This window comes from Leucopleurus acutus, assembly GCF_964270905.1.
Source record: "Leucopleurus acutus genome assembly, chromosome: 12".
Lineage (NCBI taxonomy): Eukaryota > Metazoa > Chordata > Mammalia > Artiodactyla > Delphinidae > Leucopleurus > Leucopleurus acutus.
This window is the reverse complement of record NC_139154.1, coordinates 65,559,354-65,620,301: the sequence shown is the minus strand read 5'-3', so window position 1 is coordinate 65,620,301 and position 60,948 is coordinate 65,559,354. Positions and strand designations below refer to the sequence as shown.

The 60,948-nt window shown below is 45.7% G+C and overlaps 1 protein-coding gene, 1 long non-coding RNA gene and 1 pseudogene across 4 annotated transcripts; 2 read left to right on the top strand and 1 right to left on the bottom strand.

Moving 5' to 3' along the window:
* Positions 1 to 9,433: 9,433 nt before the first annotated feature.
* Positions 9,434 to 30,065, bottom strand: LOC309970105. 2 transcript variants are annotated; one of them, XR_014326667.1, is made up of 4 exons: positions 29,755 to 30,065; positions 27,574 to 27,621; positions 26,050 to 26,214; positions 9,434 to 9,512 (listed from the first exon to the last, which is right to left on the bottom strand). It is a non-coding gene; the product is annotated as an uncharacterized lncRNA (long non-coding RNA). The 2 variants fall into 2 exon arrangements; XR_014326668.1 differs by lacking the exon at positions 9,434 to 9,512 and adding an exon at positions 14,882 to 15,828.
* Positions 9,525 to 10,042, top strand: LOC309970103 (glucosamine 6-phosphate N-acetyltransferase-like; annotated as a pseudogene). The gene has a single exon. The product of its transcript is annotated as a glucosamine 6-phosphate N-acetyltransferase-like (transcript).
* Positions 30,066 to 30,304: 239 nt separating the features above from the next.
* On the top strand, positions 30,305 to 40,011 carry MCFD2 (multiple coagulation factor deficiency 2, ER cargo receptor complex subunit). The gene is made up of 4 exons (XM_082852363.1): positions 30,305 to 30,396; positions 36,071 to 36,231; positions 37,013 to 37,172; positions 38,548 to 40,011. The coding sequence occupies exons 2-4, from the start codon at positions 36,083 to 36,085 to the stop codon at positions 38,674 to 38,676; spliced, it is 438 nt and encodes a 145-aa protein (XP_082708489.1). The 5' UTR covers positions 30,305 to 30,396; positions 36,071 to 36,082; the 3' UTR covers positions 38,677 to 40,011.
* The last annotated feature ends 20,937 nt before the right edge of the window (positions 40,012 to 60,948 follow it).

Genomic DNA, 60,948 nt, shown 5'->3' with positions numbered 1-60,948 from the left:
TATTAAGTTAATGAGTGTAGTGTCACAAAGGAGAAAAGAACATTCCTTGGTTAAAAGTACAGGGCTGATGGTTAAGTGCCAGGGCCTAGGGAAGGTGTGGTTTTAGATATTTAGGATTATTAGGTAGACGCCTGACCAAGTAGTTTGTTGACTCCAAGGAAAGGGTTGTACAGAGGGTCCCTGACTTATGATGGTTTGATTTCTTCCAACTTTAAGATGGTAGGAAAGTGATATCAGTTTGGTGGAAACCACCCTTAGAATTTCGAATTTTGGTCTTTTTCCCCAGGCTAGCAAAGTGCCGTAAGATCCTCTCTCATGATGCTGGGCAGGGCAGGGCAGCTTCCAGTCAGACCCGTGATCACAAGGGGAAACAACCAATACACTTATAACCATTCTGTACCCACACAACCATTCTGTTTTTCACTTTCAGTACAGTAGTCAATAAATTACAAGAGATATTCAGTACTTTATTATAAAATAGGCTTTGTGTTAGATGATTTTGCCCAGTCGCAGGCTAATTAATGTAAGTTCTGAGCACATTTAAGGGTGGCAAGGCTAAGCTATGATGGTAGGTTAGGTTTACTAAATGCATTTTTGACTTAGGATATTTTCAACTTATGATGGGTTTATCAGGATGTAACCCCATTATAAGCTGAGGAAGATCTGTATCATAGTGCTCAGGTTTAAGATTGATATTATTGTGACCATATCAATCAAAATTGCAAGACTGTCTTTTAATTTTTAGAGAAATGCTTCCTCGTGGGTTTGCAGGTAGAATGGGAAATTGAACACCTTCACTGATAACTTCTTTCTTTCTTTTCCCTTTAGTTTCTTCGTTCTAGAGCTCTTTTAAAATAGAGCTCTTTCGGGCTTCCCTGGTGGCGCAGTGGTTGAGAGTCCGCCTGCCGATGCAGGGGACGCGGGTTCGTACCCCGGTCCAGGAAGATCCCACATGCCGCGGAGCGGCTGGGCCCGTGAGCTATGGCTGCTGAGCCTGTGCTTCCGGAGCCTGTGCTCCGCAACGGGAGAGGCCACAACAGCGAGAGGCCCGCGTACCACAAAAAAATAAATAAATAAATAAAATAAAATAGAGCTCTTTCAAGGTTTTGGAGGTCTGGCCATGGGCCTATTTCCCACCCTACTTTTTGCTTGCATATTAAATCCTCTATTTCTGCTTTGAGGCCATTCACAAAAAGATAAGAGGGAGAGCCAGGGTCACATCTGCTTCAAGATTTACTACTGAATGCAACGTATTAAAGAACCTATCCCTAAAGTCTCCATCAGGCTTCTCTTTTTTTTGGCTTGAAGAACTGAATCAGAACACTAATTTCACAGGAAAGGCAAAGGATAGCCTCCGAAAGTCCTTGACCGACATCTGCAGTGTTTCTAAGTCCCTTCAGCTTCCTATACAATTCAAGGTCTTTTAAGTCATCATTGGAGGTCTTCCAATTCTGACTTTTTTATCGAACTTTTTGCAACGTATGCACTATTGGTATATATCTGGCCACTCTGGATTACATGTCCCTCAAACTATTCTAAATTCCTCTGCAATGTTCTATCTTATCTAGGCCTTGGAGAGTCTTAGGCAATGGCTTTCAGCTGAGAATGGAACCAGAGCTTAAAATTCACCATAAGAGTTTTTCTCTGTGCTGAAGGAGGTTTCCCTTAAAGAGGTTAAGTGAGGTTTGGGGTACCTGGCTGGCTAGGAGGGAAGGAGAGGGGGTCAGAGGGAGAGATGGGGCAGCAGTAGATGTAAGAATGTAGGATAGAGGAAGAGGAATAGTATGTTTGAGTTGTGATTTGTGGGAGATCTAAAAGACAGTTTTAAGTTCATATTTTTCTTTTGCTTTGGCCAAGGAATCTGTTAAGGAGGCAATTTTGGAATCCAATTTCTTTTGGATGCCTCCTCATGCTAATAAAAAAATGAAGACCGTTGGATGTTTGAAATTATGTTCCCTTTTCCTTCAAAGGCACTTCTCAAGTGAATAACTTTGTTCGTATCAAAAGTTCTTATAGTGGGGCTTCCCTGGTGGCGCAGTGGTTGACAGTCCGCCTGCCGATGCAGGGGGTGCGGGTTCGTGCCCCGGTCTGGGAGGATCCCGCATGCCGCGGAGCGGCTGGGCCAGTGAGCCATGGCCGCTGAGCCTGCATGTCCGGAGGCTGTGCTCCACAACGGGAGAGGCCGCAGCAGTGAGAGGCCCGCGTACCGCAAAAAAAAAAAACAAAAACAAAAGTTCTTATAGTGGCCACTGTCATTCTGAATTATCCTTGGTGAAATGATGCTATTTAGAAAGACAAGTGCACAGATTTGGGCAATAGCATCAATACAGGTAAGAAGCAGAAGTTGGGTCCAAGGAAGGCATGGACTGAGGTTTATACTAAGACTGGGAATGTCAGTGGAGAGTTGCTTGTGTATCCTGTGGCTCGGGGACCCCCAACCTCACAGCTAGACCTTACCCAATGGCAACTCTGTTGAACTTACAGTTCTCAGCAGATGAAGGGTGTGGAGAGATCTCTGCTGATCCAAACTCTCACAGACAAAACTAGTCTGAGGAAAGTTCTCATAAGGTGTTGTTCAGTGGCCTGAGACAAAACTTTTCCCTGGGCTGGCTTAGGGATGGACTTACTGGGACCCACACCTGTCCTCTTCACCATGAACTTTATTCTAATATATGCACAACAATAAATGACCAGGATGGACACAGACAAATAGTTGCCTGGTTAGTGATAAGGTGGATATGCACCAAGGAGAAAAGATTTTCAAATATAGTCAGGTAATCAAAGGATTCCTGAAAAGAGTTCCTTATTGCTAGGAAACAAAATAGATTCAGTATTTGGGGAGCTCAACAAAAAGGAGACTTAAAATAAGAAATTGGAACTTGGGCCCAGGACAAGCCTTACATCCCTCACTAGTGAAGCCTGAAAGACCCCTGAGGGGATCGAGGGCCTCAGAAGGGGACACTGTTTCTGAAGCAGGGGTCTTGCGCTGCAGTGGTGAAGAGGGTCTCCATTGGATCTCGGTGGAGCTCAATAATTGAATGGTGGCTCCCTGAAAATACCCTCAAAACAACTTTGTGATAATGTAAAGCTGAGTTCTCATCGCAGGAAGGGAGAACACTAACTGCTCCGCAGAGCCAGAGTACCATCTAAAATGGGGAGGCAAAGTCGGGATATTTATGAAGTGTTGGGGTCTATTTGAAGTCAGCTCTTCCACTGAGGGGGCTTGATTAGGGACTGGACAAGAATAATGATACAATAGTTGAGGATTATTAGGGCAAGGGGAGAGTTTGTTTATTTGTTTGTTTTTGTTTGTTTGTTTTTTGTGGTACGCGGGCCTCTCACTGTTGTGGCCTCTCCCGTTGCGGAGCACAGGCTCCGGATGCGCAGGCTCAGCGGCCATGGCTCACAGGCCCAGCCGCTCCGCGGCATGTGGGATCTTCCCGGACCAGGGCACGAACCCGTGTCCCCTGCATCAGCAGGCGGACTCTCAACCACTGCGCCACCAGGGAAGCCCAAGGGGAGGGTTTTGAGGCAAGGATTTCAGAGTCTTAGAGAGTGGTTGGATGCAAAATATTGAAAAGTTGCAAAGTTCATTTAAATGTTTTTCTTCTTGAAATTTCTGCAAAAAATGATAGTTACAACTTTTATTATCCCGGGCAAGAGTTTCCTGCAATAGAAAAGTCATGTCAGTGTCAATAGTAAGCTGTCAGGATGTTTGGTTCTTCCTATGCACTGACTCAAAGTCGTATTATATATGATTATGGCAACATCCCCTTGCCCCCATCAAATCACTCCTATTTGTACTGGTTATCACAGTGGCCATGAGTCGTTAGGCCATCCAGAGGGAGAGAGAGCCTGATGAAGAGATGTTCTCCCACCTCTTCAGATGTTCTCTCCAGCCTCTTCTTTCACACTATTGTATTTGCCATTTGGGGGTCCCAACAGGAACCCTAAAAAGGTATACTAACTTTGAATATGAATTAAACCTTTAGTTCACAGTCAACAGTCCCTTCATCCACCCAGGTCATCAGGGTATGTGAGGTAGAGCAGAATGACAGCTGCCTTTCCAGTCTTCTGTAGTCATAGCCCAAATCCTTATATACAGAAACCAACTTTTACTTATTACCGTGATTATTGGCTCATAGCATTTCTGGCCCATGATGTAACGCATGTCTTAATTATCAGTGCTGTGGACTGGCTAGCCCAACCAGCCCTCCTAGAATGTTGACATGAATTCTGCCAGGGGCTGGCTTGTATGGTCAGTCTTTCCCTTTGACAGCTGCCAGAAAAGCTGGGGATAATCACTAGATAAGGAAAAAGGCCGTACAAAGGCAAGTTTCAAAACCATGAATTCTTTGTGTTTGTGTGTAATTAGTAATTATTTGTTATGTTTTTTATTTTATTTTATTCCTTCCAGTTTTATTGAGATATGAGTGACGTACAGCTCTATATAAGTTAAAGTATACAGCATAATGATCTGACTTACATACATCCATCATCTCACAGAGATACAAAATAAAAGAAAAAAAATACTTTTTTTCTCACGAGAACTCTTAGGATTTACTCTCTTAACAACTTTCATATATAGCGTACAGCAGTGTTAATTATATTTATCATATTATACATTACGTCCCTAGTACTTACTAATCTTATAACTGGAAACTTGTACTTTTTGACTACCTTTATCCAATTCCCCTCCCCCCAGTTATGTTAATTTTAGGATCCTAGAACATTAAAAGTTTTCCTAGTCCTGGGAGATGAGAGCTCTGGAGTGTCTCCTATCTCCACCCACCCACTTCATGACTGAGATACTAGCACCTCCCTCCATGCACGAAACTCCCTCCCATCAGCCTGTCTGTTCTGTTCCCTGGGCTCCCAGGTGACTCCTGCTTCTCTTTGGTGGCTTTTGTGGCATCTTGCAGGACTGCTGCAGTGGTACCCTCCCAAGAATGGGGCCCATCCTTCCTCCTAGCCTTGGTCAGTACTGGTTCCCTGCCCAGTTACTGCCATCCTGGGGAAAGAAGCCAGCCTCACCCACCAGCGCCCAGAGCCTTTTCAGCTCACCTTAGCTGGTCTGATTTTAAGCCCTACCACTCCTAAGGCCAACCTGAGTGTCTGCCCTTCAGTGATTATAGCACTTTTAGGCCTTAAACAATAGCTTTGCTCTATCTGCTTTTCAAATCTTTCTTTGCTATCTGTTTAAGAACATTTTTTATTGTGAAAAATAACACAAAGTACATAAAACATAATTATTATAAAGCACCTTTTTTAAAAGTTGAAGTATAGTTGATTTACAATATTATGTTAATTTCAGGTATACTACATAGTGATTCAATATTTTTATAATTATGCTCTATTTAAAGTTATAATAAAATATTGACTATATTCTGTGTGCTAGACTAAAGCAAACTCTTGTTTACCACCAACTAGAATCAAGAAATAGAGTTTTACCAGCTTGCTAGAAGTCTCCCTTTCTATCCCTTCCCAAACACAACCCCAGCCCTCGTAAAGGTAACTGCTAGCTTTTATGGTAATTACTCCATTGCTTTCTGATATCCTTTATTAGATTTAGGGAGTTCCTTCTATTCCTAGTTAAAAGAATTTTTTAAAAAATTATGATTGAAGTTGATTTTTACAAAGACTTTTTCTTTTACATTTTTTGAGATAGTCATTTTTCTCCTTTAAATTTATTAATATGGTGAAATACTTTGATTTGCAAATGTTAAACCATCCTTGCCTTTCTAGAATAAGATCAATCTAGTTGTATTAGCTTCCTATTGCTTCTTTAACGTATTACCAAACACATAGTGGCTTAAAACTAGCACATTTGTTATCTTACAGTTCTTGAGGTCAGAAGGCCAGAATGGGTCTTAGGGGCTAAATCAAGGTGTTGGCTTAGAGCTGCACTTCTGGAGGTTCAAGGGGAGAACATGTTTCCTTATCTTTAGCAGCTTCTAGAGGCCAGCTGCATTCCATGGCTGGTGACCCCTTCCTCCATCTTCAAAGCTCATCACTCCAATCTGTGCTTCCATGGTCACATCTTCTCTCAGACTCTGATCCTCCTGCCAACCTCTTATAAGGACTCCTGTGATTACACTGGGCCCACAGGGATACTACAAGATCATCTGCCTAGGGATTCCCTGGCTTCCCTGGTGGTGCAGTGGTTGGGAATCTGCCTGCTGATGCAGGGGACACGGGTTCAAACCCTGGTCTGGAAAAATCCCACATGCCGCGGAGCAACTAAGCCCATAGCCACAACTACTGAGCCTGCGCGTCTGGAGCCTGTGCTCCGCAACGGGAGAGGCCGCGACAGTGAGAGGCCCGCGCACCACGATGAAGAGTAGCCCCCGCTTGCCGCAATTGGAGAAAGTCCTTGCACAGAAACGAAAACCCAACACAGCCAAAAATAAATAAATAAATTTATTTATTTATTAAAAAAAAAAAAAGATAATCTGCCCAGCTCATGGCCCTTAATTTAACCACATCTACAAAGTCCCTTTTGCCATGTAAGATTGATATTCACAGGTTTTGAGGATAAGGATGCGAACATCTTTGGGGATATTCTGTCTCTGACATTGGTTGTATTTTCTTTTCTTTTTTTTTTTTTTTTTGCGGTACGCAGGCCTCTCACTGTTGTGGCCTCTCCCGTTGCGGAGCACAAGCTCCGGACGCGCAGGCTCAGCGGCTATTGCTCACGGGCCCAGCTGCTCCGCGGCGTGTGGGATCTTCCCGGACTGGGGCACGAACCCGTGTCCCCTGCATCGGCAGGCGGACTCTCAACCACTGCACCACCAGGGAAGCCCCCTCTTATCTTTTTCATGTTTATAGAATTTATAGTGATATCTGCTTTTCATTCCTGGCATTGATTATTTGTGTGTTTTCTTTTTTTATTTTTCTTGATAATTTGCAAGGATTTGTAAATTTTATTGGTCTTTTCAAAGAACCAACTTTTGATTTTGTTGATCCTCTCTATGGCATGTTATTTTCCATTTCACTGATTTTTGCTGTTATCCTTATTATTTCATTTATTTTACTGTATTTGGGTTTCTTTTGTACTTCTGTAAGAGTCAGGATTGGCTAAGTTAGGCTGCAGTAACAACCAACTCTCAGTGCTTTCAACAACATAGTTTATTTCTCACTCATGCTGCCTGTTCCATCCAGGTTAGCTGGGTTCTTTTCCACATTGTCTTCACTTGGTGGCTCACGCTGGCAGAACAGCCACTGTCTATAGCATTGACAATCATTGTGGCAGAGGGAAGAGACAGGATGGTGAACCGTATGTAAAAATTCTGCCTAGATGTGACATGTAACACTTCTGTACACATTCCATTGACCGGAGCAGGTAATACAGCTAAACCTGATGCCAGTGCCCAGAGGGAGTGAATCTTTGTGAATAATAATATAGTATCCCATGCCTTATTTTCTAACTTTTTGAAGTAGAATCTTAGCCCATTAATTTTTAACCTTTCTTATTTTCTAATATATGCATTTAAGGCTATAAATTTCCTCTTATCAGCTGTATCCCACAAATATTTATACATAGAAATTTTGTTAACATTCAGTTCAAAATATTTTCTAATTTCCTTTGTGATATCTTACTTGAGCTATGTGTTATTAAGAAGTATTTCTTAATTTTCAAGTAAATGTGGAGTTAAAAAATTTTTTTTTCTAGTGTAATTGCATTGTATCAGAGGATATGATTTGTATACTCTCAAATCTCAGACTTTTTTTAGACCTCACTTTCAACAACGCGATCTTGGGAAGAGGACTTTGAGCCTCAGATGAGACCCTAGCCCTGGCCACATTTTCATTTCAGCCTTGTGATACTTTGAGCAGAGAACCTAGTTGATCCTGGACTTCTCCCTGAACTGTGAGATAATAAGTGGGTGTTGTTTTAAGCTGCTAAGTTTGTAGTAATTTGTTATGCAGAAATAGAAAATTAATAGAGTGTTTCTGCTAGTCGATAAATCACTCAGTTTTTGTTTGTCTAAAAATGTCTTCTCAGACTTCCCTGGTGGTCCAGTGGTTAAGACTCCGCACTTCCACAGGTTCAATCCCTGGTCAGGGAACTAAGATCCTGCATGCTGCATGGTGTAGCCAAAAAAAAAAAAAAAGTCTTCTCATCTTTATTCTTTTTATTTTTTTTTAACTTTTTCATGTTTATTCTTGAAGGATGGTTTAGCTGGATACAGAATTTTGGACTAGCAATTTTCTTTTAGCACTTAGACAATATTACACTGTTCTCTGGCTTCCATTGTTGCTGTTGAGAAGTCAGCAGTCTGTTGCTCCTTTGAAAATAATATTTTTTTCTCTTCTGCTTATCTTTAATATTTTTTTGGTTTGTTTTTTGCAGATTAATTTTAATGTTCCAAGAATAGATTTAATTAAATTATCTTGGAATTTGTTGCTCTTCTTGATTCTGAGCTTGAAGTCCTTTATCAGTTCTGGAAAATTCTTAGTTATTATCTTCAAATACTGTCTCTGCTCATTCTCAGCTCCAAGTAGACTCCAAGTAGGTATAAGTAAGACCTTCTCACTGTATTCTGTGTCTCTTACCCTTGCTTTTGTATTTTCTCTCTTGTTGTCTCTCTTTACTTCATTCTAGATAGTTTCCTCTACCATGTTTTCTGATTCATTGACTCTTTCTTCTCATGTGTCTAGACTGTTGTTGAACCCATCCCTTGAGTTTTTAACATCTCTTATTGTATTTTTTTGTTCTCAAATTTTTATTTGATTCTCTTTCCAGTCTGCTATTTTATCACTCTTCTATTCTATCACAGAGGGACATCTTCCTTGACTCCCCCCATAATCACCTTAGGCTTGTTTACATCCCCCCCCCCCCGGCCACTGTGTGCTGCCATGGCAACCTGGGCTCTAACAGGCATTTACCTGTTCTCTTACATTCTCTCTCCAGCTAGACTATAAATATCTTGAGGATAGAGAATATCATTTACTCTGTGTCTCCAGCATTTATCACAGTACCTGGTAATAGCAGTCACTCAATAAATGTTGTGGAACTCAACTGAACTTTTACTAAAGAAACCTCCTTGACCATCAAACACTGCCCCACTTTGAGGAGATGGAAAAACTTCAGTTAAGTCTCCACTACTCACAACTGCTCTTCGTGTGAGGAGATTCTTCTATGGAGGGAATGCTAAGAGCTGCTATTTCTGCATCCAGGCTGATGAGAGGAAAGAGTGGAAAGCAAAATAGACACAGAAATAAGAGGCTAGGGGCATCTCAGGTGAGTTTCTGGGAAATTTCTGGGAATGAAGACAAATTATTGGACAAGATCAAACTTTTCCAGGCTGTGGAGGGGCGGGCTGGAGGTGTCGGTGCTGCCATGTCCTGGCAGCGGCTACCGGAGCGGCAGCCTTGCGGAAGACTGTAGAGCCGGAGGTGGAGGAGGTGGGGCTGCCGCTGAAGCCGGATGTGGATCTAGTGCTGTGTACCTCGGTGGGTGAGAATCCAACGGGCCTGGAGAGGAGCGCCGACTGCAGGTCTCTACTGACCTTAATGCAAAGATGAAACCTGATGAAACGCCTATGTTTGGCCCAAGTCTACTCGAAGAAGTGGATTGGAGTCAGAATACAGCTACATTTTCTCTAGCCATTTCCCCAACACATCCTGGAGAAGGTTTGGTTTTGAGGCCTCTTTGTACTGCTGATTTAAATAGAGGTTTTTTTAAGGTACTAGGTCAGCTGATGGAGTTGTCAACCCGGAACAATTTATGAAATCTTTTGAGCACATGAAGTAATCTGGGGATTATTATGTTACAGTTGTGGAAGATGTAACTTTAGGACAGATAGTTGCTACAGCAACTCTGATAATAGAACATAAATTAATCCATTCCTGTGCTAAGAGAGGAAGAATAGAAGATGTTGTTGTTAGTGATGAATGCAGAGGAAAGCAGCTTGCCAAATTGTTATTATCAACCCTTACTTTGCTAAGCAAGAAACTGAACTGTTATAATATTACCCTTGAATGTCTACCATAAAACTCTGGTTTCTATAAAAAGTTTGGATATACAGTATCTGAAGAAAACTACATGTGTCAGAGGTTTCTAAAATAAAACCTTTAAAGAAAGACATCTGTCAAATGAGCTGATGCAACAAGGCTACACTCTCTTCCTAGAGTTAAAATATTTTGTTGCTGCAACCCAGTGACCTCCATAAATACTGGATTGAAAAAAACACTGTAATACAAGTATAATGACATTTAGAAGATTACTTTGGGCTGGTGAGACATGCTGAGTTTAGATTACAGATGAAATTATTACGGGGATGATTTTTAACCAAACGAGTATATTTTTAACTTGAATCTTTTCTTGCATTGTATTTTTCTAAAGTTCGGCTTTATTTCTTAGTAGTCAGTATAGGTAGTAAGAAGTTATATGTCTGCTATCTGTACTGCTCATTTAAAAAAAAAAGCATACAGTGAATAAGGCTGTTTCTTATCACATTCATAAAATTAATATTTTTTTCAAAGAAATATATCTAAATACCACTTAGGGGTGTATCATTTCACATATATTACGTGAAATTGGATGTTGGACATATTATAACTTAATGTAGTTCAGTCCAACATTTGCTGATCCTAATACTATACTGGCAAACCTGGTGAGCCTTCAAAATAAGGAGAAATGAAAATTAACTTCTTATAAAATGTGACAATTTAAACGTACATCTAAAAGTTGATATAATTCTAATGTAGCTGAAGTACCACCTGTCTTATATGTGAAATATAATTATTCATTTGTTTAAAATATCTAAGAGAAATAGAAGGTACTTTTTAACAGTGAATTAGTAAATCCTGGCATATTATGTATTTCTAAGCTGATGTCTCATTTTTCCAGGGGTGTCCGAGCCTCTCTTCTAAGTAACATTTTTATGAAAATGGATTACAAAATTGAGTGGAGTATTTTAAAATGTACCATACTGCATTTATTACATTCTTAAAATGTTGATGGAAGCTTTTCTATTTAATGTGATTATAATGGTACTATTATTCTGGTCACTATCCTATTTTGATTTTATTTATTTTAATTATTTTTTTAAGTTGAAACAAGAATTAGATACTTCACTACTGGTTCGAATCTTTTACATTTCAGGTTACATTAAACCTGTTCATATGAATAGTCTTTTGTTAGAAAAAACAAACAAACAAACTTTTCCAGGCTGTGGAATTACCCAGACCTCCAAAGAATGAGGGACTCTTGCTGACATCTAAGTGGTACTGTTTCAGTGTATCTAGGAACTCAAGGCAGAGTGGTTTCTAAGAAAGGAACCTTGTACAACCAGTATGTTGAACACACGGGACTTGTGGGTTGCATTTGTCAAAGCCACTTTATTTTTTGTCCTCCATTGACTTTTTAAAAATTTGAGGTATAGTTGACATACAATATTATATGTTTCAGGTGTACAACATAGTGATTCACAATTTTTAAAGGTTATATTCCATTTATAATTATAAAATATTGGCTATATGCCCTGTGTTGTACTATATATCCTTGTAGCTTATTTATTTTATACATAATAGTTTGTATCTCTTAACCCTCTAACCCTATCTTGTCCCTCCCTCCTTCCCTCTCCCCACTGGTAACCACTAGTTTGTTCTCTATATCTGTGGGTCTGCTTCTTCTTTGTTATATTCACTAGTTCGTTTTATTTTTTAGATTTCACATATAAGTGATATCATACAGTATTTGTCTTTCTCTGTCTGACTTATTTCACTTAGCATAATAATACCCTCCAAGTCCATCCCTTCCATGGCTCTTTTTTTTTTTTAAAGTTTGTGTCTACATTTTTTAAAATTAATTAATTAATTAATTTATTTATTTTGGTTTTGTTGGGTCTTTGTTGCTGTGCGCGGGCCTTTCTCTTGTTGCAGCAAGCGGGGGCTACTCTTCGTTGTGGTCCACGGGCTTCTCATTGAGGTGGCTTCTCTTGTTGCAGAGCATGGGCTCCAGGTGTGTGGGCTTCAGTAGTTGCAGCACGTGGGCTCAGTAGTTGTGGCTCGTGGGCTTAGTTGCCCTGCGGCATGTGGGATCTTCCCGGACCAGGGGTTGAACGCGTGTCCCCTGCATTGGCAGGCAGATTCTTAACCGCTGTGCCACCAGGGAAGTCCCCTTCCATGGCTTTCTAACCACTTCCAGTGGGGGTCAGGATGGTCTTTTCCTGGCCATGTGTAAAAGTCCTGTCAAGCTCATAAATTTTTCTGTGCATCCTTAGGTAAAAGTCCAGGGGTCACTTTAAGTCACAAATGTGGACTTCATTAATCAATGTTTAAATCCTCATTCAAAGATAATATTTCTCTCCCACTCCCACAAAGCTAGGGTCAATGGCAGGTGGGCGGTCTGCAGCCTTGGAGGAGGCTGTGTTCAGTTTCTTCTCTTTCTTACTCTCTTCCTCCTCATCTTGCTGCTGCTTCTGACCTTTAAGGTTGAAGTTGGAAAAGGAGCAGAGGGAAGGGGGATAGGAAAGTTCCTGGTAGAATGGATTTATAAGTTCTACACCTGAGGACCCATAGATTCCTGGCAGATGTTTAAAGCTGACTCCTAGGGGCTTTCATGGGAGACCCCCGGGAGATTCCCCTTCTGGGTTCCTCAGACCCAGCTCTCTCTCCTCCTGCTCCTCTGCTTCCCACAGCCTCTGCTGCAGCAGTTGCCTCCCGGCCTCTAACGGCTGAGTCTCTTTTGAGAGACTGGCCACCCTGCTGGTCAGGCTTCACCCCAGGTGGACGTTGCCTCTGCCCCCTCCTCATCTGGTCCCCAGAATTCTTGTCTCCTTTGACCTGTACTCTGAGGGTAGAGCAGTTCATGCCCAGATCCTCTTCTGTCTGCCAAGGCTGCTTAGCTTTCCAGGGCCAGCCAGTGGCGGCAGAGGCCACATCAAGTTCCTGCAATGGTCAGTCTCCTTGAGGCCTCTCTCACTAGACTGGAGTGGAGGGAGCAGGTAACTCCTTAGATTTTCCCAAAGAAATCCTCCCCTCAAAATCTGCCCCCCTGCAACCTTCTCTTCTTCTGACTCTCCTATATCATCTTTCTGGGTGAGGGATTCCCTAGATGAGAGGACCAAGAGACAGGTAACCAGATTTTGAAAATTTCCTTTGAAGATCTGCATCTTTGTGGTCCACTCACACCTTTGATGATCAGTAACTATCATATCTTGGCATTTCAATCAAAATTTCCCACTTAACATCCTTCGTTGTACTTATTTATTTATTTATTTATTTATTTATTTATTTATTTATTTTTGCGGTACGCGTGCCTCTCACTGTTGTGGCCTCTCCCGTCGCGGAGCACAGGCTCCGGACACGCAGGCTCAGCGACCATGGCTCACGGGCCCAGCCGCTCCGCGGCATGTGGGATCTTCCCCGACCGGGGCACGAACCCGTGTCCCCTGCACCGGCAGGCGGACCCCCAACCACTGCGCCACCAGGGAAGTCCCTTATTTATTTTTTATTGGAACAAAAACATCATTATTTTTTCTGATTACAAAATGAATGTATGCTTCTTATAAAATTGAACTAATACATAAATGTAAAAGAATGTAGCGACCCAGGGCAATCCCACCTCCCAGAGGTAACTCAAAGGTAGGAGTTTGCTGTGTACCTTTACACGTTTTTTCTTTGACACACTTGCACTCTTTGTTAATAACTAAAATGGGATTGTAACATACATGAACTCCAAGGAGCCTTTTCCCTTCCACCATAAGGATATGTAAGCCCTCCCATCACCTATATACCTAAAAGTATCTTGGAGTGAAATAGGGGAAGAGAGAAAAGCTAAGAGACTGAGCAATTCCCTGGATAGACTGAGGATCTAAATGGACAGCTTACATTATTTAATTAAACTGTGATTTAGTGGAGTGGACTAAATTTAGTTTTCTCTCACTTTCCATCAAGATAGTTGCTTTAGAGGAAATAAGATCAGTTGTGGAAAACCAAAGGGCTGCATTTGTGTTTCATACTAGGGAGTATCCTGTGAATTTTCAAATTCCTACTACAAATGAAATTGCTGGGTTGGACAGTATGCACCTTTTCAAGGCTTTTGGTGAGCATTTCCATTGTGAGAGTATACCCTCTCTTACATTTTCCCTATACCCTCCTAACACTGGATATTTACATTTTTGCCAGTCTAATAAGCCAAAATTAAGAATTAAGCCTTTCTTTGATTTGTAACAATGTTGAGCAAATTTTGCATTAGGTTATGACACATGCTGGTTATTTAGGCAACACACACTCTCTTTGCCCAAGTTTCCATGTTGATTTCCCAATAAAATCTTAGTTAAGTTTTGCCCTAGGCCCAGTTTTTAAAGAATCCAGGCTAAAACAAGTGGGCTCCAGAGCAGACTGTGAGAGGCCTGTTCCTTCCCCAGGCCCCAGGGTATAGGTGGGCCCTGACAGCAGTAAAGGCTGAAGGAGACACTTCCCCAAGGGACTTTGAGAGGCCACCATCAGGGCTGCTTCAGGCCTGATCAGTCACCCTCCTCTCTCCTAGGAGAATCTGCCCCACTCATTCATAGCCCCAAACTATGCCTAAGCAGGTCATTCCAGGCCAGGGAACCTTGTGAATTTAGATACGAGTGACCACAAGACAGAAGAGGGGGCTCCTGCTCCAAGGGAAGCCAGGCCACTCATGGACCAATTAGCTGTTGTGGATGGCTTGACACACAAAAATGGCCTAAACCAGATTCTTCTTCCCAGGGATTTCAGCTAAGAAACCCAGAAAGAATTTGCTTGTAAACTGTGGAACTAAAGTTGTAAAGATAAGGAGGTAATGAACTGAGCCCTGGGCAAGCCCAAACCCGGCTGAGTCAGCAGGGAGAGGAAGATAGGCAGAGTAGAGGAGCTGTTCCCCGACACAGGAACCTCTCCCTCCTGCAGCTGGGTCTCCAACCTTGGAGCTGCAGCCACCCTGCCTGACTCTGAGAGCCAGGGGCCCAGCCATCTGCTGTCCAGTCCACAGGAAGACTACAGTGCCTTCAGCTCTGCTCCAGGCTCACAGTTTCTTGTGTCCCCAGTATTTATTTAGTTAGTTAGTTAGTTGTGCTGGTGTTAAGTTGCTGCAGCTTGCAGGCTCCTTAGTTACAGCTTGCTGTCTCCTTAGTTACGGCTTGCTGGCTCCTTAGTTGCAGCAGGTGGGCTCCTTAATTGTGGCACATGGGCTCCTTAGTTGTGGCATGCAAACTTTTAGTTGCAGCATGCATGTGGCATCTAGTTTACTGACCAGGGATCGAATCCGGGCTCCTTGCATTGGGAGCGTGGAGTCTTATTCACTGCGCTACCAGGGAAGTCCCCATCCCCAGTATGTACATAGATGTGGTCTCCGTCCATCATAGGTTGCAGGTGTAGATAATACATACTCTGATCGACTCTGGATTGGCCTCGCCAAGCCACTCAGAACACCAGAGGAAAGGTTTTGATCACAAAGGATAAAAAGTATTTTTTTATTTTTGGCTGCATTGGGTCTTCGTTGCTGTGCATGGGCTTTCTCTAGTTGCGGAGAGCAGGGGCTATACTCTTTGTTGCAGTGCACAGGCTTCTCATTGCGGTGGCTTCTCGTTGCGGAGCATGGGCTCTAGAGCGCAGGCTCAGTAGCTGTGGCACATGGGCTCAGTAGTTGTGGCTCACAGGCTCTAGAGCACAGGCTCAGTAGTTGTGGCACACGGGCTTAGCTGCTCCGCGGCATGTGGGATCTTCCAGGACCAGGGCTCGAACCCGTTTCCCCTGCATTGGCAGGCGGATTCTTAACCACTGCACCACCAGGGAAGCCCATGAGCATTTCTTGAAGCATTTTGAGCAGAAATGGAGCAAGTTTATAAGGACCTTCCAAGAAAAATAAGACAAAGTACACAATAGCATTTTACAATGAACTCTCTCCTTAAACTTGGATGGGAGAAAGTTTATTAAAATCCTCTTGGCAATTCTGGTAATAAACCCAAAGGACGGCATCTAAAATGGACCTGCTTTAATCTCCTCTTCCCCCACTCTACCTCCAAACAGTAAAGACTGAGCCATCAATCAGTATAGAGAGGTTCATGTAAACACTCTGCATGATTCTTTGCATGTAAGGCAGCCCCTAAAATCTAACATTCTTCCAGAAGGATCAGAAGGGTTCAAACCTTTACCCTTTTCTGAAAAAGAATGCTCTGTCAAAAGAAGTCCCTTTAATTTTAACACATTCCTTTCATCCATGTCAAGGGTGGTGTGAGTGTACTGTTGACCCTGAGAACATTTATCCTAATTACTTACAAAGAACAGTGAAACAACTGATGACTAAGCAGAGGGTTTGAGCTAATGCTTGGAGTAAACACTGTGGCTGGGAAAACTCCAGAACAAGTAACTACCTCCGTTCATGCAGCGGCTGCGATGCTGGAAAGTAACGTATCAATTGAAGTTTTGTAAAATTAAATATTATTAGAAAAGCAGAAATGATCATCATAAAAAATGCCCTCTATATGAAGAGACTTTTATAATGTGAATAGTCAGGCTGTAATCTATAGTTTATTGGGTTTGTTTAGCCAACGGCTTGTAAGGATCCTAGTTTCCTGAATCAATTCCCAGGGGCTCCAGCTCAACACTCACCTACTCTGTAAAGCCTTCCCCTCCCACCTGGGTTTTAGAATTCACTTTCATTCATCTCTGAACTCAATTTTAATATTGTCTGTGTCCTACATTTCAGCTCTTTTGACTTTCAATATTCAATTCCTACAATCTCTCTTTTTTTTAACGAGGTACAATTTAATACATTTTAAAATGCTTCTGTTGCCTCGTCCTTCTTTTCTCTATTTCTATCATTGCGTTCTTCAGTATATTTATAATAATCAGAATTTCAGGTATAGGTCAACAGGTGTCACTATGATAAATAAAATTTTACCATTCTTTTAAAATTGATTATCAAAAGGTACAAACTTCCAGTTATAAGATAAATAAGTACTGGGGATGTAATGTACAACGTGATGTACAACTGCTGTATGTTATATGTGACAAGTTGTTAAGAGTTCTCATCACAAGAAAAAACATTTTTTATTTCTTTAATTTTGTATCTATATGAGGTGATGTATGTTCTCTAAAGTTACAGTGATAATCATTTCATGGTATATGTTAAACGAAATCATTATGCTGTATACCTTAAACTTATACAGTGCTCTATGTCAATTATATCTCAATAAAACTGGAAGGAAAAAAATACTAAGTAGATAGGAAAAACTTTGATTAACTGCTTCATTCACAAGTCTATCCCTTCATTTATTGTTATTAAAACTGTGTGAGAGATTGGGTGGAAAAAAGAAAATAATTATTAATGTTACTTAGAGAAGATTAAACCGTAATGGTGGGAATCTGGGGGAAAGTCAGGAGAAAAGTCAGCATAGGACCTGGTTTGTGAATTGCCTTTTTCCACCAAGTAAGTCAGTTGATATAGTCAAGTTAATTTATTCTGAGCAGACACGTGTCAGCATTTTACTGAAAAACAAGTGCAGTGTACTGAACTGACCTGTATTTTAAAAAAGTACTGGAAGCTGATTGGAAGCAGCCCAGATCCCTAAAGGCCAGTTCACAGAAGGATCAGTTAGTTCAATGTCCAAGCTACTCCCAATCTGCCAAATGTGTGATTTACCAAAAACTTAACTCTTGAAAATATCCAATGAATATTCAGGTATTTTTTATGAGTATCACAGGGAATATGTGTTATTCAGGATAGTCTTCGAGATATTACTGTCACATATTCTAATTTAAAACATTTGCATTCAATATGTTCTATAATATATTTTTCTTCGTGTATATGAATATATTCCATAAATGTATTCACTTCTGTTTCTTTCAAAACACCTTAAAATGCTGGTAAAATAAATAAAGCTTTCTGTTCATTGGAAAGCTAAGCTCACAAGAAAGTAGGGAACATTCTCAGTGGTCACAAAACTAAGAGGGAGTTAAATTGTGGGGTAGGGGAGAGCGGGAGTCAGATAAGGTGAGGCGGAGGCCTCCCTGGGCTTTACTGTCTCAGGATCCAAGGATTTTGAGTTTTAATGGACATATAGCAACAGAAGAGACCTTGGGTTAACAAGAATGAAGAGATAGACTCGATGCTTTCACATAAAGTTAGAACTCTGCAAGGGCTGTACCTTTGGTGAAAGCATGTACCAGAAACAAAACTGCAGAAATGCACAAGGAAACAGAGAATCTCCTGGTTGAGCCTCTTGATTTGGTTAAAAAAATTTCCTCTGAGAATTTAAAATTATAGTCTGCCCTTACTCAGGTCTAGAGTTCAATCTTATACTACCTATAGAAACCAGGGGCCCACAAGTTGAAAAATTAACTTAAAAATGGATACCAAGCAGATAGAAGCAAATATAAAATCTCTTTGAAAGGAATATACTCTCCACTAGGACCACACAGGATTCCCATAGACAAAACGCCACTAAAGATGAGCTCATCATCTAAACTTACAAAATGCAGGAGGAAATAATCACCATGAGTGAGAACTGAGAAATTCTGAGGAGGGAAATGGTATGGACCTCGCCTAACATGGTAGCTTTGGCCTGGCATGAATATTCCACAGTTAAAATCTTCAAGTTGTCAGAAGAATCTGTCAGTGGCTGAAATTATTTCCTTTGTTTAGCCTAAGCAACCGGTCAGGAGCACACTTCACAGACTAGACTCTGCTAGATGACAGCTAATCAATTAGCCTCCCCCCACCCAAATATCAAATGGAAAGAATCCAAAAACTTACTGTGCTTAGAGTGTCTGTAGTTTTTTCTTTGCTCTTATAAAGCCCCCCCCCCTTTTTTTTTTTTGCGGTACGCGGGCCTCTCACTGTTGTGGCCTCTCCCGTTGCGGAGTACAGGCTCCGGACCTGCAGGGTCAGCGGCCACGGCCCATGTGGGATCTTCCTGGACCGGGGCACGAACCCGCATCCCCTGAATCGGTAGGTGGACTCTCAACCACTGCGCCACCAGGGAAGCCCTATAAAGCCCTTTTTGTTGACAACAGCCTAATGACTATTCTCCTTAAAATAAGCAAGTATATCATTTGCATGCAGATAACTAAATGTCTCTGAGGTACGCTTTCACAGAGTCAAAAAGAATAAACACAGCAGCAGGACAAGACCACAATAACTTCAGATAATATTGAACAGAATTACCAGACTATTACAAAACCAGGTTTGTTTGCCCCACTCTGCAACAAGCCAAACACTGAGACATGGAAGTCTGCAGCAGAGAAAGGGTTTATCCACGAGACAGCTAAGCGAGGAGATGGGAGAACAAGTCTCAGATCCGCCTCCCTAAAGGTGAGGGGCTTGGGATATTTACAGGATAAGGAAGCAGGGTGGTCTGAGGCATGCGGAAAGGGGGTTGAAGATAAGAAAAAGGTGAAGTAATCAGTGTTCTGCGCAGGTGTATCTGAGTTACATGCTTCTTCATGAGACACGTGTTCAGAAAATGGTGGCATTAGCATGATCTGATGATGGAGTTTTTGTCCCTCTGACAACAATAGGTTATCCATCTGACACTTGCACAGGCCCAGTTGAATGGTCAGTGTGCTTGACCAGTTTGAACTGGGCAAGACTAACTCCATGTTCCTGAAAAACAACTTAAGAAACCATTACTGGGACTTCCCTGGTGGCACAGTGGTTAAGAATCTGCTTGCCAATGCAGGAGACACAGGTTCGATTCCTGGTCTGGGAAGATGCCACATGCCACGGAGCAACTAAGCCTGTGCGCCACAACTACTGAGCCTGTGCTCTAGAGCCTATAAGCCACAACTACTGAGCCCGCGTGCTGCAACTACTGAAGCCCACGCACCTAGAGCCCATGCTCCGCAACAAGAGAAGCCAGTGCAGTCAGAAGCCTGCACCCTGCAACCAAGAGTAGCCCCCGCTCGCCGCAACTAGAGAAAGCCCACATGCAGCAATGAAGACCCAAGGCAACCAAAAATGAAACAAAATTTTAAAAAATTAAAAAGTTTTAATAATAAAAAAAATAAAATAAGAAACCATTACTATAGTGACCCATATGTCAGAGGTTTTATCTGGAGGGGGTGGTTAAAGGAATCTTATGATATATTGCCCAGGCTACAGTGAAGCTTGGAGGGTATGCAATTTGCAAGAACAATTAAAGCAAGCTTGATTAGTGAAGGCAGGTTACAAGTTATTATTTATTAAGCAAGTTATAGTTCAAGGCTTCTAACTGATGACTGCCCTCAGTTTCAAGACTATTAAAAAGTATGCTTAAAATAATTGGACTTATCCCTAAGTATTTTACGTTTTGGGATGCTGTTGAAATGGTATTTTAAAAATTTCGTTTTCTACATGTTTATTGTTAACATACAGAAATAACATGGATTATTGTATATTGACCTGCAGCCTGTGGCCTTGCTAAATTTACTTAATAGTTCTATTGTAGATTCTTTAGAAGGATTTTCTATCTGCATGATCATGTTATCTGTGAGTAAAGACCATTTTCCTTTTTCCTTTCCAATCTGTGTGGCTTTTATATATTTTTTTTGCAGTGGCTTAAAGCTCTACTAAAATGGTCGATAGAAGTGTTGAAGGTGGACATCCTTGCTTTGTTCCTGATGTTAGGGGCAAAGTATTTGGTCTTCTGCTACAAGAACATTAACTGTGGGTTTTTGTTTTTTAATATTTATTTATTTATTTGGCTGCGCTGGGTCTTAGTTGTAGCGCTCAGGATCTTTGTTGCCGCATGTGAGATCTTCCTCGTGGCATGCGGGATCTTTTCAGTTGTGGCATGCGGAATCTAGTTCCCTGACCAGGGATTGAAACTGGGCCCCCTGCATTGGGAACACGGAGTCTTAACCACTGGACCACCAGGGAAGTCCCAACTGTGGGTTTTTAATAGATGCCCTTTATCAGGTTGAGAGACTACTTTTCTGTTTCTAGCTTGCAGAACATTTTTATTATGAACAGGTATTGACTTTTGTCAAACACCTTTTCCCCCCATCTTTTTAGATGATCGTAAGATCGCTTTTCTTATGATAATGTATTTATTTCTTTATTTAGATACTGAAGGAAAAGAGCTCGAACCTGAAGTTTTATGTACAACACAGCCAAATTTTCATTTCAATGAGAGAAAGTAATAAGAACATTCTCAGGCACACAAGGCCTCAGAAGTTTAACACACAAAAATCCACAATGAAAATACCTTTAAAAGAAGTGTTTATGTAAGAGAAACAAATCCAGGAGAACCTTCAAGAGATATGAGATGTCAGGGTGATCAAATATTTTGATAAATTTATTGCTGTTTAAAAAAATTAAAAAGCTAAGACTAAAGAAGAGAATATTTATCCAAAATAACTAATGTCAAAAATTCCAGGGGCTTCCCTGGTGGCGCAGTGGTTAATAATCTGCCTGCCAATGCAGGGGACACGGGTTCGAGCCCTGGCCCGGGCAGATCCCACATGGCGCGGAGCAGCTAGGCCTGTCTGCCACAACTACTGAAGCCTGCGCGCCGTGCTCCGCAATAAGAAAAGCCACTGCAATGAGAAGCCCGTGCACCGCAACGAGGACCCAACGCAGCCAAAGATAGAAAAATAAAAAAAATAAATTTATTAAAAAAAAAATCCAAACAAGAACAACATGATGGGGGAGGAGAGGGAGACAAGGGGTATTAAAAAATGCTAATGCATTTGACTTGTTAGAAGGGAGGTATATATACTTAGAAGTTTAAGAAACAAACAGTTGTGGGAATTTTCATCAGGAGTTAAGTGTTCTTTGATGATAGTCAGGGATGGAAGAAGTGGGGTCATTAAATACAGATGGGTATCATTCCCAGCACCCCAGTTTATAGTATAGCTGAAAAAGAACATCCCAAGAGAAGCCAGAATTCCAAACTTTTAGCACCATGTTTTGCCCTTATCAGAAATATGAATAAGAGACGGAGAAATACAAAACCCTACCCCACTGCCCAGATTAAGCAGGTTTTACTGACATCAGTATTTTGAATTGCCCCCTTTGTGGTTATCCTGAGGTTCTTATACCCAGGGACAATGCATCTTAGTAAGATTCAGGGTGGCATTTCATTGTTTAAAGGGGGGAGGGAACATGACTGTGAAAGGGACAAATGGTGTGATGTTCTAAGGCAGGTCCTTATCAGGCAGGTCAATTTTAATGGAGTGCATAGAAAAATGGACAGGCTGGAAAGTAATCTCTAAAACTACCCGTGCCTGAGCACCCTTGGAATATCTGCACGTACCCTCTAGTACTCATGCTCTGTATGAACAGTGATGGGTCATTAGGAATGAATGGAGAATTTTTAAAAAATTAATTTAAAAAGTCACCAACCCAGAATTTAAAAATCTTGCCTCAAGCGAGTCAGAGCCTCTAAAAATGTCCTAAAAGATCTCTTTTGTCTTAGAGCTCCTGAACACAAGCAGCTAAAATCCAGACGCAGTGTCTGATACTGTGGTAATCTATATTATAACGTAAGATGAATTTACAAACTGTCAACTTAAAAAATGCACAATGGGCTTCCCTGGTGGCGCAGTGGTTGAGAGTCCGCCTGCCGATGCAGGGGACACAGGTTCATGCCCCGGTCCGGGAAGATCCCACATGCTGCGGAGTGGCTGGGCCCGTGAGCCATGGCCACTGAGCCTGCATGTCCGGAGCCTTGCAGAGCCGGTATATATATATATTAATTTTTCAGCCGGGAAATACTATAGTCAAGCATACATCTTCGTAAAAGATTACTGCTAATGACAAAGAATAGATATCTATGTCTGGGAAGATACAAGAGTTTGGGATCACTGAAATTCTTCCTCAAATGTGCGTCTTAATTATCTAGGGCCCCGTGTATCCAAAGCACAGACTGTCTCATCATGTTTTTCCCGTTGGGAATTCCGCTCAGGGTGCACCGCTGGTGGACAACTATAGTGGGTTACGACTTAACCCTTTGTATAAGGGGATGAGTGACACCCTTTGTTCTTTTTGTTCACAAAACGAATCCTGTCTCTTACGAGAAAGTTATGGCATTGATGAAGAACATATGGGACCTTGGGAATTAGGATGGGGGAATCTAGGTGGATTTCAATCTGAGTACCTGGCATTCCTAAAACTCACTGGGTCTCCCTTCCCAGTAGAGGCAGGTTCTTCCTTCCATCCTCTGATCCCTTGCTGGTACTCTCTATTAGCTGAGCCAGCAGGAAGCCAGCTGACAGGGAAGGCTAGGAAATGCAACCCACTGGGGTCAGCCTGCTTGTGATGCAGAACACAAGAGGGGAAGAGTGAGGAATGGCTCTGGAGGCAAATACGCCCAGGACAGGACACCCCTGTGCTTTCTGCATGTGCCACTGATGTCCAAAGTTCTGCCATGGCCTGTCTCTGTCAGGTGGATCTACTTTGCATCTTCCTCATCCCAGGTCTCATCTGGTGTGCTTTGCTCTCACACTAGCCCTCTTGGAGGGCTTTGGAAGTCTTGCCTCCTTTGGCTGAACCATGCTGGGGTTTGAGGGCTTGAGGGCTTGAGGATGCTCTCACGCCCATCTTCCTAGACATCACTCTCAGAATTGCTTCTCCATTGTTCAGCTTCCATACTGGGCCCCACGGGGCTTGCCACCTCCTGGAAAACACCCAACGGAGGGCTTCCCTGGTGGCACAGTGGTTGAGAGTCCGCCAGCCGATGCAGGCGACACGAGTTCGTGCCCCGGTCCGGGAAGATCCCACATGCCGCGGAGCGGCTGGGCCCGTGAGCCATGGCCGCTGAGCCTGCGCGTCCGGAGCCTGTGCTCCGCAACGGGAGAGGCCACAACAGTGAGAGGCCCGCGTACCGCAAAAAAAAAAAAAAAACAAAAACACCCAAGGGAAAGTGGGGACTCTACCCTGGTCTCCTCTCAAACCTAACCCAAGTCATGAGCCGTTGAACCAGCTTGGGATCATTTTTAAAGGGATTCTGCCCAAAAGAGTATCTCTTGGACAGCTGGGGAAAACCAGACATGGAGAGAGGACCACGAGCCTTCCAAAAGAGAGGTGCTACCCATGTCAAGGGGACTGCAGTGAGGGGTTCAGCAGGGGAGCCACACAAAGGCACTCAGGATTAAACATCAGTCAGATGGAGTGGGGAGAGCAGAGCCGTAACAACTTCCTTATCCCCCTTACTCTCCAGTCCATCCCCCCACCCAACCCCAGTGTGGTCATAAACAGCAGCTAGCGAGATGGGGAAGAGTTGGTGATTGAGAGAGAGGAACTTGGTATTTTATTAGACAACTTTCTGTTCTACTTTTTTCTAGCCACATCCATGTGTAACTTAGATGCAAAAATTTTTTAAATTAAAATTCATGAAATGTACATTAACCATTGTATATAATCAAATAATTATGCAGACCGTACCACTCTAAATGAACAGTCTCCAATTTCAACTGAGCCTTCAACTCAGGCCAGGAAGTCTTCTATCTCCTTTAGGCAGCTTGCTTTCCCAGATACACAATGATGATTTCAAACTTTGACCCACTCAATCTACCTGCCCTTCCCCCAATCACGGCTCTCTCAGAAAATAGCCATGCCTCCCGCATTTCAGGCTAACACCCATCTGGGCTTTGTATCCATTCTCTCCTGCCTCCTCAATAACCTTGTTCTTTCAGTTTTGTCCATTCTGCTCTTTACAGTTTCATTTTTGCTGGCTCCTTCCCAAAAGGATTTAAACATGCACAAGGCCTTCCACCTTAAAGACAACACTTCTGGATCCTGTGTCCCCCTCTAACTACTTTCCTTTCCCTCACAGCCAAGCATGAAAGGCTTGCCCATACTTGCCGTACCCAGTCTTTCCCACCAGCCACTCACCACCCACTGTACGTTGGCTGCTGCCCAGCACTCCACATAAACTGCTCTCTGAGCCCCCAGTGACCTCACACTGATAAATCCAGTTCACATCTGAGTCCACATCTTGCTGGACCTCTGTATCACGTGAGAATGCTTTGGATTGCAAGTAACTGTCTTTGAATGGCTTAAACAAATAGGAGTTCTCTGCACATAACAGTATGTCTGGAAGTAAGCAGCTGCTGGTGTTGGTTCAGTGGCCCACAGTGTTAGGGCAGCCTTTCTAAATTCTCTCCCACTTCCGTCCATGATTGAGGATGACTGCTGAGACGGTACGTCCCCATTCAGGGCTGGAGGAAGGGGAAAGGTCTGCACCCGTCACTTGTCTCTTTTATCAGAAAAGCAAGATTTCCCAAGTTCCCCTTCTGTCTCATTGCCCAGAACTATGTTACCTAGCCATCTAGCTGCAGAAAAGATGGGGAAGTGAGTGTTTAACGTTTTTTAGCCTTCATTGTGGAGACAGACAAGAGAGAAGGGTGTAAATGGAAACTGGGCTACCACCGACTCAAACTCATCCGCGTTGGCCCGGTGTAGCTCTTTGGTTACCTGAAACCCATGCACATCCCTCTTTCTCACATACACATCTGACATGCAGGGAGCTCACTCCATAGAGGAGGTAATACTAAAGTCCCAGCCAGCTCCTACATACAGCTGGGAGTCCAGGTACTCTGTGTACTGTGCAGGCCCCTTTCAGGTCCAGATGTGGCTTCTCATGGTTGGATGATTTAAGCTAAGACAAGTTCATTTTCCGCTAAAATGAGAAAGATGGGACGTACCAAGTGTTGGAGAGAATGGGGACCAATAGAACTCTTGCTGGAGTGTAAACTGACACAGCCACTTGGAAAACCTTTTGGCACTACCTAATAGAGCTGAACATCTGCATTCCCAGGAGCCAGCAGTTCTACTCCTAGGTTAATACCTGACAGAGACCTGAACAGTTGTGCAAGAAAAGACATGTTCTACAATGTTGAAGTCGCATAATTTATAACAACCTAAAATTGGAAACCACCCAGATATCCACTGACAGTAGAAGGGGAAAGAGAATGGCATACAGAGATGAGAATGAATGCTCTAAATCTACACACTAAGAAGGACTCTCAACATAATGCTGAGTAAAAGAAGCCATAGACAGAAGAGTACGTACTGTGTGATCCCATTTACAGAAAATACAGACACAGGCAACACTGCTCTGTGGTATTAGAAGTCAGGATAGCAGTTACCTTTTAGGAAGAGGGTGGTGCTTGGAAGGGAGCACAAGCGGGTCTCCTAGGGCGTTGGTAATGTTCTGTTTCTTGATCTGGGTGCTGGTTATATGGGGGTGTTCAATTTCCGAAAATTTATTGAGCTGTATGCTTTTCTGTATGGGTACTTTTGTGTATACTATTCTGAAATAATAGAAAAAAAACATATATTTACATATATGCCCCTGGTTCCTGGCACAGAGCTTCTAAAACCCTTGTAATTTCACAAGTGATAAGAAGCATCTTTCGTTCTACTACTTGGCCTTTGACCCTGGTTCCAAATCCTTTGGAATTTCCTTGGTGATAGGCGTGTCCTTTGTTCTAATATGGTGACCCTTGGGGGGCCCCTGGATGGCTTCAGGATGGGTCTGATCACCATAAAGACCAAATCATGATTAGACACTTTGAGCTTTTAGCTCTACCCACTATCCTCCAAGAAGGGGAGAGGGACTGGAGATTGAGTTAATGATCAATTACGCCTATGTGAGGAAGCCTCCATGAAAATCCCAATAGTACAGGGTTGGAGAGCTTCTGGGTTGGTGGAACACATCCACGTGTCTGCAGGATGGGGCACCCCAGCTCCAAAGGGACAGAGGCTCCTGTGCTTGGGACCCTTCCAGACCTCACCCTATGTATTTCTTCATCTGACTGTTCATCTGTACCCGTTATGATATCCTGTGTTATATAATAAACTGGTAAATGCAAGTGTTTCCCTGAGCTCTGTGAGCTGTTCTAGCAAGTGATCAAATCCCAGGAGGGAGTCATGGGAGCCTTCAATTTGTAAAGTCGGACAGAAGTCATGGGTAACCTGGGGACCTACTAATTGTGCTTGGCATCTGAAGTGGGTGGCAGTCTTATGGGGCTGAGCCCTTTACTTGTGGGGATTGTACTAACTTCAGTTAGTGTCAGAATTGAATTGCATTGTAGGACACTCAGCTGGTGTTGTAAGGAATTGCTTGGTGTGGGGAAAAACCACACATCTGCTGTCAGAAGCATTGTGTGTGTGAGTAAAGGGAAACAGAAGTGTGTTTTTTCTAAACAATCGTGCATCAATAAAATGTAAAAAAACAAAACCAAACAAAAAATACAGGGAAACACATTCAATGCACAATGTGAAAAAGTAATAAATACTTCCTTTCAGAAAAAAAGAATGGAAAATACGTAGTATCTCCCAGTCAGTGGCAGTGTATTAAGTTCTTGTTGGGAAATCTGGCAGCCCTTCCCTTGTTTAAACAGGAACAGACCAATATTGACCAGGCTTGAGATTTTAGGGACACATGATTGCCTCAATCATTTGTTAGGCTTCTGGTCAATTCCATACATGAGTAATCACAATCAAATAACTTATCTAGGGAGTCTTTAAATGGTTTTCTAATGAAAGATTATATTTTCCCCCAAAATAATTAATATATTTACTTGATTTTTTAAAAATTAAAGCCAAAACAAAAAACAAAAAAAAATTAAAGCCAAACAAAAAGATACAAAATGAGGTCTTATTCTCACCTCTGTTCTCTTTCATTAGTTTCTTGTGTATACCTCAAATGTTTCTTTCTGCAAAACAAGCAAAGCCAACTATTAGAATATTTAAGTCTTCTAGGGGCTGGTATCTGTGTGCTTAATTGCAGTGGAGACAATTCAAAACACAGCAGGTACAGAAGCCACCTATAGTCCATCTTTGCTACCTTGGGCCTCCATCTTCTCTCCTGATAAAGCTGCCTCTTCCCTGTCTCCATTTGTGCTGGCTTCAGCTTGGGTATTTAAAGAAAATTATTTATTTCAACCCAGCAAGTCTCCAAATTGTGGGACTCAGCTAATTTAGGTTGTAAACTGCAGGTAAGATGTTCCTTTCCCACCAAGGCCTTATTTTCTTTAATCTCTGCTTTCCAATCAGTTATCTCTAATCTGGATTTGCCACTCTCTTGAAGGACTTTGCTGAAAGCTACTTAAAAAAGGAAAAAAAAAAAAGCCAACAGTCATGAATGTTCTGTATTGTTCCTGAGGTTTCTCCCACAATACAACTTTGGTTGGCATGTGGGTTTTTCCCAAGGTCCAGCAAGTGACAGCAGTTCAACAGTTTAACTACTGCTTAACATGTAGGTCACCAACTTTCCATTTGGAATAGAGTCTTTACCACTGGCTACCTTAACCTTCTGTTAGCCAATTTCACGTTTTAGTATCTGTTTTTTTTGTGTCCTACTTCTGGTACCAAGTTATTTGCTGTTAAGAATGGGTTCAGCTACAAGTTATAGAACGCTCACCTATAAATGGCTTAAACAATTGACTCATGGACTAAAATGGGGCAAGAATGAAGGTAGGTAGCAGATGAGTTTCCTGGATGTCAATTATACCTCAATAAAGTTGAGGGGGCAAAAAGGATGGCTCCTCGAGTTTGGCTTGAACAACTAAATGGATGGCAGTGATAGTCGCTAAAATGGGAAAAACAGAGAGGTACACGTTTGGGGGTGAAAATGAATATTTTGGTGGGCCAAGTTAAATTTGCGATGCCAGTTAGACACTCGTGTGGAGATGTCAAGTAAGCAGTTGTTTAGAGGAGTGAGGACTTACAGGCAGAGGTCATTGTTAGAGATCTACCTTTTGGAGTCATCTGCTTGCAAATGGCAGCTAAAGCCATACGACCAGATGAAATCACAGAAGGACAGTGGGTAGGGAGACAAAGAAGGGGACTAAGGATAGAACACTAAGCACTCTGATATTTACAGGTTGAGCAGAAGATGAGAAGTCAGTGAAAAGAACCCAAGAAAGAATAGTCAGTGAGGTAGGAGGAGGACCAAGAGTACATGGCATCAGAAAACAAGAGAAGAACGTGTTTCAAAGTGGGGATAGCTGACTGTGAGGAATAGTACTGAGAGGGCAAGTAAAAACAGAGGAGAAGCACCACTGAATTTGCATGGAGATGTAGTTTCAGCCCTGTAGCGGGGAAGAAACCAGAGCAAGATTATATGATCGTGGGGATGGGCTATTAGAGGGGGAGTAATTGGTGATTCGAGAGAGAGAGAGAGAGAGAGAGAGAGAGAGAGGACAGAGGATAAGATCCATAGAAAAAGTGTAGGCGTTGGTTAAATAGAATGAGAATGCTTTATCCATCAGACACTGAGCTTGTTGAAGGAAGAGATCATATCTTGTTTGTATTTGTTTCTCTGGTAACTCCTAGCACAGTGCCTAGTACCTAGGAGGTACTCAAGAAATGTTACTGAATTAATGAATAAATGAGCAAATGGTAGAATGGATGCATGGCAGAGGGAGGGCTGAAAAATGAACTAGATCTATAACTAACTCAAACTTCAGGGGAAGGAAAGGGGAAGGAGCCTGGAATTAATAGGGTTTCTTCTATCCTACAAAGCCCCTGCTCTCTTGCCACACGGTCAGGGAAAGGAGGAAATAAAGATTTCTGAACTTCACTGGAAAAACAGTGCCTTCTCTGGGCTATTAAGCTATTAAGTGATTCTTGATCCTAGACCATGTTTTCACCATCCATGTTTATTTCTTCATTCTGCCAACACATAAAAAGATAGGAAGCCCGGGTGCCTTGTTCTCCCAGTTCCCAGACACCCGACATGGTCCTCTCAACCAAGTCCCTGCATCTTCTTCAGTCCCTGGCTGAGACCCCGGCAGTTCCATATTTCCTGGGGTTATTTGGAATTTTTCCTTAGAGATGCATCTTACCTATCTAAGGATCAGTATATCCGAAGTACACAAAGTTTCCTGTTTTCCTCCATCCTGAATTCCCCTCGGGGCACACTGTTGGTGGTCAATTGCAGTGGCTAATGGCTTGATCCTTGTAGAACTGGAATGGCACGCAACATTTTTTTCCTTTACGCTATTATCTTTCTTCCCAACTTGCAGTCAGAGGAAGCCAGGGACCTGTCAATGTGGAGGTGGAGGTGGAGGTGGAGTTGGAGCTGAAAGCCAGTTTCGACACCCGCTGCATCCGCTTTCGCCACCTTAGGTCCTCGCCCTACTACGTCCTTGGGGGCTTCCGGGGTTGCCTAGCAACCTGCGGGGACTTTGGGGGTTCAGGTGGCCCAACCGAGTGTCGCCCTCGGGAAAGTAGGCAGAAGAAATACCTCCGCCCAGCCCTTACTGGGCCTGAGCCCGTTACACGCGGAATCAGCCCAGCAGCCCGGCGCCGGGCAGGGGCGGGGCCCGCGGCGCCAATGGGAGGGCGGAAGGGGTGCGCGTGCGCACAGCGGGACGGGGGGGTGGGGCGGGGCCGAGAAAAAGCGTTCTGAGGACGGGTGCTGGTGAGGCTCACGCCGTAGGGCTTCGTGTCCGGAGAAAGCTGTTTGGCAACTGCTAGCTGCGAGGGTGAGTGAACCAGGGAGCAGCCGCAATCTGGCTGCGGCCTGTGAGGCCTGTGACCCGACCTTGGAGGAGGAAGTCCGTGGGACGGCATTCAGGGGTCCGCAGCGGGGCGGGATCCCGGCGTCCTTTTGGGGGTCTCGGGGCTTCTGGCTCAGGTTGGGAGGCAGGAGCGGCCTGGGTGAGGGTATCGGACCCCAAGTCGGTCCGGGAAGCTAGCTGACTAGGAGCAGAGCCTCTCCCCCGGGGCAGATGGGCCCGATCAGGGCCAATCTCTGCCCTCTTGGAGACCTGCCGTGGACCTGCGCGCTGGCCTGAGTCGTAGCTCTCCATCTGCTCCTGTACCCCATCTCTCTCTGGGGGAGACAATAAACAGGTCCTGGCGGGCGGGCGAGCTTGGCCAGGCCGTGCCAGGGGAGTGGGGAGGCAGGGGGAGCTTGTATTCCCCTCTAGTATTCCCTGTCTGGGCATGGCACCCGCCATCCACCCAGTTGCCCAAGCAGAAACCTGGGCATCATTCTCACCTCCTACACTCTTTACCCACCCACATCGATTTCATCACAAATCTCTCTGGGATACACCCACTTCTCCAGGCCCAGTTCCTCTGCTCTAGCTAGTTCAGGCCACCTTCATCTTTCCCTTGGACTACTCAGTAGCCTCCTGACTGGTCCCCTGTATCCCTTCTCCATCCTCTGTAGTTTGTTATGTAGTGGAAAGCCAGAGTGATGGTCTTAAAACAGAAATCTGATCACGTCACCAGACCCCTCTCCCCATTCCCTTATCGCCCTTCCGTGGATTCCCATTGCTCTTATAACCTCTTGAACAGGGCTTACAAGGCCCTTCGTGACCTGTCCTCTTTTTACTTTAACTCATCCATCTCCACTATACTGTGTCTTCAACCATATTGAAAGCTTTTTATTTCCCAGATTGGATCAAGTTCCTTCTAGGCTTAGGTGTTTGTTACATTATGTTCCCTCTACCTGAGATGCTGTCCTTTAGCACCTTGAAAAAAAAATCATCCTTCATGCATTAACCCAGGTGTGGGTTGGGGCTTCTGTGGTACCCCAGGGCTATTGCGTGAACTGGTCTTTCTTTTCCAGCAGGCTGTAATCTGTGTGACAGGAGCCTGTCTGGTTCACAGCCCTATCCTTAGAACCTTGTGCAGCACCAAGCTGTTAATGAAGAGTGTTAGCTAAATGTATAAATGAAGCATGGCAGCTCCCTGGGCTCCCCAAATGAACAAAGAGATCAAGTTATTAAATGCCTGCCTTTTCAGAACCAGTTCTCAATCCCCAACCCATGTAGAGCTTTCTTTGCCTAGGAACCTGGTTCTTTTCTTGCTTTCAGTCCAGGACCATGGTAGTTTTAAATGGGGAAATGCCAGTCAGGTTTTTCTTTGGCATCACCTCTGGCTACAGGATGTGTGGCTGCTTTGAGGTTGATTCTCAGCTGAGGGCCCCAGCAGGAGAGAAAAGTGGCTAGCAGCTGCTGTGGTTTTTATGGGAGGAAGGCTTGCTGCAAACTCTTAGGTGTTGGTAAGACACAATGAGCGTGGGCCTGGCCAAACCACTGGTGGGACGGCTCCAAAGGGAAGTTTTTTTTTGTTTTTTTATTTTGCGGTACACGGGCCTCTCACTGCTGTGGCCTCTCCCGTTGTGGAGCACAGGCTCCGGATGCGCAGGCTCAGCGGCCATGGCTCACAGGCCCAGCCGCTCCGCGGCATGTGGGATCCTCCCGGACTGGGGCACGAACCCGCGTCCCCTGCATTGGCAGGCGGACTCTCAACATCTGCGCCACCAGGGAAGCCCAGTTATTTTTTTCAGTGTAGTCAGATCCTCTGTGATAGGGAACAACACACCTAGGTTGCAGGATCCACTGCCCTGATTCAGAGTGAAGGTATGCTATGCCAGGTCAGCTCAGCACTTTGTAATAAATTTACTAGGGTAAAGGAGAAACAGAGAAAATAGGTTCCCTGTCTTCAGAGAGGGAGAGAAAAGAGAAAAACAAACGGAGCACAATATGTGACCATATGTTAAGGCCAAGTGAGTGTGAGAGACTGCAAACTGAGGTCAGAGGAGGGAACAGTTGGTCTTGGCTGGGAGAACACAGAGGTGACATTTGAATTGGGCCTGGAAGGAACAGGGAGGACGGACAGGTGGAAACAGTGGGAACAAATGCTCTGGGACTGGAAGAGGCTGCTGGAGCTGTGAGGGAAGCCCAGTTACAGTCAGGGCACTGCGGGAGCTCCCTACCATCAGTGGTCTAGCGCTTCTTCCCAGGAATGACGCTTCTCCTTGTGAAAGGTGTCTCAATGGTTGTGTTCCACTCTCTCAGAAATCTCTCCTCTGGATTTTTCTCCAGCCTAGCCTTTAATTTCTCAGAGGCCAGTGAGCCCAGGAACTCCTGGGGCTTATCTGCCAAGCTCTTTGCTTATGGCCTTGAGCTAAGTAGTTGGATGATGCAACTTGTTCTTGCGGTGGAAGGGACTTGCTAATATTTCCTTTTCAATGTGAGGGGTTTAATTCGTTAAGTGGCAGTCAGATTCCCTGTGCTCCTCGTAGCACTTGTAGGGGGCAGTTTCTCTTCTGTGTTTGTAGATTTGTCTTTTGTTGTGGTCTAATGGTTAGACACCTGCCACAGCAGACCAAAATGGGCTAAGTCCAAAATGTATGGTTCTTGACCTTTATCCTGTCTCCTATGAAGAGGGGATAATTTGGACTCAAGCACTGGGTTGCTTCTTGGTGTTATTTAAATAGAACCTCTCCCCCGCCTACCCCACCCCTATCTGATATACTAAGTATCCAACCACATAGTTATAGGAAACGGTGCCATGGGTCCGATGACCACTCAGCTTTTCTATCTGATAGATGCCTCCAAAGCTAAGTTTCATCCTCAGTTACATTGACATCAAAACTTGGCAGCGTTATCTGTGAAGGTGGTAATCGCCCCCAGCTCCCGAGGACCGTGGCACACAGGCTGAGAATCACCAGCCTCTGCAGGCACTGTGCCCAATGCTGGGGATGTGGACGCAGTCCCCGGCCTCACAGAGCCCAGTTCCGCAGGGGGTACTGAGAGGTGATCAGGCACGTTCAAGGTCGTGTGCACAGCTGTTGTCAGCGATGGACAGGACCCTTCTGAAGGGAATCACTTAGGAGCATATGGGAAGAACGCCTAAGCCAGACTTGGAATTGAAGAAGGCTTGCTGGAGAAAGAGACATCTAATGCATATGAATCTGAAAGACTTGGGAGGAGCTGGCTTCCCCCTCTGGTCCCTCTTATCCCAGAACTCTATGGTGTGTGGTCAGAACAAGTTGTTCTGCTCTAGTTGGGGCAGTCTCTGCTGAGAGTAACTTGAGACCTTGTTTTCTGGTACCAGGTACAGTGACAGTGGCCTCATCAGGGTCTGGACACTTGTATTTGGTAAGATTGGGATGTAGTTTCTGGCTGTTCCTGAATTATTTTGTAGAGATGAGACTTAACTGGAATCCCCCTTTATATTCCATCCATATAGTCTGGAACAAAATTATGGGATGAATTGCATTAAATACATATTTGTAAAGACAAAACATGTTTATAGTAGAAATTTTAGAAGCAATGGAAAAGTAAAGAGAAGAAAAATCAAAATCACTCCTGGGGACTTCCCCTGTGGTCCAGTGGTTAAGACTCCGAGCTTCCACCGCAGGGAGCGTGGGTTAGATCCCTGGTCGGGGAACTAAGATCCCACATGGCATGGGCAAAAAAAAAAAAAAAAATCACTCCTAATCTCATAATTCAGAAAATAATCTTTGTTAATAGTTTTTAGTCATTGTTCTGTGTATGAGAATTATACATACATTGTTTTGGTTTTTACAATAATGAATTCTTCTTTTTTTTTTTTTTGACTGTACCACACGGCTTATGGGATCGAAGCTCCCCAACGGGGGGTTGAATCAGGCCCACAGCTGTGAAAGCACTGAGTCCTAACCACTGGACTGCCAGGGAATTCCCCAAAAATGAATTATTCTTTACAGATTTTTGTAGCCTGCTCTTTTTCTCTTGGTATATATTGAACATCTTTTTCTGTTTCTGTTATGAATTATGACGATTGCATTATGATGTCCCTATTCAGTTGTGAGACTAGATGCTTCTTTTTATACCCCAGAAGTTATACATCCCAGTGACCATTGTCTCCTAAGGGAGGATACTGCTGATATCCAGCAAAGTGGGTTTGGGAAATTTTCTTAAACATTGTGGGGATGGCATTCTCCCAGGGTCCTACCCTACACAGAGCCTTTCAGGACAGGTGAGAGGGGCTGTAACACCTCAGTGGAGGTGGCGACGGCTTCGGAGCTGAGCCCTCTGTGGCATGTGCGAGGGTCTGACTAGTACCTTATGCTTTCTCTTCGCTGCTCTAGGTTTTTTGGCTGCAGCCGGCCCCTTAGCAATCACTGGCCCTTATTATCCAGGGAAGTGAATGTGTGAGTCAGGTGTTTCCTTTGTGTTGTATGGAGGTCTCCTATCCTTCACCTTCCTTTTTGAGGTCAGTCTGTAAGCCCCTGGAAAGACCAGGACTTTCTGTTCAACAGCAGTTAGTAAAGGCCCGAGCCTTGGTTGGGATACGGATGGGAACAAAGCACTCCTGCCCTCGGGGAGCTTGCTGTGTAGCCAGTTGTGTCTTCTTGTTGACCACGATTCCAAGTCTAGCTAAACCCCAGAAGTACTTGAGGGAACCTAATTCCTATGGAACTCTCCTCTCCAGCGCTCTTTCACCTGGTTCAGTTACTTGCCTCCGTCACAGCCCTGGGAGGTGGACAAGGCAAGGGTTAACGTCCTCTTTTCCGTGTCCACCACTGCGGGCCTTGATGTGACCCGCCCCGTTGCTTCCCTCAACCCCCGTCTGTGGACTCACTCCACCTAATACCTTCCCTGCTGTGCTGCCAGCTGAGCCACTGTGAAACCAAGCTCTGATCTCGTCTCCCATTCATGAACCCTCAGTGGCTCCCATGTATCCCCAGGAAACTTCAGCCCCCTTGGCCTAGCAGGCAAAACCACATCCAGCACGGCCTGGTCAACCTCTGCAGCCTGTTGTCTACCGTTCCGTCTATTTCATACCCTCTAAGCTCCAGCCTGACTCAACCACTCGGAATTTCTCTCCCACTTGTCTGCACCTGCCCCTCTGCTCGCACCTTCCCTTCGTCCTTCAGTCCCTCCACATCCACTGTGTGCCCATTCATCCGGGCCCTGCTGAAGCATCCCCATGTCTGTTAACCTTCTCGGGCTTTCCCTCGCCCAAAGGAAACTTCTTCCTCTGAACTCTCAGAGGGTTTAATCTTCCTTTAGTACACCTCACTTTGTGCCTTGATTCGTGCTCTCAGTAGGAAGTATTTCTCTCGCCCGACTGTAAGCTGCTTGTAGGCAGGAATACTCTCCAAATCCCTGTAAGCTCTCATCAGGTTGTTTGGCATTCCAAAGGGGCGTCAGGAAATGTCATGGACCTGCCCTCCCGTTTGAGTGATGGGGACCTGGAGAGCGCAAGGTCGCCCTGCAGTCTGGCGTCAGAGCTGTCCTGGGCCCAGGCCTCCTCTTTCCCAGGCTTGCTTCTTCAACCAGGTTCCCGGGAGTGTGCTGTGTCAAGTCTTGAAAGAACCTCAGTTCAGTTCTGGTGTTCTCACCTTCATCTTCTGTGTTCCCCACCTCCCAGGTACCGGTGACCATGAGATCTCTGCAGCCACTCAGAACCCCCTTCCTGTGCGCCCTGCTCTGGGCCTTTTGTGCCCTGGGTGCCAGGGCCGAGGAGCCCGGGGCCAGCTTCTCCCATCCTGGCAGCGTGGGCCTGGATAAGAGCACAGTGCATGACCAAGAGTACGTATTCAGCCGGGGCTGTGGTCCAGGGGCCTCCCCATCTGCAGCTGCAGCCAGCTACAAAGGCACGCGCTGCCCAACTTTCCTTCTACTATTTGTGCGACCCCTTAACATTTTCCAAGGATGATATTTATTCCTTATGGCCACCTGTAAGTCAGGTATTCTTTTTTCACCATCATATCACAGATGGAGGATCTGGAGGCCCAAAAGGGATAAATGACTTGCCTGAATTCATTGTTTCTCTCTTTCACCACAGACACACACACACACACACACACACACCCACACCCACACACACACACACACACACACACACACACACACACACGGTGGTAGTTGCAGAGTCCAAAATAGAGCTAAGGTTTCTTGCTTCTGACAAGACCTTTTTCTTTTGTATTGGCATGTTCAAACATTGAATCATTTGTTGCCACTTTTGCCCCGGGCCAGTTAACCTCACACATTATACTCTGTTATCCTTAAATTGGTTTAAGAAAAAAAAATTAATAGCTCCCCCAAATGCTATAACAATATTCTAATAATAAAAAGGAAAAACACCCATGATCTTGCCAGCATAACAAATGAACTATTTGATTTTTTTTTTCCCCTGCTCCTTTCAGGGCCTCGCCCCTATCTGTCTTCCTTGAGTGTGGTCTGCCACTGTTGATGTTTGTTTTTCTGGGATGGATGAACTTTAAGATCTTGAACGTTTCAGAGTCCTTAAGATTTTGGTAGGATCCCAGCATCGCCACCAAGTGGTCTGAGTCTCACTGTTGGTCTTTAGGCATATCATGGAGCATCTAGAAGGTGTCGTCAACAAACCAGAGGCAGAGATGTCCCCACAAGAACTGCAGCTCCATTATTTCAAAATGCATGATTATGACGGCAATAATTTGCTTGACGGCCTAGAACTCTCCACAGCCATCACTCATGTCCATAAGGAGGTAGGTCAGGCAATGGCTCAGTAGACAGCAGCTTGGAAAAGCCTCCCTCTGGTAACTCAGTCCCCGAACTCGATGACCTCCCCCGTCCTTGTGCAACACTATTGCTGCTTCTCCTTTTTCTGTTCACCCTCTGTTCTGCGTCTTTTCCTGTTCAGCGGTCCTTCTCATACAGGGTGACGGGCTGAGGCAGAAGCCCCAGAGCTTTCCTTTTATCTTTAGCAAGTGCTGCTGGCATTTCTGCTGCACGCCAGCATCTGAGAACCAGCTAAAAGACAGACCACATTCCAAATGCAGAACAGGGGAGAAGTTATCTCATTTGGGAAGAATGGCGAGTCAGGGGACCAAGGGCTCAAGGGATTTGGTGATAATTGAGGGTTTGGGTGATACAGTACGGTGCTCGTAGTTCACAAAGCACTTTCCAGCAGGTTAGAGATCTCGTCTGATCCCTGCAGTAGCCTGGGAGCAGGAAGGGGCAGGCCTTGTTATTGCCCCCAGTTTGAGAGGTAAGGAAGCTGAAGTTCAGATCTTACGTCTCCAGATCTAATGTCTGTCCCACTGTGCCACACTGTAATCTCTAGAGAGCAGGAGAGGCGAAGTTGGGGAGGGCGTGTGCTCGCACGGCTGCGAGCTGAGCCTGGCGGGGTTTGCTTTGAAGGCTGCGGGGAGCGCTAGGGCTTGCACAGGAGGCTGGCATGACGAGCGCAGGGCCTGCTATGGGAGGCATATGGGCGGACGCCAGGCAGAGGGACTGGGGTCCAGCAGCCCTGGCAGGCGAGGATGCTGGTGGCAGCAGGAGGGGGAAGGGGGACATGGGAGAGGAGGCAGGGGAAGAATCAGCTGAGGACGTGAACAGCAGTAGCTCAGCGCTCAGCCCTGTGAGCAGAAATGCCTTCGCCTCAAAGATCACGATGAGGTCTACTGGTCGGCAGTGCCTTCTTCGTCTTGTTCTGACCCCGAGATGTTGTCTAGCGTGGACCGTTTCCACTTTAGCAGAGCTGACCCTCAGGAGGGCCTGGGCTGTGAGCTTTTCTCTAGGATGGGGCTGCGGGTCCTGGAATCTCTGAAGCTCAGAATTCTGTGTGGACCCAGCTTTCTACAATGAACACGTATGACTGTTGTAATGAGAAAAGAATGAAAAGTAATTTTTAAAACAAATAAGCGAGTGCTTACTTTGATTGTATCGTCCTTTTAACTGCCAAAAATCATTTCTAAATTGGATTATTATGAATTGACTCTGGATCTGATAGGTGGTTTGTGGATTCCTGGAAGTAGAAATACTACATCTGAAGGAGTTTATTGACATTTTATTTTGGACATTAACCAAGCGCTTCCAGTAAAAGATGCCGCTCATCCTTGTCTAATTTGTACCTTGTAGGAAGGGAATGAACAGACACCAATGAACGAAGATGAACTGATCAACTTAATAGATGGTGTTTTGAGAGACGATGACAAGAACAATGACGGATACATTGACTATGCCGAGTTCGCAAAATCGCTGCAGTAGACACGATGTGGCCACCTCCCAGTTAGATGCAAATGTGAACCGTCATAATGTGATCAGACACTTTCGGTAATGCAAAATAACTCATTTCCAAAATACTGCTACGGTATTTTGAACCTGTAGCAGCTGGTTACACTGGGGTGAGAAAGAGAAATCAAAAAGCAGAGAAATGGGACATACTGTAGTCCCCACGCACTATTAAATCTCTTATTGGACAAGGGCTTGATTAAAGAATCCTTTTAAGAATATTGGATAATTGGAGCTGAGCACTCAGGAACTAGACTGGAGAATGCTGCCAGGCTCTTGGTTTTAATTCATGCTACCTGAAGAGTAAGACAAGCTCTTGCTAACTGGACACACTTTTCAGCAACTGAAGGAATGGAATGAATGCCACATGTTTTCCCTGGTGGGTCCTGTCTTCAGGAAACATGGTCAGTATTCTGTAAAGTTCCCCTGGCCTAAATGATTACTTGTTCTGGCCAAGGGAGTATTTATTAGGCTATTTCAAAGCCACAGCATCTCTTTCGAAGAATGTCAAATAGTTCAGCTAGCCACAGAGTCTAAGATTCTGTATCTCCTGGCACTTTGGAAACAGCACACCACTGACCTAAGTGATTCACCGTTTTCAGTTTTTCAATATTTTATAAAACTACTGCCACACCCTTACGCTTGCTTTTATGTCTTCAACCTAGGAGAGACCTCGAGTCTAAAAGTGTTCTCTACTTCTCATCATTAGCAAATGTTACAGCTTTCTAAATATTTGTATTTAACTCTTGTTTCTAGGGTTCTGGTTCGCAGTTTAGAAGCTCTTAGGAATAAAAGGACTTTATCCCTTCTGCTTGATACAGCAGGGGTGAGCTACTAGCTGGGCTAGCGTGAGACGTGTAAAGATTGTTCACCAAACACAGTGATTAACCCAATGCAAGTTAGATTTAGAAAGAATGTTGTTTAAATTACCTCTTCTAGCCTGAATACGTGAATTCTTTCAGATCAGGAAAGATTAGAAAAAGAAGCCTGAAAACTCTTAACATTGTGAATAGTAATTGAAAACAAGCAGCGGCAGCAGATTATAGTTTGGTTTATGGGATGTGACGCATGTGCTGTGATAGGAAACCTGAAATGATGGTTGAATGGGAAAAAAACTGCATAAAATTTGCTGTAAGATATATAGAGACTTATTTTCTGTACCAAAGTATTCTTTCAAGAAAAATAAGTATTTGTAAAAATGGTTTCGTGTCAAGTATTTGTGCAATCAGAGCTGAATTGTAAACTATTCTTGCAAAGTCTAGTATTTTGAAAGATTTATATAATGAATTCTGGATATATGACTAATAAAACCGATGAAACAGAAGAAAGAGCAGTTGATTTTGTCCACATAGGCTGCTTCTCCTACCACATGAAGGGTCGGTTGGTTTAATGCAGAAGTTTACACGTGCCTTCTCCATCCCAGGTGCTGGGGCCCACCCCGGCGCTACCCTGTTCCTTTCTGCAGGGGTAGATTCCCAGGATTCACAGTCACTTTCCCCTTTTAGGCATTTTTTCCTCTGAATGAAATCACTTTTTTGGACCTTCCTTCTCTGGCCAAGTTCAGATTATGACTGCATTCTCTAGCTTAGGAGAATACAAGGTTTTCTCCTTGAGGCTGGTGACTGGTTTTTCTTTGCCAGAAAATTTAATTAGATAGTGTTATCGAAAGCCTCCCTGGCCCAAGCAAAATGCACAGTCTTCCCTGGCTTTTTGGGAATGACACTTTGTTCTGCCAATGGAAAAGTGAGCAAAGGAAGAAATTACCATTGCCTCCCCCCCAGCCCCACCCCCTGCCCGAAACCCCTTCTTCATCCAGAGCTGCCCTTCCGGATGGACCTAGAGAGCAGGTTCGCGGTTGAAAGGACCTCGCACTGTTGGCAGCTAGGGAGTGAGGCAGCTGGGGAGCAAGAAGCCGATTCTTACAAGGTAGAGTCGCCCAGACCAGACACCTCTTTCCTCCTCCACAGCTGGCTGCTATCTGAAATTATTCCACGCTGGCCTCTGCGGTCCTGTTAGCCTACCTTTCCTCTTAGGAAATTTCCCTGTGGGAGAGGGGCCTGCACCATTAGGGGCAGAGCATGGTCTACCCTTCCCTCTCATACCCCCTTTATCTCCTCTCCCTTTTGTGAGGCAATGGCCTTCTCACAGTTCACCTCAAGGATTTCTCAGAATGTATAAGAAACATCTCTGCACCTTAGTTTCTTTATCTCTAAAGTGAAGATAAGTATACTTGAGAGAGGCCGCCTCCTAACAGCACAAGCCTTGGACTCAGGCAGAGTTATGCTCTGAAGTTCTCTCCACTGCAGTTTCTCATCTAAAACTATAATGAAGCTTACCCCCCCCAGAGTGGTTAAGAGTATTAACAAAGTCAGAGAAAATATATAAAACATCAAGTAAGTGGCTGGCACAGAGCAGGAGCTAAACACGGTCAGTCCCTTGTTCCTCAGCCTGGCTGAAGAGTCAGGGCCCCTTCTCACTGAAGAGTGGGAGCTTGAGGGGCTGGACAGAAGTTTACGACCCCTAGGGGCTCGCATCAAAGGGTCTTCTCTGCTTGTCTTTTTTTAAATCTGAATTTTTAATTTTTTTTTTATTTTTTGGCCGTACCGCGCAGCTTGAGGGATCTCAGTTCCCTGACGGCGATTGAACCCGGGCCACGGCAGAGTAAGTGCCGAATCCTAACCACTAGGCCACCGGGGAACTCCCTCTTCTCTGCTTCTTATATTCCTCAGTCTAAGTGCTGAATGAATGAGTGAGTGAGTGAATGAATTCTCAGAAGAGAAGAAATGAAGGGTCGTATTAAATGCAGTGGTGAAAGACACAAAAGCGTTGAAGTAGAAATCGGACCAAAGGAGTTTTCTTCTCACCTGGCCTCCTGACAGTTGATTTCACTGGGCCTCAGTTAATCCCCCTGAGAAAGGGGAGAACTGACCACCTCCCACATTTCCTTAGTTGGCACACAGAAGGCACCAAGCCATTAGCTATGCCTCCCTCCTTAGAAAGATCTGGAAAAGAGAAGAGAGGCACCAGCAAGTGTGCAAGGCTGTGGGGATAGAGACCACCAGAGGACAGCTGCTTCCAAACTTGCTTTTTCACCTGCGGTTCCCCAAGAGAGTTTTGGAGGTGTGTAGTTTTAAGAAGGCACTAGAGAAGGATTTTTAAAATAAATGGCAACTACAAGATGATAGAATAAAGACATCTATATCTCCATCTCAAGTAATTTGTCTCAAATCAAGAATAAGAACAAAAAAACAAATTCCATCTTTAGTGATCTGGGTTTGCCAGATGTGAGGGTGGAAAGCAGGCGGAGAGTGGTAGGTAGGCTGACAGGAAAGGAATGGGGGTAACACTGAAGGAAGCAGCTTCTTTGTCCCCTAGAATTCTAGAAAGGTTCAGGGGCTAGAGGAACGAGGTACCGTGGGAGGTGGACATGAAGTGCGGAGCCACAGGCAGGGATTATTCCAACCCTGTGAGAAGAGGGCATAGACCCAGCCAGGCCCAGTCTGTCTCATCTGGGCATCCCCCATTTGGCCTCCCCAGAATACTGCAGGCTGGCTCTGAAGGAGGTGAGCCAGAGACGCTCTTGTCTTGGGAATGCCAAGTGGAGAAGAGTGGGGATGAGGGACTACGCTAAAAACAGAAGTGAAATGCACTTCTGCACATGGTTACATAGCTCCAGACAGCCAGGAGCCAGGCTTGTGTTCCCTGTGAACGACAAGTTCATTCTCTTGAGAAACTGAGCTGCCCCCCGCCAAGACCTTCAATTACTAACATTATGGGGTTCCTAATGAAAAATCAGGATGGCCACCTGCTCCCCCAGCAGACAACCACCAAGGGGAGCCCGTCCACACACCTACGGCTGCCAATCAGCTTGTTAGTGTCACACTTAAATATGAATGGTTTACTTAGGATCATAAGTCAGTTCAGGGAAACCTTCAACACCACAGAGAGACAGTAACCAAAACAAACTGAGAAGAGGAGCATTGGGGAAACTGAATTAACGCAGGGATGAGCAGACAATTAAAAAAATTATAATCAGTGTCCTCAGAGATGTGAGACTTGATCACATCCATGAAACATAATTAGGATGCCATGAAAAAGGAAAAATTGGAAAAACAATCTAGAAATGAAAAATGTGATAACACCTGAGAGGTCTCTCAACAGGGACAAGTTATAACACATCCATAACATGGGACCCTACTCAGCAACCAAAAGGAACAAGCTATTGATACGGGCAGCAGCCTGGGTGAATCTCCAGAGCATTACGCTTAGTGAAGAAAAGCCAATCCCCAAAGGTTATATACGCTATGACTCCATTTATATAGGATTCCTGACACGACAAAACTGGAGAAATGGGGAACAGATTTATGGTTGCCAAGAATTAAGGAGGGCGTGGGAGCAGGACAGAAGTGGTCATGGCTATAGAAGGGCAACCGGAGGGATCCTCGTGGTGATGGGAATGCTCTGTATCTTGACTGTATCAGTGTCAAAATCCCGGTTGGGATATTGCCTTATAGTTTTGGAAGTTGCTACCGTTGGGGAGAACTGGGTCAAGGGTATACAGGATCTCCCTATGATTTCTTACAACTGCATGTGAGTTATCTATAATTATCTCAAAATAAAAAGTTTAGTTAAAAAATAAAGTGTTGAAAGACATAGTCTTTTCAGCCCCACCACAGCCATTTTAAACGTGGGCCCTCTGAGACAGTGTTAGAATAGGCCTGTTACTTGGTGTTAGTGCCCCGGGGGCTGTACTGGCAGTGCTCACAATTAGAGCCTTTTTCCAGAGGCTTTCAGAGAATTCGCTGTGCTCTGCCAGAAACGTTGCGCTGGGCATTTTCTGTCCATGAATTTCTAATTGCTTCCCACTGGGTGGCTGAGGAAGGATGTACAGGTCGCTCCTGCCAAGGCTAAGAGGCCCAGGGAGGGGAGAGGAAGGGTGAGGAAGTCATCGCACCTCGGTGGAGGGGGTTACGAGGGGCTGACCTAAGTGGCTGGAGTCCCACAGGACTGAAGAAGCTGAGTGTCCCTTGTCCCTGGCTGTGGGTACAGCCAAAGAGGAGTGGAGTGGGGGGAGGTGTGGCTGTAGTGGGTGAACCTGAGAGGAGAGATGCAACAGGTGTCAAAATGGAGGAGATCTTGGGGAGAGACCTTGAGCTTCACAGATGTCAGGGAATCAGAGTGTGGGAAATGGTGTGTGTGTGTGTGTGCGCGTGTGTGGTGTCATCCACAGGCCAGGGTCTGGTATCCATAGCTAAATTCTATGAGCTCTCTGGGGTGAGAGGTAGAATGGGGGGACCATATCTGAAGGGATAAGGGTTTTGAAAGTACCCATTTGTGTAGCCTGTGGGTTATGGGAGCCCAGGGCCCCATCAACAGCAACCTCATCAAAACCCATCCTTGGGTTGTGGAAGTAGGTCACTGGATGGGCAGAAGATGGTGTAGATGGGGCAGGCAAGGAGCAGAGGCAGATGGTGAAGCCATAGGGCTGCCTCAAGGTGGGACCTCTAGCCAATAGTTCGGGCCGGTGTGCCTCCCTCTGGAATGTTCTCACATTTCCCCCCTCCAAGAAGGCGGACACACCCAGGCTGTAAGCCCATACTGATCATAGTTTCAGAGCTAGGCCTGGATACCCACTCAAGCTGGGCCAATGCATTCTCCCTCCCAGGGGTTTGATGCTTGGGACCGAGGGACACAGCAGCAGGGAGGCACAGTGGTGGAGGCATGTGTGGGACCCTTGCTGTTCAGTGTGTGGCATAGACCAGCAGCATCACCTGGGAGCTTTATGAATGCTCACCCCAGACCAGCTGAGTCTCTTTAACAGATCCCATGACTCGTGTGCTCATTTAAACTGGAGAAGCTGCTCTAGAGAGAAGGTCCCCAGATACCTTTTGCCAGGAGGCCTGAGCTGCCCTGTATCTGCTGCTCTGGGAAGTTTGGTTCCACTCTCCCTCGGTTTCCAGTGGCCTCCACTGAATTGCCTTTTTCTGTCTGGCTAACTTGGTTTCTATATTGTTTATGACCAAGAGAACCTCGCCAACGCACAGGGACAAGTCGGTGGGGACAGTGTAACTCAAGGGCAGGCCAACCCAGTTTGCCATACCAACTGAATTCCATCAACAGACAGTCAGTCCTCTGTATTCATAGATGCTTTGAGTCACGTTCAGTGAAAATCCCTCCCCCCAAAATGAAAATGATTTTAGCCATTCATCCTTTAGGACAAAGTTATCTTCTTGGATTCTTTTCAAAGGGATCATGTGCTGGGCTGGGCACAAGAGAAGTCATGGAGACTTTTCCATGTTCACATATTGGCAAAGCCTGGCTCTGCTTCCCCAGGAAAGGCTTGTATTGAAGAAGACCTTCATCCTTTCTCCTCTGACTAGTCCAGCCCGTGGTCACCTGTCCCTCCTCTGAGCCTCCAGAACAGAAGACCTTGACCTTTTGTGGGCCATGGATCCCTTTACAGAATAATGTTTTCAAATGCATAAAATAAAAGACAAAGGATTTCCAAGAAGCCAATTATATTGAAATACAGATATCAAAATATTTTAAAGGGTGAGTGACTTAATATATATGCTTCTTAATTAACATTAGTAAGATCTAGCAGTACTTCTAATAATCACTGTAATTTCAACGTTGTGATGAGTAAGTGATTTGAGACATTTGCAGCAACTACACTGTGATAGGAAAACGTTTTGTAATTTTCTCTGAATGACAAAGTAACGGTTTCTGCTAATACCAGCGCGGTTTGTTGCCTAATGCATAACTGATGAAAATGCTAAGTTTCAGCTTGAGTTTCATGAAAATAAAGATGTACTTTTTTTCCTGCCCAAGCTCATGGATCCCCTGAAGTATATCTAGGGACGGTTGGTGGACCTGAGGTTAAGAACCCTTGCCCTAGAAAGTACCTGGTCAGTAACATGTAATAAATTAATTATAGCCATTGAAATAATGTATTTTTAAAAATGCCAAAGAGATGTGTATTAAAGTAAGATTCCAGGCCCCATCCCTTCTCCGCCTGCCTGCCTGCCCTTCACTGGGGTCTGCTTCTCTTCTACGTGGCCTGTGTTCGATGGACCTAAGTTTGTCTTCTCTTGGCCACTGGACCACCACCCCGACTTGAATGCACAGCAGAGGCCGGACCAAGAAGGACCACTCAATCAGCATGTGTTGACTCTGCCTGTGATGACTCTTTGAATGTCTATATTTTAAGATTCTGAGATTTTTGTTATCTACCCTGTTGATCCCCTCAGGTCTCTTTATGCAAAATTTGTCATTGGCATGTGCACCACTAGATGGCAGCAGCATCTCACAGAATCTCCTTTCCCAGCCCTTAGACGCCCATCCAAGGGCTATTTATTTTTTGAGTCAGTTCTATTTCTCTCCTGGAAAATCCAAGGTCACTACCCTCCTCACCTCCCCCGACCCATGTGGATTTCCCAGACAGAGTCGTCACTGCATTATTTTGCTCCTCCAGTGGGAACGCGGTGGGGAGAAGTGGAAGAGTGTGGGTAGGTATGTAGACTGTCTAAGGTCAGTACAAAATGATCTGATTGGTATGCATGGGGAATTCAGTTCCTACCAGCATTTACTGGGCACCCATTATGTGTCAGACCTAATGCTATGCTTCATTTACAGGATACACTGTCCCTGTCACAGATGTGTGGCCACGTCCTGAGAATGAAGGGGAAGAGTAGTTGTGGTCTTTGGGCGGGGAGCTTGGAGAACGGTTTAGAGTAGCAGTGGGAACCCGTGCTGGTCTGAGCAGTACTGCTCTCACTGAGCTGTTCAGTCCATTTGGAAAATGTAAGTTACAAGAAACTCTGATTGCAACGAAGCTAAAGTATGTATGTGGATGAAGCCTCGAAGGTGACATGCAAACATGAAGTCAGTAGCTGGGATGCAGTTGAAGGATGATGGTCTATATGAAATATTCTCTATACAAACTACTCTGTCACATTGCCATTATATAATTTAAAAAATAAAAACATTAAAGAACATATCATTGATGATCCTAGTGACCTCAAGCTAGCCCCAAACCTATTACACACGCTATTCTTAGATGAATCAGGCTTGGTGAGAAACCTTACAGTAGATTGTGTTTGGGTCACTGAACTTGACAAGGACACAGAACGTTTCCTTGTGGGGTCGGCAGCTTCGTTTGCTTCAAGGTGGAACAAAAGCCTTTTAATCTTCAAATCCAAGCAGCAGGCTGGCTGACATCAAACGCTTATGTGTGTTCCTGAGCAGCAGAGCCGAATCACAGGGTCTTTTTAATTGGAGGTGACTTGCCCTCCTTTCCACACGATCATTTACACGGGCAAAAAGATAAGCTGACTCCTCTTCAAATCTCCCGGCATCAAACGGCCACTAGAAGCCTTCTTCTAAAACACACACACACACACACACACACACACACACACACACACACACACCCCACCACCACCAACACACACACACAATAAAAACAACAACAAATCCATTCAAAAATGAATAAGAACTTGAAGAGAATGAAACTGCTCAGATTGAACTACTTTGGGAAAAGGCATTATTAACCTTTCCCCAAACAACGGAAGGGATGACCTGGCTGCAAAGAAGAGATGGTGGTGCTGTGGACCCAGTAAACTCTGAACAGGCCAAAGCAGTGTATGAAATCTAGGCTTTATCAGCCTTTGTGCCACTGTGCTTTCTTTTCCTAATACAAATGCCTTCTGAAAAATCTCCGCCCTATGGCAGCTCGGCCAAGGAGAAAAGGAATTTCCCCTCCACTGCAATCAGGATGGCTCTCCAGGGGAGCAAGGCCACCCCAGAGGTTGCCACATCGTGAGGATGGAGGTGGAGAGGCATGGGGGTTCACGGGAAGCAACCTGGATTTGGAAAACGGGGTAGATTGAAAGAGCCAAACCCCAAGGGAGAGACGGGAATGGGGGGAGCTCTGTCAGTGCGCTGCACCCTGGTCTTTATATCCTAACCTTAATCCTTAAGGTTTGATTCCAGCAAGCTCCTCGGATGTTACCAAAGCTGAGAAAATCCTCCTGCCACACTTCTCTTCAAAAAGTCTAAGAGGGACTTCCCTGGTGGCGCAGTGGTTAAGAATCTGCCTGCCAATGCAGGGGACACAGGTGTGAACCCTGGTCCGGGAAGATCTCACATGGCGCAGAGCAACTAAGCCCGTGCGCCACAACTACTGCGCCTGTGCTCTAGAGCCCGTGCACCACAGCTACTGAGCATGCATGCCACAACTACTGAAGCCCACACGCCTGGAGCCCGTGCTCCGCAACAAGAGAAGCCCCCACTCGCTGCAACTAGAGAAAGCCCGCGCGCAGCAACGAAGACCCAACGCAGCCAAAAATAAATAAATATATATTTTTTTAAAGTCTGAGAACGCCGAAACCCCAACAGAGGTGAGAAAACTTTGCTTTTAGAAATGTTACTCATCCTTTAGCAACACAAGCACCAAAGAGAACTCAAACTGCTTTATTTATTGTCAGGCCTTGAGGAACAGGGCTCCACAGATCAGTTCAGACAGCAGTTTTGAACATCTCTCAAGAGCCAGGGTTGAACGGGGTCAGGATTCTAGGGGTTAGGTGGCCTCTCAGAGCCTCAGTTACCTCCTCTGTAAAGTGTGGATAATCTAGTGCCTATTACATAAGATTGTTGTGGAAATTAATTGTCAAGTGTCTGCGGCATTTATTGATAACTGATGGATCAATGTGCTCCTTGGCATGGATTCATTCAACCACATCTGATGGACCTCTGAGGCCACATATGAAGATAAGTGAGACCCTATGAATGTATATACATCCACATATATTACATCGATTCTAAAATGTACATCTTCATGTTTTCACATATTTGAATTTGGCAACCCTTCTTCTTTCTTGGTGGTAAATGAAAATGGAATAATGGTGTGACTTAATGGTGTGACTACAATCAGTGAAATCTTAGAGTTGGTGAAAACCAGTAACAATCATACAGACAGAGTCATCAGCTCTCCACCATGATCCAGCCTCTAAACGACACTCAGAACAAGAATCCCAGTACAGGTGACTCAGGATGCTGTCTTCTCTCTCCTCTGTCAGCTCCCCTGCTGCCTTTGGAGCACAGGAGTGAGAGGGGCCTTTGGGTGACTGGACTCATCACCTCTGGGCAGCTGAAGGCTGGGCCATACCCAAACTCCAGTGCACATATAGGTCTGTGATTAGAATGCAGGCCCTTAGGCCCTGCCCTGGGGGATCTGGAAGTGGAGCCCCAGGTGGTTCAGCCATCCCTGGTCCCTCCCTGGTGCCAGGGGATTCTTTGCTGGAGGGGAACATCTCAGTTGTGGGCTCAGGAAAGGTTCTTTACCAAAAACCCTGAGTTTGCTTCCAGATGCTGCTCGTCCGGGAGCGTGCTGACGCTGGTGCATGCTGGTTAGTGTGAAATCAGCCACGGTGGGAGCATTTACACCAGAGCAATAGGCAAACCCACCAGCCGAGGCTTTTTAATTTTTTTTTCCTTCAGAGAGCCAGTTTACCAGCACACTCTGTAACTTCTCCTGCTCTGGGTGACCTTGAGGGAGGAGGTCATGGAAAACCACTCTGAATGAGCCTGTCTTTCCATCTGAACGGGGATAATTATATTTCTCCTCTCATGGGGTTGTGGGGGAATAAACGCGTTCATAAGAAAGCATCACGCCCAGGGCTAGGCTCCATCAATTTGCAGTTTATTCTTTTGCTCCAGAAGTTTCCTATAATGTTTTCTCTTTGGAAACATACCAGGGGGAGAATGAAGTGAAACGAACATTCCTCACGAGACAATTCAAATCTCCATGTGGGTAACTAGCATTTAACAGTAAGGATAATAGCAATCAACTTTATATGACTTTTTATATTTTAACCAACTGTATTTAATGCGGCACAGCCTCCCAGGGCAGACACTGCTCTCCCCATTCTTCAGATGAGGAAACCAAGCCTCCGAGAAGTGACTTATTCTGTGTCGGGTGGCTTGTAAGTGAAACAGGAACCACGACTTTTGACGTACTTTTTTCTTCCCCATCACATTACAACAGAACCTGTGGGAAGGGCCATGGGTGGACAGGGAGGTGGGTGGCAGTAAAAACAAACCAAACCTCCAAGCCCCACAAGGTTCCTGCCCAAAGCTGAAAGTTTAGTTGGAAAACCTGCCATCAGCGGATGGTTTAGTGAATTCACATACTCAACCATGGAGGGCGATGCAAGACCATCTCAGAACCTTCAGATGAACAAATCTGAACAGATGCTCCCCTGGACTGTGTTTTTCAGCAGTGCCATGGTTCTACTACCTTTGCTCCGGTGTTTGCAGGGGAAGCCGAGCTTGGGGCTGAGCGGCGGCCTTTCTCTTTCCCCTGGCTGCAGTTACGCTCTTGGTTTTCTCCAAGACAAACATTAAATTCGTGAAAGCTGAGGCTGTCCACCCTGGGTGTGAGTACAGATGGTGATTTAGTCTTTGGTTTCTCCAAGTATGAACTTTATGGCCCAAGCTGCTTGTTGACTTATGAGCTGATTGAAAGGAAGGGAGAAAACCTCTTCCAACTAAAGACACTCACCAGACCTTTCCAAAGTTTAAATAAAGTTGAAATTCAGCAGCAGTTTGGCTGCGGTTGAGGAAAGGGAATTTGAGTCAAGTTCAGAAGGCGTTCAGAAGGTGTTTAAGGGTCCAGCCCTGTGGGTGCAAGGAGCACAATGTCTTCCCTCAGAAAGGGAAAAAGTTGGCTTCCAACGTTGGTTGCCTCAGCCTTGGGCTTTGCTGAGAAATTAGAGGCAATTATTCAAATAATTCAGGAATCCAGAGAGAGCAGGGGGAACCCGGCCATCTAGCTTCTGGACATGGTACAACATGATGGTGACCATCAGCTGTCCTGATCATATCACCCCAGGGCCACCTGGGCACACAGCCCTCTGGGTCTCTCAGCCCTCATCTGTGGCTCAGTGAAGGGGTGGTTTTTTAGGAGCTGGGGCTAAACCTTACACATGATGTGTTTGGCCAATGCAGAGTTTTAACTTTTCTTCCCTTCCCTTCCAAAAATGTGTGTGCCGTTAGGAGGGAAATGCTGCTACGATTCATACTTCTCACTCTTTCCTGATTTTTACACCCACTTCACACACCCACAGAATAGGAGACTGGTAAGGGCTCTTTCAGCTTTAAAGATTCCATGATTAAGATATTCATGATTCATCCACATCTTGAAACACTGAAATCATTTTGTTGAAAAAAAATTGTTGATATGGAAAAATTATTCACAATGTAATGCTGTGTATAAATGATAATGCTGGTACTAGAAAGTCATGTACTGAAATGTGAACTCTGGAAATCTCTGGGCTTTGAGATGAAGGGTGACGTGCTTTTTATCTTTCTGCAGCAGATGATATCATAATTATTACTTTCTGAGTTCTGGGTGAATGGTAAGCTCTCTGAATGCAGGGTCCATGCTGAGGTGTTTCTTGATGTGTCCATAGTGGCAAGAACGATTTTAGGGATACAGGAACCACTGGCTGAATATTTGTTGAATGAATTAATGAATGCTTTTCTGGGTTGTATCAATAGAAATAGTACAATGAACATAAAATACTTTTATTTATTATTGAAGGGTAGGGGGAGCAATAAATGCTAATGAACAAAAATAAGATGTACTCTGATGAAATTTCATATTCTTAATATCTTCATTAGAAAACAAACAACAGCATCAACAAACCGTAATGGAAAAGAATATAAAAAATAATGTATATATATGTATAACTGAATCACTTTGCTGTACAGCAGAAATTAACACAACATTGTAAATCAACTATACTTTAATTAAAAAATAATTTTAAAAAGTAAAAAAAACAAACAACAAAACATCAACAACCTACAGAAGTTTGAGTATTGGGTAAGTAAACAGCCCTGCTAAACAAGGCTTCTGCTGTCGTGTCAGCTTCGGGAGGAGATATGGTCGAGTCCAGGGACACCAACCCCGCCAGCCCTGGAAAGTCTCTGAAGAGCGCACAGAGTCTCCCCGAGAGTGTCAGCATGGACCCTGAGACCCCTTAGCCACCTCAGGGCTGATCTGCTGGCCGAGGGAAGGGGAGACGGCGAAACTGGGTGAGAGTTTGGGGCTTATGATAGTCACGTGAACTGGCTTTTATTTTTTTTTGCGGTACGCGGGCCTCTCCCTGCTGTGGCCTCTCCCGTTGCGGAGCACAGGCTCCGGACACGCAGGCTCAGCGGCCATGGCTCACGGGCCCAGCCGCTCCGCGGCATGTGGGATCCTCCCGGACCGGGGCACGAACCTGCGTCCCCTGCATCAGCAGGTGGACTCTCAACCACTGCGCCACCAGGGAAGCCCGTGAACTGGATTTTGATTACAGAAAATAGAACTTTATTTATACCCATCAAATGGGTATCATTTGATGGGTATAAATAAATACCCATTCATTTATCATTTGATGGGTATAAATAAATACCCATCGCATCAAATGAATGGATTCCACCTGTTAGAGATAAGAACTGCTGTGTCCTTGAAGGAGCCGTGTTGCCGCCCGTGTCCCTGTTTCTACCAGCCCGCTGCCCCTCGCAGTCCTGGTGTCCGAGGTGGTCAGCAAACGTTTGTAAGAGGAATGAGAGGGGATCCTCAAGCAGCTGGGTGTGCTGCACACAGGACATTTGGCGAAGTTCAGAGGACTAAGAAAGCAGGGCCGAGAGCACGCATGCGTGTGTGATGACAGTAGGGGGCGGGGAGCAATGGTTGTGTGCATCGTTGGGAGCCCCCAAACGGATTCAGCTTCTGGGCTTGGAATAGGTGCAGCTGATGCTCCCCAAGGTACCACATCCTGCACCCAGGCATCCTCCTAGGGTCTCTGTTGCCTATGGGGTGTGGGGAGTCAGCCATACGCTTCATGTAAACGAGCCTGGGCACAAACGGTGTCCTATTTCTGGTCCCCCTTCCAGCCCACACTTGCTAAAAGCTTGCTGTTTGATTCATTGATTGGCAGGGCGGGGTAAGGTCTATTTAGCTCTCAGCTTGGCTGTGTACCAGAATCACCTGGGTGGCTATCACAGCTCCCAGTGCCCAGGCTGCACCCCAGAACAATTACATCATCGGGGCGGGACCGTCAAGAAGACCTTTTAAAGACCCTCCCTTATGCCCATCCCCCACAATTGATACCAACCAGCAGAGCCAGGTTGAGAGTCGGGAATATACTTGCGTTCCAGCTGCCTATCCTGGCCTAATCCTGGCCCTGGCTGACCCCTAAGCGCTCTCTCAAAACACATATCTGGGGCTTAATGAGCAGGGGTGAGGCTGAGGTGATCCCCGCCATCTGTGAGGCTGCCTCTGGCTGTGGAAGATGTAACAGGGTCACCAGCAGCGTGGGCTGATTTCTCACAAGAGCAATTTATGAGGCAAAAATTTCTCTCTTCATAAAAACGTCCCATGTTCCTGTCATGGAGGGTAATTGAGGCTTTTAGCTTCTGTGTCACAGTCATCATCCATTTCTTTATGTGCCTGGTGGTATCGCCCACGGGGAATTAAGTCATATTCTTGGTCAGTGAGTAACAGAGAGGCCATATGAAATGGACATCCAGGCAGGTGACTCAGCCGGAACCCGAGTCCCTGGAGAGCATCTCTTCCGGTCCCCGTCCCTCAGTTCGCTCAGACTATACCAAGGTGGGTGGGAAAATCTGGAACGGCTTCCACTTCCTCTTCTGTAAAAGGAGGTGACCGTGTTTACTTCCTGGGGCAACTGTGAGGGTTAAAGGAAGCAGTGAATGTGAAAAATCTGTGCGTAGCAGGTAATGGTTCATTTAAGCCGCCCGACTGCTGCTTCCATTTGCATCATCCTCCGTTTCCCCACAGGGCCCCAAACACACAAACACCATTTTACCTGCAGCAGGAGCTGAGAAATGCTTGTGAGCTGAATTCCAAACAGCAGGAGGTTAGGATAATACTGTTAGGGGATTTTAGGCCCGTTCCCTTTACCTGCCAAGAAGCCCCGTCCTCTCTTCAGTGCCCACAGTCCAGACGCAGGGCTCGCCCCCTCCTTGAGCCGGGAGCGCCCTAGTGGCAGGATGAAGTGCCCTTGTTACTCCTCAGGCCGCCTTCTCACCTCATCTGGGACGCTGTGTGGTAAGTAGACACAGGAACAAAATACCTATAATTCTTCCTCCTGACGGATGAAGAAACAGACTCAGAGAAACTAAGCTACTTGTCCAGGTCACAGAGCTGGTTCTTCTGTTCCAGTCATTTTCCCACGCTTCGTGTCCAGCGATGATCCTGCCCTCTGGGCTTGGGGGTGAGGGCGCCTCCTGGGTTCTCCTGGGAGTGGAGTCTCAGAGAGAGAGAACTCTGGCATTGGGAGCCCCCTCCCCAGGGTCAGGGTACTGAACTGAGAAATCCAAGGACTGGAGTCGGGGAAGCAGAGTGCCTGGGAAGAGGAAGGATGGGGCATGAGGACCTGGGGTTGGTCCAGGCCGGGTCTGCTGCTTCAGTGCAGCAAAGGCACCAACTCACCAGGAAAAAATGGCCCACTGCTGACTGACCAGAGGGTTTGTCCTCTGGAAAGAGCCCTGCAGTGGAGCTAGAGACGCTTACATTGTGACTCCAGGTCTGAACCTGTTAGGACGGTGATCTCAGGAGACTGCAGCAGGCGTGTCAGGGAGAGTGTGTGAGAGGTGCTGAGGGCTCCTAGTCCTGGTTCTCTGGTCACCAGCCTGTGGTCTTGGGCCCAGCTAAACTCTCCAGGCCTCAGTGTTCCACTCTCTAAAGTGTGCATAATAGTATCTATCTCAGTGGGCTGTTATGAGGATTAATTGCGTTAACACAAAAAAAGCTCTCATAAAGTTCCTGGCCCAGAGCAAACACTATGCTCGTGTCTGCTATCATCCTAAAGTGTCCTTGAAGGCACCAACACACAGCAGGTACTCCAAGCTCAGTGAATCTGAATGTATTGGTCTTTTTCCAGGGAGCAGAGGACAGAATGGAGGGCAGGGGAGGGACTTCCCCCACTACACCCACATCCACACACATGTACCAGAATGCCCGTATTGAGAGTCATAAAAATGTTCACACTCATTGAGTCCTTATCCCATTCTTGTGAATTCACTCTAAGGAAATAATTCAGAGGTAGAAAATTGCTCTGGTCCCAAGAGGTTGTAGTAGCATTACTTCTAATATAGCAACACCAGAAAGTCCTAAATGAGCGATGACCTGGGGCTGATGAGTAAATTATGGTAAAATGTTATATTATGCAGCCATTCAAATGATAACCAGAATGAGATTGTAAAAAAAGGTAACACTATTTCTGAAATAACATTAAGTAATAAAAGAATTTAAAATGTGTAAGTCTGTAGAGCTATGTTAAAAATCAGGTGGAAAGGTATCTAATGGAAAGAATATTTTTATGACTCTAGATTCACCTTGGTATCATTGACCTCTAAAGGAACCAAGCCTATTTACTAGTTATCCATAAATGTATGCATTCTTTGTTTTGTTTAGTTAGTTATCCATCCACCCTTCCATCTGTCCACCCATCCATCCATCCATCCACCCACCCATCCACCCATCCATCCATCCATCCATCCGTCCACCCAATGTATACTGCATATCCTCTAAACCTTAGATACATTGCAGAAGTCCCAAACGAGCATGCATTCTGGTAGATGTGTGTGGATGTGGGTGTAGTGGGGGAAGTCCCTCCCCTGCTCTCCATCCTGTCCCCGTTTCTACCCTTTTCCTGGATCAGCCCCTGCTGCTGCCCTGGCTCCCCCTGAGCCATATGTTCCCAGGCTCTTCCTCCCTCCAGCCCCACCCCACCCTTCCGCTGCCCTCAGCTGACTCCCTCGTTGATGCTGGCAGTTCTGTCTTCCTCAGCTTCCCTTTACTTATTTTGGAAGACCTGGCCATTTAACTACAGCCGCTGGAGTCATTTGGTTCCAGCTGTTTCCCCAGGGCCTGGCTGGTCGAGGGTCTATGCCAGAGACAGCCAGCCTGAGTCGAGGGAGGTCAGGTCCCTGGGGGAGAAGGAGGCCTGCAGTAGCTCTAGGACACCCTCAAAAGCCAGTGGCCTATTGTGGGAGAATTGACTGTGGGTGAACTTGGCCCCAGCCTTTCTTCATGGCCTTAGAAGGTCACAGGATGTTTTTGAGATGCTCTGCTCCCTCCTGCCTACAGCCAGGTTGTCATAGTATGTGTGTGTGTGTGTGTGTGTGTGTGTGTGTGTGTGTGTGTGTGTGTGTGTGTGTGTCTGGGGACATTGGGAAACACTGGAGGGGACTCTTTTCTCCAAGAGAATCTTGACAATGAATTTTTTAAAAAATTAAAACCCCTTTCTGTTTCTTTATTAAATAAGTAAAACATTGCTGTGATAGAAAGTACAAATAAGCAAGAAAAAAATTCATCTCCGATTCCACCACCTAGCAGTGGCCGTGCGAACACAGGGTGTATACCCTTTGAAGTGTGGCTAAAGTGTGGCTTGGAAGGCATGAGGCTGGAAGGTGTGGATTAAGGCCAGATTATTTTGTGTCACCAGGATCTATATGGAGAAAGGTCATAGGCCTTGTTGTCATACCTGGGATCAAAGCCTAATTTTGTCCACTTCCTAGTTGTGTGACCTTGGACAAGTCACTCAACTTCTCTGAACCTTTACTTGCTCATCTGTAAGATGGGAACAATAGTATCTACCTCATGGGGTTAAATGAGAGTGAACCTGTCTCATGCCTGGCACATGGTAGAAGCTGTTCAGTAATGTCAGTCCCTCCCCAGCGGCTTTGGATCGTCCCTTGTGAAGCTGTATTTTAAGCAAGGGAGGGGAAAATTCATTTATGACTGATTGATTTTTTGATAATCATTTGCAGGCTCATAGGACCCAGTGCTGGTGAGGCGTGAGGGGACGTACAGTCTCACAGGCTGCTGGAGAGGGGGGTTTCCTTGATACAATCTTTCCTTGGAGAGAGGTAGGTGATATGCCTTGAAACAGTTGAAAACCCCAACGCCTACCCCGTAGTCCAGTGATGCTACTTAAATAACTATCTGATGGAGATGATCACTCAAGATGCATGTACAATGGCATTCTTTCATAATGTTGTTTTCCATGTTAAAATGACAAATAAGCTTACTATCAAACAACAAGGCACATGCATCTAACCCTGACATGTCCTTACAACGGAAATACTACCAGTAATGAATGAAGTTTTAAGTCTAGGTTTATTAACATGAAAAAATGTTTGTGATATGCTGTTGAATGAAAATAACAAAATAATGGGTGTACAGTTTGGTTTCCTATTTGTAAAAACTTATACTTGTATCCACATTTGTATGGAAAATGGTTGGGGTGATTTCTAAGGCCCTCATCCTTGGTTTAAGACCCCCTCTACTCTTTAAACTGAGTTCCCTGAGGCCAGCTCCAGGGGGCGTTAGTTCCTGGTAGCCAAACACATCCCAACCAATTCAGAAACAAGCTCTTCTCTTTGCAGGGTTCGTGTTCTTCAGAATGCTCCCTGTATCAGAAAACACGCACCTCCTGCTTCGGTTTCCCCAGGATGGGGTCGGAGAGGCATGTAGAGACCATCTGCTCTCAGCCCTGTCAGCCCAGGTGAATTCAGGCTTCCACAGAGGCAAGAGAGGCTCTGTTCATTAACTGTGTAGGGAACAGCGGGGGTCAAGGTCAACACTGGACTTGGGACATTGGCCCAAAATTATTTAAGGAGCATACATTATGTGTAACGCACTGTGCCAAGTGTGCAAAGATGAAGGAGCCACAGCTGTTGCCCTTAAGGAGCTCAGTCTGGGAGAGGAAACAAACACCAACCTCGATGTGACCGGTGAGAGGGGAGAGGTGAGCCAGAGGAGGAAGGGGTGCCCTGCTTAGGGGAGCAGGGAGTGGTACTTCCCCACTGCACCCCCAAGGGATGCTTCCAAAGGCTGGGGCTGTACAGCCTTGACCCTGTTATCTTTAAGGCACAAGCTTGCGATTGAAGGGCAGTCATTTTTACCCCAGACGTGTTAGGAAATAGTGATTTTCCAGGTGTATGTATGCTGCCCCATGTGCGCATACACACACACATATGCACACACAGGCACGCACACACTCAAACTCACAAGCCCAAAGGGGGATGAGAAAAGTCAACTTCCCCTGCAGTCTGACTGAGCTCTCCAAGGATCGTCCGCACAAACAATGCAGGGGTGACTCATCGCCTGTGACTCACAGCGCTGCGGGGCTAAGGTCCCGCCAGCACAGGGCAAACATCTCATTATTTGTCCTTTCTGTCCTCTGAGATGGAGGGTCCCCCAGCCTGGCCTCCACCTCCAGACCAAGTGAGTCTGGTGGGTGGGTGGGGGGACAGCTCATTAACGTAGGAAGTGGGGGGACAGCTCATTAAAGTAGGAAGTTTCCTAGAGAAACCCACCCGGTCTGGGCAATGGGGGTCATGGGAGGGGGTGTTACTTTACAAAAGGATTTACAGAAGATGTATTTCAACACAGCATTCCCCACTGGGCATTCAGAACAGGGTATGATTTCCCAAAAAACCCAATTTCCTGGCACCTTTTCAGGAATCCACTGATTGTGCAAAGTGAGGTTGGAGTGTTGGGGGTGAGGAATATGGGGGGCGGTGCGGGGAGCAGAAATTCCCAGTTGAAAAGTCAGAAGGGGCCTTGGACCATTGGGGCCACTTCCTCCCACCACCCTGATCCCCTGTCATCACCTTTACCCCCCTCAGGCTGCCCCCCCCCCATCATCTGGCCCTGCGCTCAGGGCTGGAGACTGAGAGGAGAGGCTGTCTTGATCCCCGATGGCAGCTTGATTCTCTTCAGCCGCTCCTGAGAACACTGGGCCAGAGGATCAGATTCCTTCCCCGGCCACCAGTGTTTATCGAGCATTCACTGTGGATCTCCCACGCTCTAGGGTAATGGGGGAGGGGGGGAGGGGAGATGCAAGAGGCCAGCTATTTAGCCAAGAGTCCCATGTGGTGTGCTTAGGGAAGGGGGGCTTTAAATTCTTATCCTGGGGTGGAGGTGTACAGAAAGACTGCCATTTGGGGGCCAGTTCAGTGGAGATGTTGCTGCATTCTAGAGCGGGCTTCCACAGTTCTGGGCAGCCAGATACCCAAATCAGTAGGTCAGTACTTGGGGATGTCCCCGTATGGAGGAGACGGGGCCTTTACCTTTGAGATAACCATAGGTAATGCTTTCAGGGCATCCCTGGTCTGAAAGGGAAGATGGAATTTCTCCCCTTCCTGTTTCCCGTCCTTCATAGCAATGAATTAACATTGGCAACAGGAACTCAAGGTGGGCAGAGGAGTCTGGGACTTCCATTCATCTCACTGGGGCTACTCACAAGAAGCCTTAAATGTGACCTTATCTGTCAGATTGTTGCAAGGAATAAATGAGTCCTTTGATGAGTGAGTGCTAAATAACAAAAACCACATTAATTACAGATCATTTGAAAACCAGGGCCTACAGATGTGTTAGCTGGAAGTCAAGGCCCTAAAGGTGTTCTAAATACTGGAACTTTCCCTCCCTCTAAAGGGGTTGCCCCGGGAACAGGCAGTCTTCTGCAGGGCCAGAGGAGGAGGAAACAGGACCACAGGGCAGAGGAATAAAGAGGTGAGGAATTTATTAAAAAAGGCAGCGGGACTGTTGTGCTGGGATTAGGGAGGGTTGGGAGCGGGTGCAGAGGAAGCCCGGGAATTGGGAAAGAGAAAAGGGTACAGTGCCTCCTAGGGTGAAGTTGATGGAAGGGGGCCCAGTACGTGTCCTAGGGTGGGAAGCGATGGAACAAATTTATGGTATCAGGGGTAGAAATCTTGTATATTGACCCATGAGGACTGTGGCAGGAGGCTGAACTTGTATAGCAATGTGTACATTTCAGAAACACACGGACACACAGAAAAGAGATGGAGAACATGAAAGCCTGGGGCAGAAGGCTGACCTCCTCAGCCTCAGGACCAGGGGTACCCCTGCCCCTCTGCCCAGAGACAGGCTCAGAAAAGTCATGGGGGTCTGTGGATGTGGCAATTGGGAAGGTGGGGCTGGCACGGGGAGAGGGGTTGGCCTGAGGAACAGGGAGGGGGATCCAGGCTTTGGAAGTGAGGTCCACAGTCTCTCTGTAGACCCAACGCAAGGGCCAGGCTTTGCTCTTCCCCCCCCCACCGCCAATGAACCGTACACTCTGCCTCACGGTGGTGCCCATTGAGGGAGAAGGAATATGACAGCCTCTGCCCGAAAAAATGTCCCCTACCTTATCTCTCCCAGTCAGCATCCTGGCCTTGGACCTGGCCAGGAAGGGGGCTGGTCTTCACCCCTGTGTAGAGCCCCTGGTGGGCCAAAGACCAGGACCCCAGGGCTCAGGCTTCACAGAGGAGCACCAAGGCACATGATAACAATAATAGCTCTTCATCGCTATCCAGCGCTTGGCTCTGCTCTACGTATTGATACTTTGCAGCTGGGAGTCCTCACCACAGCCCTGCTGTTACCGCCCCCATTTTACAGATGCGAAGGCAGGCACACAGAGGTGAAGGGACTTGCCCGAGGTCACAGGGCAGACGGGGAGCAGCTGGACTCCAAGCCTGACAGTCCCACTCGCTTGGGCCTGTTCTCCAACCTCAACCCCAGCTGGTCTGACGGTACACTTCCCCTTAGAGTGTCCTGACTTGCAACAGATGCTGCCAAACTCAGGCTGGGTGCTGTGGGGGCCTCTGGGATCTGTGTCCCAGGCTCAGGAGGGGAGGGCCAGCCGGGCAGAGGGACCTTTGGGGGTCCGAAGGGTGGACAGGGCATGGGCCCAAGGCGGGGTGGGGTGAGGAATGGGGGAAGCTGGGTTAAACCTACAGCAAATGCAGGCCAGTTTGGTCTATAAACAAATAAAAGTGAGCCACAGTGGGGCAGACACATGTCCTGGAGACAGCCCTGCTTTCGTTTGGCGCGTGTGTGTTCTGAGTGAATTGCCAAAACACTGAGCCGGGCTGGTGGAGGGTGGGCTCTGCGCTGCTCCTGACGGACGCCCAGCCGGGCCCCTGTAGCCCACAGTGTCAGAGACAGCCGAACACGCTGTAAGCTCCAAAGAAGAAAAAATTCCCCTAGCCGGCTGGAGTGAGGGTGCTGGGAGGGGGAGGGGAGGAGCCCCTCAAACTCAGGCAGGTGCTGCTCTTCAGAGAGGACACAGGGTGTCTTCTGGGACTTGGCCGAGGAAGCCGCAGAGTTGGGCTCCAGGCCCAGCCCTGCCCCTGCCCCTGCCCCTGGGGGACATAGGGCTGGTC

Coding starts and splice junctions, on each gene's coding strand:
- MCFD2 (XM_082852363.1), top strand. CDS start 36,083: ATGAGATCTCTGCAGCCACTCAGAACCCCCTTCCTGTGCGCCCTGCTC. Junction 36,232..37,012: donor AGCACAGTGCATGACCAAGA/GTACGTATTCAG, acceptor GTTGGTCTTTAG/GCATATCATGGAGCATCTAG. Junction 37,173..38,547: donor TCACTCATGTCCATAAGGAG/GTAGGTCAGGCA, acceptor TGTACCTTGTAG/GAAGGGAATGAACAGACACC.